At 45.8% G+C, this 72089-nt stretch overlaps 1 protein-coding gene across 2 annotated transcripts; it reads right to left on the reverse strand.

The window, feature by feature from the left end:
* Nucleotides 1–1810: 1810 nt before the first annotated feature.
* KLHDC10 (kelch domain containing 10) lies at nt 1811–59645 on the reverse strand. 2 transcript variants are annotated; one of them, XM_062200143.1, is made up of 10 exons: nt 59489–59645; nt 29372–29458; nt 13849–14070; nt 12381–12535; nt 10867–11015; nt 7718–7802; nt 5768–5834; nt 4886–4933; nt 3066–3205; nt 1811–2435 (listed from the first exon to the last, which is right to left on the reverse strand). In XM_062200143.1, the coding sequence occupies exons 1-10, from the start codon at nt 59556–59558 to the stop codon at nt 2226–2228; spliced, it is 1233 nt and encodes a 410-aa protein (XP_062056127.1). In that variant the 5' UTR covers nt 59559–59645; the 3' UTR covers nt 1811–2225. The 2 variants fall into 2 exon arrangements, with proteins under 2 accessions (XP_062056127.1, XP_062056056.1); XM_062200072.1 differs by having other exon boundaries at nt 59393–59645.
* Nucleotides 59646–72089: the final 12444 nt, after the last annotated feature.

The following is a 72089-nucleotide window of genomic DNA, read 5'->3' on the forward strand; positions in this document are numbered from 1 at the left end:
GCAGAAGGCGCCTGGGAGCTTCTCGAAGAGACAGAGAAGCGCAGGCACAAGCTCTCCCAAATCAAGCAGCAGTGTGCGGAATCCCGAGTGCTGGGTACGGATGGACTGCGTGCCGGGTGACCCTCTGTACCGCATTCCACTGCCCTACGCAGAGCTTCATCTGGCATCCGGAACAGGTGCACGCGTGCGGCTCGACAGCAGCCAGCGCCCACACTACGTCACTGTCCCAGTGTCAGGTGACAAGGCTCCTTAGACATCCCGACAACGTCACCAGGTCCTCAGGTCAGGCCTCAGCGGCACATGAGCAGGCAGGCACTGAGCCAGATCCCGGCCTCTCCGGCTTTCTCGAGGAGCAGAGCTGGAGACCTGAGCACATCCCAAGGCCCACGGACGTCTAAGCACAGAGGCTGAGCCCTCAGTCTTTGGTCCCTCTCTCTACAAATGGATGACAGAAGTCCCTTCCCCACCCTCGACAGCGTGGCTTGCTCCACCTGGGACACTGCCCCACCCAAGAGCCACAGAATGGGCTGCAGCCACGCAGCAAAGCTCTGTCTTGAACCAAGGGAGCCGCTCGCTTTGACCTGCTCTGGAGAGAGCGCCTCAGCGGTGGGCAAGAGAGGTGCACAGGCCGCCAAGGCTTTCCCTGCCTCTCCTCCAGCCTCCTCACTCCCCAGAAAGGACCCAAACTCAGGCCGTGTGGTCAGCACAGAGCACAGGCTCCCGTGGGTGCACTCAACACAGACGGGCTGTGAGGAGGCCTAGGAGGTAGGAGCCAGAGGCCGTGGCGTTCTCTTCTCTAGAACTGAACACTCGAGGGTAACTTTTCGGCCATAACTCCCAGGTGATTTTAAATCCACACAAGAACTGAAGAGATCCCTTCTGGGGTGAAGGAAAAAGAAGGGTGACTTTAAAAGCTGGCACTTCAAGGAGAGCTGGGTCCTCATCCCCCGCTGGGTCCTGCCATGAGGCCCTGCATGGGAACCAGCGAGGTGCCCGGTACCGTGCCTCCAGCACCAGGGCCCGTGGCGGCAAAGCGACTGAAAATGAAGTCAGCTTGCTTGTTAGAAGTACACGAAACGAATCAGAAGTGAAGTTTCGCACCACAAAAACCAAATGGCACTCACTGTCCTCCTGGAAACGATACTGGTTCCAGGGGAAGGGGGATCTGTGGCTCCTCCCCTAAGGCCTTTGACCCAACCACCGGCCAATGATGCCCAGCACCACGCACACTGAAGCAGCGAGAGAAGGCGGCGACAAGTAAGGGGGACATCAAGGACCGACTGCTAGAGAATGTGAGCACACAGTCCAGAAACTGCAGAAGCAGCAAACGGCCCATGACAGTCCAAGCAGAGGCCCAGCTAACACGCCCAGGAGGGGCAGGTTCTCTGCCCTGTGCGCCTCTGGCCTCACCTCCCACGGAACTGATCCTGTTTACTTAGGGCCTACAGTTCCCCATGAAGAAATGAGAGAGACTTCCACAACCAGTAACAGGCAGAGCAGACGTTCAGAACTGCCCAGAAGCTCCGACCCTGGCCGCCATCGGTTTCTCCACTCGAAAGCCTGTCTCTTGACAGGCCAGCCGGCACCACTGCTGGTGCCACCAAGGTAAGGAAAAGACAACTGGCCGAGAATTGCTCCTCCAGAGCCCATGGACAGTCCTGGGGCTCCATGTGCGCAGCCCCGTCAGCCCTGCTTTCACGGCAGCCCCTCGGGCAGACGCACGGTCAGCATCTCGGCACACGTACAACCTGCAGGATCTAGAGCTGAGCTTCCTCGCTCTGTCCTCCAGACTACTTCTTGTAGCTGTTGCTGGATTTTAAAATTTACTTTATTTTTGCTGCTGCTGCTGCTGCTGTTTTAATTTGTAGCGCACTGGCTGACATGGTCATATGTTCAGTATTCCTTTTAAAAAAATGTCTTTATCTCCTCTTGATTCACAACATTATCAAGGTGCCTTCAGACTCGCCCGCAACTCCACCAAGAGGGAAGGAGTATGTGAGTGTGTGTGCATCTTGGGGCGGGAGAGAAGCAAAGGAGAAAGCACGTGGGAAGGTGAGATGTCCATAAACTAAAAAACCAATGTACAGAAAGGCATCTGATGTATTTTCTGAATAAGGCCTTGATCAGGGTAACCAATCCTCTTTGTAGCACATTCTACACTGCCCATAAATAAAGGAGTCTCTTTAAATTAACATTTCCAGTATCAATGAACAGTTCATACATCTTCATTTCAAGCGCTCGATGAGTCCCTGTGTGAGTCCCAGGTGCAAAAGCTGTGTGCGGGAAAGGTTTGCTAGGTTCGGGAAGGCGGCCAGCAGCTTCTCCCACGCCAGTTCCAGCAGGCTAGGTACCACCAGCCAGATCTTAAACAGCGACCCAGTCCGTTTGTTTTCGTGGATGTTCACGACTCCTCCATGAATGTACATGCAACCCGCCTACGAACAAACGGCAGTCGGGGGAGGACAAAGTGAAATGGGAGAGGAACGGACACCAGCGCTGGAGATTCAGCCAGAAAATGCAGAGTAGGCTCAATTCGGATGAGACCCAATAAAAGGACTCCTCACGGATCCCAGCACAGTGCAGAGATCCACAGGGGTTTACACAATGAATGGGTTACGATGGAAAACACTGTAGCTTTTTCTACCTACTTCAAAAGCAACTTCACTTGCTATTAACTAATATAAAACTGAAACTATAATAAGTATTCAAGTGCCAAATACTGGGAATACAATGATAAAAATAAAGGTCTTTTTAGCGGGATCTCCAACATTATGGTATCACAGGCGTAAAACCGCTCTGCCCTCCTAGGCTGACCTCTGCCGTCACTGGCAGGGCCCGAGTGCCACACGCTCCTTTTACGTTTGCGTTATTTTTTAAAATGGGCACATGATGGGGCTTTTCCTCCTCTTTTCTCAGAGGAAGAACTAGCTTTGGGAGGAAGTTTTAGAAACACATTGTGACCCAAAGTTTGCCAATATCAGGATCATTTTTCCTTGCTAATCTCCCTAAAAAGATTCCCCTCTCATCTGGAAAAACACAAAGAAGACGTGAAAACACAAACTTACCGGTGTCACAGCTGCACAGTGAAAATAAACTGGCTCTGGCATCGTGGCTGGCAGCTTCACCCACTGAAAAGTCTGCAGGTTCAGCTTCCAGATATCTCCCAGGATCACTTCTCCATTGTAGCCGCCACAGATAAAAACGTCTATGGGGAAAGAAAGCCAGGATCACACAGAGGCAAAGCGCCGGGAACATCACACAGCTGGGTGACGGTCGGCCAGGGAGGTGAGCTGCCCCGCGACAGAGGACCTCAGCTGTGTGGTCTCTCGTGCCACTGGCATGTCCCCAACTGAACTGGAACACTATGTCAGGGTCTTGACTGGGACTAAGGGTGCACGCCTCTACGGAGGCTTCCGGTCACGGTTCTCAAATTCAGGCACCTGCAGGTCCCAGACACAGGAAGCCCATGAGCAGGGGGTCTGGCGCAGATGCACAGAAGCACCCCAACTTCCAAAGAGGCAACGCCTGTGCGCTTGGGCTGACTCATCCCACAGCGGACTTAAGGTTTGCAATGGCCGGATCTTCCCATTGTTTAAGAGAAGCTGGAAAAATCTAGATTTTTGGTTTTTTTAAGAAATGCTTTTTTTGAGTGTTAGCCACTAATGTAGGAAAGTTGAACACACATATGAGTTACAACAAAACAGATCTACAGGTCATCAGCTTTCAAACTGCTCTTTTCACTAATGTCCTAGAAAGAACACACATTTATCTGCTCACGGAGATAAATGCCCTCTAAGGAGACATTTACCCCAGGAGGAACGTGCACTCAATGCTCAGCGTGGGAGCACAAAGGAGGTTCTTCCAGCTGTCAGCCCAAAGGACAATCTGGAGCTCCGTCTGATCTGCAGGATCAGGGGCAGGAACACAATTTTCCCAAAATGAAAGCTGTCGGTTTGTTCGTTGTAAAGTCAGTTAGTTGTAACTAATCAGACAACGTCTAGCCAAGGCTATGTGAATCTGCAGGCTGGATGTCCAGCCCTACGGCCGAATTGCCTTTGGATGGTGCTTGACCTCAGGGTCAAATGAATACACGCCTTCCTTGAGGTCTAGATGAAGTTTAAGACAAAACTTAATGAAGCTAGAAAACGCACCAAAAACTTCTCTGTTTTGGATTAAGGAAAACTTTACTGTACAGCTCCACACTAGAGATGCAAAGGTAAACAATGCTATCTATAAATCTTATCCAAAAAGCAGAAGCAAATTAAAGTCTCTCAGTACTAGAAACAGCAGAATAATCCTAGCTAAGCCTGAACCCAGCTCCTGAAAGGATACAGGCTATCACACTCACTTATGCACGCCCTCCCCCAGAAACATCCCAGGGGGTACCCCAAGCTATCAAGTCAGCTAAAATGAAAAGAAGAAACATTTCCTACACTTAGAGAAAGTGGCTGCAGCTGTTTTCTGAGCCCAGGCAATGCCTTTGTTTTAACGTGGCCAAAGAATGAGCTGAGAGTTCTACTTGGCCTCAGACAGAGGACAGAATAAACTTTGGGAAGCCACACGCCGAAGCAGTTCTTACCATTTTAATACAGTGTCCCCGAGCTCTCTGCTACAGATGCAGCCTAGATTACAGCATTCTACCATAACCAGATACCTGCTGAGGGGCAGATAACAAGTTCCCGTGCCACAATAAAGCCCAGTCCAGACCAGTGTATCGTACGGAAACTGCTGAGATGCCTAACTCTGCACTTCCCTTTAGGTTTAAGCTACCAGAAGCTTGCCTATCCCAGTCACCCGCCTCCGCAGAGCAGCTACCATTAGGGATCAAGAGTCCCAGCAGATACAAGTGCAGAAATGAAATCAAAGTGTTATTGAAAGTCCTTACCATTTTTTATTTGAACACAACTGTGACACCTCCGGGCTGCAGGAAACCCTGCCAAACACAGACAAAGGAATTCCGTTATTCACAGCCACACTGGGAGTAACACTGATAGGACACAATTACAGACATGCAGGTAACTCAGGCACCAGGCGAACACGGCCCGGTCCTCATTTCAGAATCCATCACAGCAGCACGATGCGAAGGTGCCGGAGACAGGGGTTACTCGTGGCTCTCCCAGCACCTCCCGCTCAGACAGGCAGAGCTGACTTAAGCTCCCGTTTCTCTCTTTTTTTTTTTATAAATAAATTTTTTTTTTTTTTTTTGACAGGCAGAGTGGACAGTGAGAGAGAGAGACAGAGAGAAAGGTCTTCCTTTGCCGTTGGTTCACCCTCCAGTGGCCGCTGCAGCCGGCGCACCGCGCTGATCCGAAGCCAGGAGCCAAGGGCTTCTCCTGGTCTCCCATGGGGTGCAGGACCCAAGCACTTGGGCCATCCTCCACTGCACTCCCAGGCCACAGCAGAGAGCTGGCCTGGAAGAGGGGCAACTGGGACAGAATCCGGCGCCCCGACTGGGGCTAGAACCCGGTGTGCCAGCGCCGCAAGGCGGAGGATTAGCCTAGTGAGCCACGGCACCAGCCTTAAGCTCCCGTTTCTTACTCCATCCGTATCTCCACACTTGCACAGAATGCAACAACCCACCAGTAAAAGTCCCTGCTCTGCTGCTCAGCAAAAATGGTGATTGGCTCAAGGAGTGTGAGTGACTCCCAACACCAGCTCAATAGCTCCTCGACTTGCCAACTCCAAACAACTACTTCTACCCTTCCCAGACAAGGAAAAGTATAAACTACGCTTGTTAGAGATAAACACACCAATAATTTACACTTACCTATTTTTTCATGGGGTTTTGTTGCGATTTCCTCCCACGCATTCGTTTCAAGGTTGTATGCGTGGATCTTGGGGAAGGAAACACAGAAATAAGTCACTATGCTTTCATGTGGTCTGGAAATGGATTTTAAAACATCTTGGCGCAGACATCAGCACAGCGGTGAGGAAGCTGCTTGGGATGGCTGCACCCCACACTGCAGTGCCTGCCTGGCTCTGCTTCGGCTTCCCACCGAGGTGCACCCTGGGAGGCAGCAGAGGGTGGCTCAAGTGCTTGGGTGCCTGCCACCCACGTAGGAGATCTGGACTGAGCTCTGGGCTTGTTTTGGGCATTCAGGGAATGGATAGATGATCTCTTTTTTTAAAGATTTATTTATTTCTTTATTTGGAAGAGTTCATTTATTTGAAAGAGTTACAGAGAGGCAGAGAAAGAGAGAAAGAGAGAGAAAGAGAGAGAGAGAGAGAGAGAGAGAATCTTCCATCCACTGGGTCACTCCCAAATCGCCGCAACGGGGAGGGCTGGACTAGGCCAAAGCCAGGAGCTTCATCCAGGTCTCCCACATGGGTGACAGGGGCCCAATTGCTTGGGCCATCTTCTACTGCTTTCCTAGGCCATTAGCAAGGAGCTGGATCGGAATGGAACAACTGGGACACCAACCGGCTCCCATATGGGATGCCAGTGTCAGAGGAGGTGGCTTCACCTGCTACACTGAGTCACCAGGCTCCAGCAAACCCACACTCTTTTTCATAGTGGAGAAGCAGCAAGTGCCAGTAAGGAAATGTGGGAATGCAGCTTTGACAAGACTCGAGAAAGGTTCCGCAGAAGACCAAGGACTCTGCAGCCTGGTCACGATTCTCACCGGGATACATTACCGTCGTGATATGTCAGAAATGCCATGCGCAGGGGTCAGGAAAGTCCTTCAGGATTCAGCTTCCCAAGCTCACTACACGCAGCCCTGACCGCGCCTGTGCTTCTTAGATCCACAGGACTGACGACGGGGAGGACATGATACTCTCCAGAGTCCTGGTTCCAGCTCTAATTAGTTGTTCCATTCAAGCTGTGCAACTTGCCTTTTCACCACTTTTCTTGTCTAGTGTTATGGGCATACTTTTCATAAAGTATTTTCAGAGTGTGGCAAATGCTGTCCACTGGAAAGCTACCAGGGACCCAGAATATGACCATACAATATAAAGAGCATCTAACACAAAACAGGTGTTGAAGAAGCTGTTCAAAAATTAAAATACCTAAAGTAACAGAACTGCCTTGCTTGGTATGGTATGGACCTCTTTCTAACCTTATCCCTCTCTGTTTTCTTTTTTCAAAAATACTTTTTATGTTTCTTATCTTCTTGAAAGGCAGAATGATAGAGACAGAGAGAAAGAGAGAGAGACAGAGTCAGAGAGCAAGCAAGCTATTACCCTTCTATCTGCTGGTTCAACCTGAAATGCTCACAACAGCCAGGGCTGAACCAGGCCAAAGCCAGAAGCCTGGAATTCTGATATGGGATGCTGGTGTTGCAGGTAGAGGCTTAATCTGCTGTGCCACAATGCCACATGGGTGGCAGGGACCCATGGATCAGAAGTGGAGCAGCCAGGACTCCAATATGGGACATGGGTATTCCAAGCAGTGGCTTAACCTGCTGTGCCGCATCACCACCACGATTTTTATTGCTTTATTTTCCTTTTATTTGAAAGGTAGAAAGCCCACAATAGCCAGGGCAGGGTCAGGACAAAGCCAGGAGCCCAGAACTTAATCCGGGTCCCTAAGCGGGTGGCAGGAACAAAAATACCTAAGCCATCACCTGCTGCCTCCCAGGGTGTGAGCTGTAGGCAGCTGGTTCGGAAACAGAGGAGCCGGGACTTGAACCTGGCACTCCCATATGGGATGTGGGTTTCCCAAGCACTGACTTAACTGCTAAATCAAACACTGCCCTTCTTTTTTAAAAGAGCATACCTTGTTCAAGGAGTAAGCTGTCCAGGAAGTACCACCTCCCAAGATATAAATCCTCTGCCCATCATGTGCAATTTCATGTCTGTATCTGAAAATACACAATAAAATGTTTATGATGAAGCGACAAATGATCTACCTGAGACCCAGCTGTAAGACTTCTTTCCCCAAAGATTTATTTTATTTGGAAGGCAGAGCAACAGAGAAGGAGAGACAGACAGAAAAATCTTCCAAAGGCCCCAACCAGGGCTGAGTCAGGCCAAAACCAAAAGGCCTCCATCTCGGCTTCCCATGTGGGTGCAGGGGCCCAAGCACTTGGGCCATCTTCCACTGCCTTCCCAAGATCATTAGCAGGAAGCTCGACTGGAAGCAGAGCAGCAGGAACTTGAACCACGTCTCTGATACAGGATGCTGGAGCTGCAAATAGTGGCATAACCCACTGCTCCACAATGACACAGCAAGATTTTTCTTAATTAAAAAAATTTTTATTTAGGAGCCAGCACTGTGGTTTAGTAGGTAAAGCCACCACTTGCAGTGCCAGCATCCCATGTGGGCACCAGTTTGAGTCCCAGGTGCTCCACTTCCAATCCGGCTCTCTGCTATGGCCTGGGAAAGCAGGAGAGGATGGCCCAGGTGCTTCGGCCCCTGCACCCACGTGGGAGATTTAAAAGAAGCTCCTGGCTTCGCATTGGCCCAGCTCCAGCTGTTTCAGCCAACTGGAAAGTGAACCAGCAAATGGAAGATCTCTCTAACTCTGCCTTTCAAATAAATAAATAAATCTTTTAAAAAATTTATTTAGTTATTTCAGAGGCAGACAGAGAGCACTGCCATTCACTGGTTCACTCCTCAAATGCCTGCAAAAGCCAGAATAGCGCTGGGCTGAAGCCAGGAACCAAGAACTCAATCCAAGTCACCCATGTGGGTCTGGGGGTGCCAGGGCAGCTATGGAACCCAATTACTCCAATGTGGAATGCAGGAGTCTTAACCACTAGGCTTAATGTCCACTCCTGCAAGATTGTTATCACATCATTACTTGTAATAATAAATCACTAGAAATAGTATAAGCACTTAATAGAACTGACTAAATTACAGAATATGCATAAAATGGGTTATCATGCATCGAGTAAGGATGTAGACATAAAGGATGGTTAATATATTGAGAACTGCTCTTCTCTCCTCTCCTCTACCTCAGGAACTAAAAAAAAAAAAAGTCACATAGGCCAACAGGCTATAGTCTTATTAACTTGCATATACACAAATATGCACGGGAAATGATTATAAGGATATAATCCAAAATGTTAACCCTGGTTAATCTCTGAGTTTCGATTTTGTCATTTTCTTCATTTTGCTTATTTATATTTTCCAGATTTTCTATCATCTTTTTATGACAATTTTGAATAAGGTGGGGAATGATCACAGTTCTAAAAAATGACCTGACTACATATAATTAGACGCCCTGGACTCTGGAATTTCAAATTAAAATATCTTTGCAGGGACTTAAAAAAGTTAACAGAGAAGGCATATAATGAAAAAGCTTGGCCGGCGCCGTGGCTCAACAGGCTAATCCTCCGCCTTGCGGCGCCGGCACACCGGGTTCTAGTCCCGGTTGGGGCACCGATCCTGTCCCGGTTGCCCCTCTTCCAGGCCAGCTCTCTGCTGTGGCCAGGGAGTGCAGTGGAGGATGGCCCAAGTCCTTGGGTCCTGCACCCCATGGGAGACCAGGAGAATCACCTGGCTCCTGCCATCGGAACAGCGCGGTGCGCCGGCCGCAACGCGCTACCGCGGCGGCCATTGGAGGGTGAACCAACGGCAAAAGGAAGACCTTTCTCTCTGTCTCTCTCTCACTGTCCACTCTGCCTGTCAAAAAATAAAAAATAAAAATAAAAAAAAAAAAATAAAAAAAAAAGAAAAAGCTTGTATAGATGCCGAATTTTTGACCCCAAATAAATTTTTCTTTTAATTTTACTTTTCCACAAACTTTTTGAAGTACCCCCATAAATTATGGGGAAAATTATGGTACTGTGGGTACAATATGAAAGACTATGGGAACTTTTATACATGAAGTCTAGCTGTAAGCTAAAACAATTCATAAAATGTCGACAAAATGATTTAAAGAAGACAACCACCTCAAAGTGCTTTGAACACTCAGTTTCCTCCTTTCCCTAAAGGCCCTTCTGCTGATAAAATTAATTACATCAAAAACCCGTTCCAGTACAAGCTAGCTCCCAGATCCTCTCCTGGTGGTTCTCGATAATCAGCCCACTGACATACTACAATGAAGGCAAAGTCTTCCTTAGCACTTAGATGCCATTTTGTCTAAAGTAACACAGAAACACTGGATTAGTCTACGTAGAGTGAATAACTATTTGCTTATTGGCTTTGCTTTTAACATGGAGGGGGAAAAATCTCAAAGTTTTTCAGTGAGTTTAATGTTAAAGAGGCTACTGCTATTTGACAGAAAAGTCAAAAAGCTAGGACTCTGACTAGAAGGCAACAGAACAGAACCATTCCTTGTCTGAATGTCTAACACAGCACTGAAAATCAACCACCTTCCCAATTACCCAAACCCACTCCTCACCCACCCATTTCATCGATCCGTCCATCCACCCACCTATCACTGAGCCATCCTTACATCACCCATCCATCCAACCATGCATCTACCCATTCGTCCACCCATTACCCACCCATCCATCACCAATCCACCCATCCATCTTCCCATACATCCTTTCTCCCATCCAACCAACGTCACCGAGCACCACTATGGGTATAGCACTGTGCCCAGTTCTGCAGACACAAGTGCAAGTAAATAGGCCAAAGAGTCCTAATATATAAGTTGATAAGGGAAATTAAAAACCAACTGGAAAGTAACTGTTTCCACTTGTTAAATGCGATTTGGCTTTTTCTCCGAAGTGTTAATACCTTCCTAACATATAAAGACTAAAGTATAAGAGGAAATAACATGAAAAAATTCTATAGTTCAGGCTAATGTAGCATTATTTTCACTAGAAGACCTTTTTCTTAGGGCTGACCCAGGACCTAAGAGCCAGTTAGCTATTTTAACTAAGGCCAAAGGGTCTCTTTCATGTTACCCACATTCTGAAAGAGGTCATATCTTAGCAAGAAATAATCAAGATGCTGTAATCCGAGAACCTCACCTCTCTTCTGGTAGGTCACAGGATAGGTTGTTTGGCTTCAGCTGTGTCCACTCTCTGGTATTGAGATCTAATCTGTGCAGGTCTGTGCTGTATATGTAGCCGGTTGTTCCTCCAAAGACATAAAGGGAGCCGTTGATGATGGCCATAGCCTGCACAACAAGGAGACGTGAACACGACTGACTCATTAGCACTGATTAAAGGATATCAATTCTTTATTATCTGATATTAGATTAAGTCAGGGTCTATGAAATTCTTTGTACTTTTTAACCTTTTAAAACATCAGACTCCCTTTTTAAAGGACTAAAGATTTTGGAGAACTTGCAGATTATTTTTAGAACCTGGAGACGACCTTTAGGAAGGTAAAACCTTACTCAACTGAACACAAGTTCTACCTACACAGGAGAGGAGTTAGATGATCCTTACGAAGGTCCCAAGAAGTTATAGATATTGACATGAGCACTTCCACGGAAAACCCTCTCCCTTTCTAAGCAATCGAAAGAAAATTGCTCTGGGGGCCAGTGCTGTGGGGTAGCAGGTAAAGACTCCATCTGCAGTGCCAGCATCCCATATGGGCGCCGCTTCAAAGCTGCTCCACTTCGATCCAGCTCTCTGCTTTGGCCTGGGAAAGCAGTGGAAGATGGCCCAAGTCCTTGGACCCCTGCACCCATGCGGGAGACCCAGAAGAAGCTCCTGGCTCAGGCTGGCCCAGCTCTGGCCATTGTGGCCATCTGGGAAGTGAACCAGCAGATGGAAGACTTTCTCTCTTTCTCCCTCTGCCTCTCTGCAACTCCACCTTTCAAGTAAATAAATAAATATTTAAAAAAAAAAGAAAAAGAGGAAGCAAATATGAACTTAAGCCACTAAAATCTGGTAGCAGCCCAAGGCACTTAACAGCCTCCACTGATTCTTCAATGTGACTTCAGCTATGTTATGGTCACTTCTTAGAGCTTGAGTGCGTGGTCATTTTAAGCTTATCCCATCACTCTCACCCAGTCTCTGGTGTATGGTGCCCCCCATCTTCCTGGATATAACTTTGCAAACCTAAGGTCTGAAGCTCTGGAACCTACATTAATCCCAGCATAATCTGTTTTAGCTCAGATCCACACATAAATCTCTTAACCAAGTTCAGGGACATCCACTCTCCTACTTAGGTCAGAAAGCTCCCCAAAGAACCCTACCACTCGAAAAAGGAGAGGACCTACACCCGACTGGAGCCCAATTTCTCACTGGGGTTGGGGATGGGGGCAGGGTTCTGATACTGAAAGAAACTTGCTTTTAGGCCTAGGTCAAGACCCAAAATTGGATCAGACACAAGGAGTGAGGGCAAGAAAGGGAAGGAAATGGCAAGCAACAAGATTTAAAAATTATAGTTCACATCAGGACTAAGTAAACACTAACCACGCTGAATTTATTTTCCACTAAAAACACGGGTAGTAATATAAATATTCTGATACTGCCCACAGAGTAGAAAGACACGAATAAGCACGCCGACCGCGGCTGGCCGCAGACGGTACCTGTCCGTATATGCGGCTGGGCTTCTTCCCACGGCAGCTGAGCAGAGCCCATCGCTTGTACTTCACGTTACACACGTGGACGTCATTGCCGTTGCTCTCGCCGAACGGGATGCCGGTGCCTCCGAACACTAGCAGGTTGTTTCCATGCAGAACAACTGGGGAGGGAGAAGCACAGATTCCACTCACACACTGGCTCCCTGCAGCTCCCACATCCACTCCGAATACCCGAGCAATGCCAGCAAGTCTGCTGCCACGCGCTCAAACCACTGACAGCTAAGTCACTGACATCAAAGCCCTGCAGAAGAAGGGCCAGTTCACAAGGAACCGGAGCGTCACTCAGTCCACTGGCAGCTGTGGGACATGCGCGCAGCACCCAGGGGTGCCGTGCACGGTGCGGAACACTGGGCCACGTGAGCTACAGCGTGCCAGGGCTGCTCCAGGCGGTTCCAGCGCACAGCAAAACAAAGGACGGGAAGCTTCACGCCTGCCTTGGCAAGCCCAGGTGGGACTCGGGAGGAAGCGGTGACAGGCTCATTCTGGTTTGCCAGGGGGTGATTTCTGCATTGTAAATTATGGTTTCTGCAATTTTAATCCTCTCCCAGATAAAAAGCAATATACCAACATCCTGCAAGTGACTGCTGCTCTCCCTCTCTCTATCTCTTCTGTCCCTGCCCCCCCACGTATACACACACACACACACACACACGAACCACACATCATCAAACACACACACGCTATCTTCTACAAAACAGGGCCACTATATTGCTTTGGTAGCTTTTTAAAAACATGTTTAATTCTTTGATACAATGTCGTGGGCTCCGGGCTTAAATTCCAGTGCGACCTTAGCAGAGTTACCTAACCTCCCTACATGAATCTTCACTACACTCCTACGAGGTAGGGACTATCATCACCTTCTCCATTTTTGTAGACATTGAAACAGAGGTGGACAGTGCTTTGGATTCCGTCCCGGGCGGTCTGGCTCCGGAGCCTCCACGCTTAGCCGGGACCCTGAGGGCCTCTCTGCGACCCCCATTCCCTCACCTGTGAAACGGCAGTCGCTCCAGTGCCTGCATCACAGGGCTGCCGTGAGGACGAGCGACCATGGGTGAGGAGTACTCCGCTCAGTGGCTACTCGTCATCATCGTCAGGAACCTCGTTTGCTGATCTACCAGCCTATCTGAGACAGCAGGTACTGAACCCTCTGAGATGCTCTTCATCCCATTTTCCAGGTAAGGACATTAAAGCTAAAATAAATCTGGCAAACATACAGTACACGGCTGGATTCAAACTCATGCCCCAGCTGATTCTGAACCATCATGCTATATATTACTACCACTGTAAACAAGTCTATCCATTAAAAGTGAAGTCATATTACAGTATTATAAATCCTTGACAAGGAACACATGATACTGAAGTTGTCCTCTCAGACGCTTCGTAAATTCAGAAGTCCAGAACTGCTTGCACTCACGTGACATGGACGCCAGTTCCCGGGGCATGTAGCCGTCAGTGCCCATCTGGTGCCATACTCCTGTAGCAAAATGGTACCTCCAGAGCTCCCTGAAGAGAGGGTAGTCCTCATTATCTGGCCCCCCTGACTCATCATAATCTGGGTTATAGCCTCCAAACACATAGAGATTGGTGTTATCTGCCACACAACGATGTCCACTTCGTGCTGGTGGAGGTCTGTGGCCTAGGAGAGAAGAAGACAGGGTCTCACCGTGGCCCACCAGACTAAAAGCACGCACAAAATTAGGCAATGGCCATTTTAGCTACAAACAGGGGCCAGGGAATATTTATAACATGGGTGTACTTTTTAATCTGCTTGTTTTTTTCTCATGCACTCACACATACTACTTATGGTTTTTTTAAGGAGCTAGTCTCCATTTCTATTTCGTGTAATTACTTTCAGCTTTTCATTAACTGTAAAAGGATTCTTCCCAAGGGAGGCAAAACAGCATGATAAACTCAAGAAAACGGCTGACAACTTGGAATTTTTAAGAAAAGGAGAAGGAAGTGGAGGAGGAGAAAGAGGAGGAGGAAGAGGAGAAGTTGTTTGATAATCAAAAAGCTAGTATGACAAATTTTCTTATTTCTTTAAAGGAAACACACACACACACAGGTCAACTAAATTAAACTGTGAATATTAGAGAACTACATAAATATAATCACAAATGTGAATGAGTCATGTATAAATAAAAATACACATATAAAACCTAGGATTTTCCCACAATATATAATTACATACTTTAAAAAAAACTGTCTGTGAAGGACTTCCAGCAAAATTCAGACTCTAAACACCATTCCAGACATTATGGCGGCTAACGAAGAAAATCCTTACACTTATCTCAAAGAACAGCTTTCATCCTACTAAGAACTTGACTAGGAAAAGCTTTTCTACAACTTGTATCTGAAAGCCTTCTAAAGTTGAAATTACAACAACTGCTCGCTAACAATTACTTCAAGGCTTTTTTAGAGTAACAAAACAACCTTTACGTTATCTCTGTTATGCTTCCAATTTTTTTTATGCCAGTCCAGGCAAACCTCTGCATAGCTACAGATCCAAAGATGCTTAAATATATTTTGGATGAAATAAGAAGTTACTGTGGTTGTTTGTTAACCCTAAAAATGTATCTGTTTTTGTATGTCAGTAACAAGACAGCAGTGTGATGTTCATGCATATTCGGGACAATGCTGGATACCTAATAAATATGTTATACATGTACTTAAGTATTTACAGCCCACCTAATAAAAGGCCTCATATGTTTACTTTCCAAATCAAATTCCCACTTTCTACACTACCCTTCCAAACAAGAACTGAGAAGACAAAACAACAGAGAATCAAGAGTCACTCAGTCCTCCCTCTCCTGTTTGCCGATTGCTCAAGGACCACGTCTGCCGCCCGGCGCCGCCCAGCGCCGCCCAGCCTTTCCCCTGCTGGCCCTGCTGGACCCCATCTCTCACACTCACCACTGCCTGCTTCAGTGGGTCTTTCCTTGCAAGCTCAGAGTCCTTCCCTTACACCTTGGCCTAGTCTCTGTACCCATCAATCCCTATGTGTCGGAGCGCTTCCAAGTCTACCCTGTGCAGCTCTGTCTCATCAAAACAAAACAAAACCCCTAGGGCTCCTCCACTTCAGAACCACACTATTCAATCACTAGGGTACACACGGAATTAACATGATTACATCACAACTATGTAAACACGGTAGTATAGAGTCAAACTATAATCAGTTGGCAAATGTACTAGTGAGCTGTGATCTACCCTAAGTGGAGATGTCAATTTCTCTTTCCTGAAACACAAAGTGTGGCATGGAGGAAAGAGCAAGGACTCTTGAAATATCTAGATCTGGACCCAAGTTCTCTCTGACTCTGAACAAGTCGCTGACCCGAGTCTCAGCGTCCTTCGGGATATTACCATACCTCTTTACACATGTTAGGTTCAAACACACTTTCTGGTTTACATGTGTCTTTCCAGCAGGCTGGGAGCTATTTGAGGAAGAGGAATGTATTCCTGTTAAACTTTCTATAGTCAAGCCAAGGGTATATAGGAAACACTGCACTATTTGGCATTTAACTTTTCTCCATGCATTTCGTCACTCTGCTTTTCTTCTCCAAATAGATTATAAACCCCTCAAAGGGCAAAGGTCATGTGTAACAAGTATCCTGTATCAATCACAACACTTGAAAGAGCTGGGGCTGTCTAACAGGTACTGAAAGTTCTGTTGACTTTAACTTCAGGCCAAAGCAAATGGTAACAGGGCTGATCAAAACAGTGTCCAACTCTGAGTGCACTTTTGATACCACTATGCTCCAGGGACAAGCTTTAGGGGACAGGTGTTAGAATACCCAGTGACCTTTCCAAGACACAAATGCTTCTTTTTAAGAATGGGCAAGTCAAAAAAAATTGTTTAAAGATTATTTATTTGAAAGGCAGAGTTAGAGAGAGAGAGAGAGAGAGAAGGAGAGACAGAGAGACAGTTCTTCCAACTGCTGGCTCACTCCTCAAATGGTCCTAACAGCCAGGACTGGGCCAGGGCAAACCCAGGAGCCAGGCGCTTCCTCCGGGTCTCCCACGTGGGTACAGCGGCCCAAGCACTTGGGCTATCCTTCGCTGCTTTCCCAAGCACATTAGCAAGGAGCTGGATCAGAAGTGGAGCAGCCAGGACTTGAACCAGTGCCCATATGGGATGCTGGTGCTGCAGGTCATAGCTTTAACCCATTAAGCCACAGCGCCAGCCCCAAGCAAGACAAATTGGAAAAAAAAAACAAAAAACAAAAAAACCACAAAACAAAAAACAAAGAGTTGCTATGCTCAACAGACAAGTCTTAAGAATCGCTATCAAGGGGCCGGAATGTGGTGTAGTAAGCTAAGCCTCTACCTGCAGTGCCAGCATCCCATATGGGCACCAGTTGTAGTTCCAGATGCTTTTCTTCTGATCTAGCTCACTGCTAAGGCCTGGAAGAGCAGTAGAAAATGGCCCAAGTGTTTGGGCCCCTGTACCTGCGTGGGAGGCCCAGAAGTTCCTGGCTCTTGGCTTCAGATCAGCCTAGTTCCAGCCATTGTGGCCACTGGGGAGTGAACCAGCAGATGGAAGACCTTTCTCTCTGTCTCTCTCTCTCTGTCCGTAACTCTACCTCTCAAATAAACAAACAAAATCTTAAAAAATTAATAAGAATACATTACCTATGAAAGTCTTTCATGTCTTGCAACGTTTTATCAAAAAAAGGAATATCAGGTCATTTGCTGTGTTATTTGGAGCCAACAGATAATTTTAAAAGTGGCTATTAGGCAACACAGTATATTCTAAGATTTTTTTTCTAACTGGTTGCACAGCATGAATGGTGTTCGAAGTATACTGTCACATGGATGACACCTTGAGGGGTTAGGAAAAAGATGGTTTTATATTTATCCACTAATTCACTGAATTAAAAATAGCACTGGGCACCAGTTATGTACCATGCATGATGCTAAGCGCTGGCAGTGCAATGGTAAGATAATCACTCTCTTGGTGTCCTGGAGCCATGGCCTCGCCCGCACTGGCCAGTGCAGCAGCCACTAGCCACATAGGGCGGTCAGCCTGGGCCGACTGTGGAGAAGCTCTGAATGCGAAATACCCACTACACCTCAAAGCATTCGGTACCCCAACAGGAGTGTAAACTTTTAACTATCGATTATATGTTGGTTGACAGTTTTAATATATTAGGCTAAAAAAAGGCCGGCGCCGCGGCTCAATAGGCTAATCCTCCGCCTAGCGGCGCCGGCACACCGGGTTCTAGTCCCGGTCGGGGCACCGATCCTGTACCGGTTGCCCCTCTTCCAGGCCAGCTCTCTGCTGTGGCCAGGGAGTGCAGTGGAGGATGGCCCAAGCCCTTGGGCCCTGCACCCCATGGGAGACCAGGAGAAGCACCTGGCTCCTGCCATCGGATCAGCGCGGTGCGCCGGCCGCAGCGCGCTACCGCGGCGGCCATTGGAGGGTGAACCAACGGCAAAAGGAAGACCTTTCTCTCTGTCTCTGTCTCTCTGTCCACTCTGCCTGTCAAAAAAAAAAAAAAAAAGATTTATAAAAAAAAAAAAAATATATTAGGCTAAAAAAAAGTACTAAAATTCACGTCACCTGTTGTTTTTACTCACTATGGCTACTTGACACTTTTAAGTTTTGCGGCCCACTTATTCCTGTCAAGCAGCACGAGTGTAGCCCAACTGCTGACTTCCGGCAGTAACATCATGCCTAATGCAAATTAAACTCTTGGGTAAAGAGTGTCTAATCAATGTTTGATAAATATTAAACATCCTGTCAAGGAGTCGTACAGCTGGGTGTACAGAGGCACCTCCCGTTTCTTGTCAGTGACAGCAGATTTCTGTCTCGTATTTACAGCCCAAGAGTGACTAACGTAGTAGGAAGCCTTTCCATTTTTGGCAACCACAGGAATTTGTCAGGTCTGCGGTCATGGAGACTAAGCAATGGTCTTCATTACGTGGAGTACGTCACAGGCCCTTCAGCCTTGACAAGGATGAAAGTGTGTGTCAGAATCTAAAGGAGCTCTCTGCAGCCTCCAGATTCGCCACATACAAATCTCTTTCCTAAAAATTACTTGCTGCTAATATAATTCCCCACAGATGTGGGTTACCTGGCTCAGGAACTCATGTTAGCACCGATCCTGTCCCGGTTGCCCCTCTTCCAGGCCAGCTCTCTGTTGTGGCCCGGGAGTGCAGTGGAGGATGGCCCAAGTGCTTGGGCCCTGCACCCCATGGGAGACCAGGATAAGCCCCTGGCTCCTGCCACCGGAACAGCGCGGTGCGCCGGCCGCAGCGCGCCTACCGCGGTGGCCATTGGAGGGTGAACCAACGGCAAAAGGAAGACCTTTCTCTCTGTCTCTCTCTCACTGTCCACTCTGCCTGTCAAAAAAAAAAAAAAAAAGAAAAGAAAATGCAGAAGTAAAAAAGTTCAAACTCAACCTGGGTGCAGAGGTAAACTTAATTCCCAGAAGGGAATATGCAGTTCTGGGATGTGTACCCAGCCTATGAGGTGTGAACCATCTTCTCCATGTCACAGGCACTTGTCCTCTACCCCAGGTCTCATAAGCAACAGCTTATGGTAACCAGAGAAACTGGATTTAGTTTCTAGTCCCAAAGCTGGAAAAGGCTAGCTGTCAGATGCTTGGTTGTTTCCACGATTTACACTATTATAGATAATATGATAGTAATGTTTCTCCCATGTATCTATTTGTCTGTAAATGTATGAGTGCCTCTGGAAATACAATTTCTGGGTCAAAGGTGTACGCATTCAAAGTTGTTACAGGGGTGGGGGACAGCGTTAGCAACAGCAGCTAAAACACTGCCTGGGACCCTGAATCCCATACCCAGCGCTGCTCTTTTATTTTTTTTTTTTATATTTATTTACTTATTTATTTGGAAGTCAGAGTTATAGAAAGCCAGAAAAAGAGAGAGAGAGAGAAAGAAAGAGAGAGAATCTTCCATTCGCTGGTACACTGCCCAAATGGCCCTTATTGCCGGACGTGGGCTGATATGAAGCCAGGAGCCAGGAGCATCTTCTGGGTCTCTCACGTGGGTGCAGGGGCCCAAGGACTTGGATCATCCTCTGCTGCTTTCCCAGGTGCATTAGCAGGGAGCTGGATCAGAAGTGGAGCAGCCAGGACTTGAACCGGCGCCCATATGGGATGCCAGCACTGCAGGCGCTGGCCCCCAGCTCTGCTTTTGATTCCAACTTCGGGCTGACGTGTACCCTGCAAGGTACTGGGGACGACTTGTACTTGGGCTCCTGATACCCAGATGAGAGGCCTGAACTGAGTTCTCAGCTCCTAGCTTCAGCCTGGCCCAGTCCTATGGGCATTTGGGGAGTGAACCACCAGCCAGATGATTTCTCTCTCTGTGTCTCTCTGCCCCTCAAATAAATAAATAACTTCTTTATTAAAACTGTTACAGACACAATATTCCTCTCCAAAAAGACTGGAACAATCTATAACGCCAGTGATGTGTATGGAGCTATCTATTCACATCCTTTAACCTCTTCATTTGTGCCAATCTGATTGGCAGAACTGGTGTCGATAAATCTGCATTTCCCTGATCCTACTGCCTCACATGTTTATGGATCTATCTGCATTTGGGAACTGCTTGAGCATATCATTTTTTCTATTATCTCACAGATTTTAAGAAATTATTATATTTCTTTAAGCTCATTTCCCACCATTTAATTTGTTTATGGAATTTTTCAACACACACAGAGTTTGTATAATTGAATCACTTAATATTTTCTCTTCAAGATCTCTTACATCTCACTTATCCCTGCATCATTATAAAATTAATAAAATACACTCACTTGTTTCTAGTAATTTGCCATTTTTATATTCATAATTAAAATACATCCAGAACGTTTTAGTGCATTGTATAAGGCAGGGCTCTAATTCCTCACACACTGTTTTGATAGGCTGCTGTTCCCAAACCACTAATGGAACGTTATCCCTACTATACCCATTTGAAATGCTACCTTTACCATATCCTAAATCAACATGTCTAAAGTAGAATTAGGACAATCCCAACATTCAAGTCGCCAGCTTATATATAGAATCGATGGCTCTTTAAATCTATAAATTATGGGGTCAGTGCTGTAGTGTAGCAGGTTAAGCCATCATTTACAGTGACGGTATCTCATTTGGGCACTGGTTCAAGTCCCAGCTGCTCAACATTCGATCCAGCTTCCTGCTAATGCGCCTGGGAAAGCATAGGAAAATGGACCAAGTGCTTGGGCCTCTGCATCCACATGGGAGATGGGGAAGAAGTTTCGGGCTCCTGGCTTTGGTCTGGCCCAGCTATGGTCGTTCCAGCCATTTGGGCAGTGAACCAGCAGATAGAAGATTCTGTCTCTCCCTCTCTTTCGCTGTAACTCTGCCTTTCAAATAAAAATGAATAAATCTTTAAAAGAAGGTATATAAATTATATATAAATACAGATACAAAGCAACATCATAGACTTTTAACTGCAACAGCTTACATAAAGTAGCTCCCAATATTTACCAATTGCTTAATAAGTATTATTTACAAAGGTAGCCACATCCAGACATGCTACTGAACATTTTTGGTAGGGAAAAAAACCCACACTGGGGCCAGTGCTGTGGCACAGTCTGCAGCCCCAGTCTGCAGCGCCAGCATCCCATTTATGGGGTGCTGGTTCAAGTCTCAGCTGCTCCACTTCCAATCCAGCTCTCTGCTGTGGCCTGGGAAAGCAATAGAAGATGGTCCATGTGGGAGATCTGGAAAAGGCTCCTGGCTTTGGATCGGTGCAACTATGGCCGTTGCGGCCCACTGGTGAGTGAACCAGTGGATGGAGGACCCTCTCTGTCTCTGCCTCTCCTTAAACAAACAAACAAACAAAAAACCCACACACTTTTATCTCTAAAAGGACTAACTACTTGTATCAAACAACCTAAAAGATACATCTACTTAACTGATTGCTTCTTTTAAAATACACAGGCCAGCACTACCCTGACCTGAGAAGACAGGTCTTCTGTTGTATCCCTGTTAGCCTGGACAGGCCAGTCCAGCTGGCCTCTGCCCTGACCAGCAGGCAGACAGAACCCCCAGGTGCTCAGACCAAAGCAATCCATTCACACTTGTTGGTTTCCATAGGGACTCCACACACTGTATGAGTGGGTACGTAAGGATTTGCTGGCTTCTCTGGGCACGGTCATCTTAGTGTCAAGGTAGCATCAATGAAAGAAACTTGCTATGACAGACTATAGGATTATCATGAGTTTGTTTTTTTTTTTTTTTTTACAGGTAGAGTTAGTGAGAGAGAGACAGAGAGAAAGGTCTTCCTTCCGTTGGTTCACTCCCCAAATGGCCACTGCGCCGATCCAAAGCCAGGAGCCAGGTGCTTCCTCCGGGTCTCCCATGCGGGTGCAGGGACCCAAGCACTTGGGCCATCCTCCACTGCCTTCCCCGGGCCACAGCAGAGAGCAGGACTGGAAGAGGAGCAACAGGGACAGGACCGGCGCCCCTACTGGGACTAGAATCTGAGGTGCTGGCACCACAGGTGGAGGATTAGCCTAGTGAGCCACGGCGCCGGCCTATCATGAGTTAATTTCAAGTGCTGGGTAAAGCGTACTTGAGACAGCTGCCACCACCCTAGAGATGCCTCCTTCTGAAAACACTGCACGTGTGGGTGGGCGTCTGGCACAGTGGTTAAGGTGCCACTTGGGATGCCTGCTTCCCATCTGGAATGCCAGGGTTTGAGCCCCACCTTCACTTCCGATCCAGCTTCCTATCAGTGTACACCCTGGGAAGCAGCAGGTGATGGCTCAAATACTTGGATCCCTGTCATGCACATGGGAAACCTGGGTTGAGTTCTGGGCTCCTTGCTTCAGCCTGGCCCGGTTCTTGTTGTTGCAGGGATGTGGGGAGTGAACCAGCAGATGGAAGACTCCTCTTTGTCCCTCTCTTTACCTTTCAAATAAATAAAAACTTAAAAATACTGCAGGCATGCATGGGCTCTGGCCCTACTTAGTTCCACTGTCTGTCCCTATAGCACTACCACCTGTCTAATCATTGTAGTTTTGAAGTTGTCTTCTGATATGTAGTAAGACAAATTATCCTTTGTTGTTCTTTATAAAAAATTCCTGCGGCTGGCACCGTGGTGTAGGTTACGCCACTGCCTGCAGCACCAGCATCCCATATGGGTGCCAGTTTGAGTCCTGGCTGTTCCACTTCCTATCTAGCTCTCTGTTATGGCCTGGGAAAGCAGTAGAAGATGGCCCAAGTCCTTGGGCCCCTGTACCCACGTGGGAGACCTGGAGGAAGCTCCTGGCTTTGGAATGGCACAGCTCCAGCCATTGCAGCCAATTGGGGAGTGAACCAGCAGATGGAGGACCTCTCTCTCTGTAACTCTGTCTTTCAAATAAATAAAATAAATCTTTTATTTTATTTGGGGCTGCCACAGCGCCAGCCCCAAAAACAAATCTTAAAAAAAAAAAAAAAATTCCCAGAAGGCCTGCGCTGTGGCATAGTAGGCTAAATCTTTGCCTGTGGCGCCAGCATCCCATATGGGTGTAGGTTCTTATTCGGTGCTCCTCTTCTGATCCAGCTCTTGGCTATGGCCTAGGAAAGTAGTGGAAGAAGGACCAAGTGCTTAGGACCCTGCACCCACATGGGAGACCCAGAAGAGACTCCTGGGTTCAGATCAACACAATCCCAGCTGTTGCGGCCATTTAGGGAGTGAACAGTGGATGGAAGTTCTTTCTCTATGTCTCTCCCTCCCTCTGACTGTAACTCTGCCTCCCAAATAAATGGATAAAATCTTTTAAAATGGGGCTGGCACTGTGGTGCAGTGGGTTAAAGCCCTGGCCTAAAACGCCAGCATCCCATATGGGCGCCAGTTCTAGTCCCAGCAGCTCCACTTCCGATCCAGCTCTCTGCTAAGACCCCTCTCTCTGTCTCTACCTCTCTCTGTAACTTTCTTTCAAATAAATAAAATAAATCTTTAAAAAAAAACTTAGGTATTTTTCTTCATTGACTTTTAAAATGAAAATTTTTTTAAAGATTTATTCATTTATTTGAAAGTCAGAGTTACAGAGAGAGGAGAGGCAGAGAGACAGAGAGGTCTTCCGTCCAATGGTTCACTTCCCGGATAGCGGCTCCAGCAGGAGCTGCGCCAATCCGAAGCCAGGAGCCAGGAGCTTCTTCTGGGTCTCCCACGTGGGTGCAAGGGTCCAAGGACTTGGGCCATCTTCTACTGCTTTCCCAGGCCATAGCAGAGAGCTGGATCGGAAGTGGGGTGGCCAGGTCTCGAACTGGCGCCCATGTAGGATGCTGGCGCTTCAGGCCAGGGTGTTAACCCGCTGCGCCACAACGCTGGTCCCTTTATTTTTTTTTTTTTAAGATTTATTTATTTATTTGAAAGTCGGAGTTACAGAGAGATGAGACGCAATGAATTTTATTTTTTTGAAAGATAGTATTATTTTTCTGTAATGATTTTGAAATTTCCATTATATACATTTTTCATGAACTTTTTTTTTTTTTAAGATTTATTTTATTTGAAAGATAGAATTACAGAGAGAGGAGAGGCAGAGAGATTTTCCATCCGCTGGTTCACTCCCCAGATGGCTGCAACGGCCGGAGCTGTGCCAATCCGAAGCCAGGAGCTTCTTCCGGATTTCCCACGTGGGTGCAGGGGCCCAAGGACTTGGGCCATCTTCCACTGCTTTCCCAGGCCATAGCAGAGAGCTGGATTGGAAGAGGAGCAGCAGGGACTAGAACTGGCACACATAAGGGATGCCGGCGCTTCAGTCCAGGGCTCTAACCCGCTGCGCCACGGTGCCGGCCTGCAATGAATTTTAGAAACACCTTGTTTACATCTATAAAAAGTCCCTCCGGCCGGCGCCGCAGCTCACTAGGCTGATCCTCCACCTTGAGGCGCCGGCACACAGGGTTCTAGTCCCAGTTGGGGCGCCGGATTCTGTCCTGGTTGCCCCTCTTCCAGTCCAGCTCTCTGCTGTGGCCTGGGAGGGCAGTGGAGGATGGCCCAAGTGCTTGGGCCCTGCACCCGCACGGGAGACCAGGAGAAGCACCTGGCTCCTGGCTTTGGATCAGCACAGCGTGCTGGCTGTGGCAGCCATTTGGGGGGGGGTGAACCAACAGAAGGAAGACCTTTCTCTCTGTCTCTCTGTCTAACTGCCTGTCCAAAAAAAAAAAAAAAAAAAAAAAAAAAAGCCCCTTGGGAATTTTTGTTTGAGACATCTCTTGAAGAGAGAAAATCTGAAGCCAGTCATTAAAAAAAGAGAGAGAGAGAGAGAGAGAGAGAGAAAAGAAAAAAAAAAGAAAACCTAGCACGGGACCAGTGCTGTGGCATAGCCAGTAAAGCTGCCGCCTGTGGTGTCAGCATCCCATATGGGCACCAGTTCAAGTCCTGGCTGCTCCAGTTCCGATCCAGCTCTCTGCTATAGCCTGGAAAACAGCAGAAGATGACCCAAGTCCTTGGGCCCCTACATCCACTTGGGAAGACCCAGAACTCCTGGCTCCTGGCTTCAGACGGGCGCAGCTCTGGCCATTGCGGCCAATTGAGGAGTGAACCATCGGATGGAAGACCTTTCTCTCTCTCTGCCTCTCCTTCTCTCTCTGTAACTCTGCCTTTCAAATAAATAAATCTTAAAAAAAAAATCTATCACTATAGTTTATTTTCTTCTTATTTCTAAGCACTTTATACATTTCCATACAACTGTGACTACTTATCTTTTATTTTCCAAACTCTAATATTAGCAGTTTTGAATTTTATTATTTTATCTGAATTATTAGCAGGCCATCTGCCACCAATGACAACTTTCAGCTCTTCCAACATATGTGCTTCTTATCTCTTCTTGGTATTCCACTGTCTTGGCTAAAACCTCCAGAACGAGTTTGAACAGTGGAGATCATATTGGTAGGGTCTCATTGTGTGTGAGTGTGTATGACGTTTGCTATTTTTGTAGATAATTCTATCAGTAATGTAAATTTTCTTTTATCTCTAGATGCCTATGAATTTTTTTTCCTACCAGGAATGGGTGTGATTTTATTTTTAAAAAAGTAAAATTTGTATTGAAATGTGTCATACAAAAAAAGCATATAAGAACACAATTTGATGCATTTTAATAAAATGAACACGCTATCAAGTTTTAGTAAATGTTTTTTCAAATCAGGAAAATCATACTTCTTCCTTTAACCTATTAAAGTAACAAACTAAATACACTGCACAGATAAAGACCATTTGATCTTGATTTCTTTTAATTTAGATTTATCCCTATCATGATACATACATATGTATTATTTACCATTCTATCTTGTTTCATTTTTCCACTTTTCAGATTTCACTGAAATAATCAAACTTCCCCTCCCCCATTCTATTACCCCAATACTTCCTGGAAAACACAAACTTTTACTTTTCCATTGACATTAATAAGCAGTGCTGGAAAACAACAACTTGCCTATTCATGGTGGTTATCTCTGGAAAGAGCAATAAGTTGAGTGAAGATGAAAAAAAGACTTTTACTTTTTTATTTAATTCCTTTTATTGTGAAATATAACCCAGGAATGTACATAAATAGAACTTATTATATGGGAACATGCAGCTATCATCCAAGTCCAAAAACATACATCATATTACTGTAACATCTAACAACTTACTAACAAGGCAACACGCAGCCACTGTCCACCTCCAGGCCACTCCTCACTTTCAGTTACAACGACTGATTTCTATGATGATCACAGAGCCTGCTAGCTTTTGATACTCTTACTATACCCAGGTATGCATCTCCAACAATACTGTCTATTGGTCTCATTCAAGGCGGCCTGATGCAGTATGAATTCCCCCGGGGCCCTTTCACAACGACGTCTCTAAGACGCAGTCCAGTTGCTGAGGTGGAGGTGGTCTGTTCGCTTCCACCCCGAAATCCCTTTCCTTTGCACGAACACAAACCACAGCTTCACTCTAAATTGTGTGAATGGACATCTGGATTGTTTCAAATTGACTCAAAATGTTGCTACACACATTCCTGTACATCCTTTCAAGTGTGCAGGGGCCCACATTTCAGTTGGTTCTAAGTCTAAAAATGGCAATTTTGAGTCTTAACGAAGAGAAATCTCTACCTTTGCTGGATAAGGCCAGAGTGCTTTCAAAACGGTGGCACCAGTTTACACATCCAAGCAGCACGTGGGAGTCCCTGCTGCTCCACATCTGTGCGATGTCTGGTAGTGTCACTGTCAGTCTTTAATTTCGTGCTTCCTGTGAATTTATAGACCTAGCTCATGGTTCTTACATGCATTTCCCTCTTTGCTAACGAGGTTAAACAGCTTTTTATGTTTATTGGCCATTTGGATTTTTTCCTTTTGGGAAATGCCTGCTGAAATCTCTTATAATTGTACATTGCACCACGGCACACACTGGGGATAGAAGAAATGAAGGTACTACCCCACTGTCCCAGTCCTGACAGAGCTCACAGTCTAACGGGACGCAAGGGCAAGCACACAAACGACCCAGCTATGATCCAGGCAGAAAAGAGGGTGCCATCAGAAGCAAGAGGGACAGGCTTGCCAAGCAAGTCTCCCTGAAAACAACTGAGCAGTATAGGAGAGAGATTTTCCTGGAAATAACTTAGCTGCAAGTCTCTAACACTTCCCAGCTTGCTAATTATAATAATCTCCTAATGGTTGTTCAGTTAAATCTCTTCACCAGCTAGAGAACCAGATCTGATCTCCTTGAGGGGTGCCCCACTTGGCCAGAGCCCTCTCTGGCTTCTACTGTCCGTCTTCATCCCACCCCGTGGATCTCTGACAGCAACGTGTCCTTGTTTGGCCTAAATACTTTCCTCAAGCTGTCTGTCCCCACCCTCCCTCCCTTTCTGAAAAGCCATCCTCACGCCACTCCTTTCTCACCCTCCTCCCCGTGCCCCGTGTCACACCGCCCCGTCAGGACCCTAGTCACGAGGACTTACAGTCAAGTTATGCTGTAACTGTCTAGACCATCAAGCTAGCACAGTGCCTGGCATGTAGGACGCAATCAAGAAATACTAAAGGAATGGAAGCATGAACAAACAAACAAACGAAGATAGTTCAGCTGTGGGAGTGGACGAGACATAAAGGAGACCATGGGAAGGAGGACAGCAGGGCAGCAGCACCCGTCTCGAGTGGGGAAGGGCACGGAATGAGCAGAGGCAGGAAGGAGACATCCAGGACTGTACAGGAGAGCAACCCAGAAGAGGAGAGAAGTCCAAGAAGGTACAGGGGGTCATCCGCATCGAACACCACACACAGCTCAGAGAAGGTGAGAGCCAAGAAAAGGACACTGCGCTAAGGGAGGCCGCCCTGACCCTGACCCTGCTGATGGGCAGTGCACTCCCACCTCGCCCTTCTCACCGCTGACATCACCTCTCTCAGCCACTGTTTGAGCCAATGTAGGGCCTACAAAGACCAATGGAATGTAACTTACCTGTGCAATCTTTTTTTCCCCACAATTAAAACTGAAAAACAGACTGTACAATGCCACCATCTAGATATAACCAATTATTTCACTATTCCATTTGTTTATGTTTTTATATAATTATAGATCCTGATTAAATACTTTCTTAATTATGCTTATGTTTAGTAGACATTATAGAATAAACCTTAATTTATGCTTTACTCAGCCCATGTTAGGTTTCTCACTGTAAATCAATAAATTATCATTCTAATTTATAAATGAAGAAAAAATGTTACAGAATTAGAAATGCCCGCTTGGTCACACATGTACAATGGTTTTTGTTGTTGTTGTTACATAAAACTCTCCATTTTTGTCAATAAAATTATTTATTTATGTTAAAAGATGGCACATGACCCTCCTTATCTTATGTTGACCGACTGAGGCTTGATTTTATGCTTTTTGTGCTCCAAAGTGGCGGCTAAAAATAGGTTATGCCCTAGACATGGAAAAATCTGTATCAGCTATAGGATTTTCAAGCTAGGTTTTTAAAAAATTCTTCCATTAAAATCGGATATACTGGATTATAAATAATTGAATACAGTCTAAACTGCAACATTAAGAATGTTTTCCTGACAATGTTCTATCTACAAAAACAATGCGGAGCAGAGTTTTCAATATTCTTCTCACATTTTCTGTTTTTAGTATACAGTATGTTCGATGTACAAAATCAAAAGTAACAGGAATGCAACATTTCTGAAAGTAGTAATTGCTAGGTCAAAGGGTATGAACATTTTTAGGGTTTTTGACACTGAACCCAGAAAACTTGTGTAAAATAACGTAGGCTTCCTTCTAGGGCACATGTTTCTTCTTCCCACCAACAATGGCCATTCTTACGCTGAGCCTCTGCCAATTTAATATGTGAAAATATCTTCATTCTTTAATTGTCATGTTTATAACAACAGTAAAAATAAATAGTTGTTTGTATTTATTTATTTATATTGTTTTACAAATTGATCATTCATATCCTTCTACCTGTTCTTCTAGGAGGCATCTGCTTTTAAACTAGTGACTTATAAGAGCTCTTTATATATTCATGACATTAAACATTTGTTATAAGTATTTTCCTTTTTTATTTATCTTTTTATTTGTGGTACTTGACATAAGAGGCTTTTTATTTTATCCTACCACATAAATTAATCTTTTATTTCTCCATTAGAATCACATTTAGAAAATTCTTTTCATACCCAGTTTACAAATTATTTCCTCAAAGGCCTTTCGACTACGGTTAGGGTGGAACACCACTGATGGCCGTGAGATGATTTGCTTCTACCATCTGATACACATTACATGAGTCTAACTCCCCAAAACTTGTAATTATAATTCCAATAATGGTCAAGATGAAACAGAGATTTAAAATTAAGTTCTAGACTTTCATTACTCCAATTTTAGCTGCCTACACAGTTTTAAGAAAGTAGAGTTTCATGTTTAGAAAATTCATTCAAAGTTCTCTGTAACCCACATGAAGCACAGATCTCTTGCTAGTTGTCACCCACCTCTCAAAAACCTGTTAGGGATCCTTATGATGGGACAGGACTGAATGAAGCGCCTCCTAACTGGGTCCCATCGTATTTTCTTCTTACCTGTTACCACAATTATCAGCAGTAAGTCAGACACATACAACACATGGCAAATAATACAAAGTTACTGTAGTTATAAAGACAGAAAAACAGGAAACAAAACAATACTTGAATACAGAAAGAAATGACATAAAGTAGCATTTAACTCTGTTTTGGAAGCAAAAATTAAAACTTATACACAAGCAGTGATGAAGGTTTTCAACTTTTTAACCCAAAAGAATACAAACAATTGTGTGCCCCCCCCCCCCTTTTTTTTTGAATTCTGATTCAATACTATGGGCACTCAACAATCACCAATGCCATCTTGTGGCTAAAATTCATCAAGAGCTTTACAAATACATTAAAAATGACGACATTTTTAAAGTCAGTGAGTGCCAAAAAAAGGAGCTCGGACCAGAACCAACTGGGCATATCACAGACTCCTGTTCTCTTCAAGGTTTAACATCCTTCTTTTATTAGTTATATGACTAAGAGGATAAGCCAGTGGGTACCATTCTTTAAACAGGAAATAAGCTGAACTTCCTATTCTTAAAATTATATGCTAACAGCCAAATAAAACAAACATTTACTATTTTGGCACTTCCATGTAGAGAGAGTTCACCAGCCTTCCCAGTTAGCAAATTTGCTCCACATTAACCCCAATTAAAAAATTTGCTTTCTTATAAAACAGATGAAAAATGCAATGCATTTAACAAACTTAAATGAGATAATTTTCTCTCCTCACAAAGTTTTGATGGCTCTCAAAGATGGCTCTTAGAATAAAATAAAAGCAATTAACATTTGCAGAGCGTTTAAAGCTTACAAAGGACTTCCACATATAGAACCTTATGATTCTCCCAACAACCCTCTATTGATTCAACAAGTCATTTGATTAATCACCTGCTATGCCTGGGCCCCTAGGCTAGGATCTAAGGCTGCAAAAGGACAATGACTTCTTCCCTTAAGAGAGCTCATGGCTTTGTGAGGAAGGTAGATGTGAAAGCAACCGATTACATCACAGTCAAGTAACTCTGTAACAGGGGCTATAAAAACACTTTGAAGAAGATATGATCATCATAATTTTAGAAGTAAGGAAACTAAGGGAAAACTGACTTGATGCCACAGCCAGGATTCAAGCCCAGGCCTTCAGAATCTAGATCTTGCCTACTTTCTGCAACACTTACCCTGTCTCCAATGCCCAGAAAGAGAACAGTTTCCATTTTTGGCAACTGGAAATACATTCAGATGTTCATCACCATGGTCCAGTTCACATACTATAGAATGTGTACAGATACACAAATTCTATGTAATGCAATGACATTACTTCCATATGTGTCCTTAATGCCATGGACAAAACAGATTCATGGGCAAGGTGAAAATTATTCATCTTGCAAGAAAATTTATCTTCAAATTCTCTGTCTTTTAAATCAGTGGTTCCCAAATGATGCTAGGCTAAGATGGAGATGCAGCAGTCCAACATAAAATGAGAAAAATACAGACAAGGTAGAAAGTTTTTCAAAAAACAAAAACATGCTATTCAAAGGCCTACTCTTTTTTAAAATAAGATTAGAATCTTTTATTGTCACATATTCTTTATTTTATGAGATGGTGAAATAGGAAATGGTAAGTTGGCTGTGTTTCTAAATATCCTTTCATGAAAAAAAAAAGAAAATTTGCAAGCCTGTGTCTAACCTTTAAAAAGTGTGTGTGTGTGTATATATGTATATATATATATATATTTTTTAAACTTAGATGTTTGTGATATCCGAAAGTGCAGAGAACCACTGCTTTAAATCAATAAGATATGTGTTGACGGCTCCTGAGTCCACACAGCCAAAGGATACATTAGATGTGTTAAGAAACATCCCTTACCCTTGAGAAGCTTATATTCTAATTAGGGAGACAAGACAGAGACAACAAACAATTAGATAGCAATACAAGACAGAATATACAAGTGATTAGCTTAAAATTTGACACCTTTATTTATCAAAAGCATTAAAATGTACATACCCTTGGACCCAGCTATTCCACTTCTAGGAATCTATTCCTAAAGAAATAATCATAGATGGCATGGAAAGATGTATGGACAAAGATATTAACTATGGGATTACCTATAATGGTAAAAAATCAGAAACACTTTCAATGTCCAGTGACAGGGAGATGGTTAAGTAGGTATGCTAAATAAACATACTTAGATATGTTCATATTATATATAACACTTAAAAAGTATAGATAAGACTATTTATTAACATGATAAGACATTCATAATATATTGCAAATGAAAAATACAAGGCATCAAATAGTTTTAACTATGGCATTATTTTAGTAGAGAAGAGTGTTTGCATATATTAATGAGAAATACAAGAAGGATATACATCAAATTTTAATTGTGGTTATCTTTGGTTGTTTGTTATGAATGATTTTTGTTTTTTTCCCTTTAAGCTGGTCTTTATTTTCCCAGCTCTCTTAATAAGTAGGCATAACTTTTAAACTGGAAGAACAACAATACCAAATCACTTTAATTTAGAAAAACATGTATATATATATATATATAGAAAAACATGTATATATATATATATATATATATATATATATCTACACACATATATATGTATAACTTTTAAATGCCAGAAAGAAACATATCAAAGTGTTAACAGTGTTATGATTGGAGTTATTACCCCTTCAATGTTACCCAAAAATTTTATGACCAATTATTTTATAATGGAAAAAAAAATGTAAAACTACCTTAAAATTACACTAAGAGCCAGTAACACTGCCGGCGCCGCGGCTCAGTAGGCTAATCCTCCGCCTTGCGGCGCCAGCACACCAGGTTCTAGTCCTGGTCAGGGTGCCGGATTCTATCCCGGTTGCCCCTCTTCCAGGCCAGCTCTCTGCTGTGGCCAGGGAGTGCAGTGGAGGATGGCCCAAGTTCTTGGGCCCTGCACCCCATGGGAGACCAGGAGAAGCACCTGGCTCCTGCCATCAGAACAGCGCGGTGCGCCGGCCGCAGCGCACCTACCGTGGAGGCCATTGGAGGGTGAACCAACGGCAAAAAGGAAGACCTTTCTCTCTGTCTCCCTCTACTGTCCACTCTGCCTGTCCAAAAAAAAAAAAAAAAAAAGAGCCAGTAACACTGAGCATTACTGAGCCAAAGTTGTAATTAGATATACTTCCCCCTGCTTTCTCAGGGCACCTGTCAAACACCTTTGGCACACTGCTCTCAGCGACCAGCGTGACTGCACCACAGGCACAGGCTGATGCTGACTCCAGAAATGACTTTGGCAACAGAGGCACTGACTTCCTCCCTCATGTTTTCTTCTTCACCCAAAGAACGAAACAAAGAGAAACCTGTTTGTTCTTATTATAAAATAAATAATCCTTTTCAATTTCATTTAAATATATTCCTGGTCAGAACTTTTGTTCAGTGTTTTCGTTTTTAGATACTCAAACTGCCTATCTTTTTAGCAACTGCTTAAAAAGCAATCTTCCAGGGGCCGGCGTGGTGTAGCAGGTAAAGCTGCCACCTGCAGTGCCGGCATTGCACATGGACGCCAGTTCAAGTCCCGGCTGCTCCACTTCCGATCCAGCTCTTTGCTATGGCCTGGGAAAGCAGTGGGAGATGGCCCAAGTCCTTGGGCCCCTGTACCCACGTGGGAGACCCAGAAGAAGCTCCTGGCTTCTGGCTTTGGATTAGCACAGCTCCAGCCGTTCGTTGCAGCCAACTAGAGAATGGATCAGCAGATGGAAAACCTTTCTCTCTGTCCCTCTCCTTCTCTCTCTCTCTCTTTCAAATAAATAAATCAATCTTTAAAAAAAAAAAAAGCAACCTTCTAAACAAACAAAAAATGTAATTTATTCAATAATTTCATCAACAGTTTATTTTCTGGCTAGCTGTGAAAAGTTTTTCTCCTCTTTACTAAATAGTCATTTACCCAATTCAGATGGTAAGTCAGCTCGTCTCCCCCTGAAGTCTCCCAAATAACAGACATTTCTTCAAAAACCCATAATCAAAAGAAACCAAGAGATGCCCTGACTGGACTAAAACAATGAAGAATTTTGAAAGATGGAAAGCTGATAGAATCAGGCTACACAAGTAAACCACAGTCCTACAGATCAGTGTAGAGGCGGCCCTAGCGGTGGGAGCAGCCCACGTGTGAAAAGAAGGCTAGAGATAGAAGACCACAGAAGAACTGAAACAATTTACAGAACATTCAGCATGGCAGGTTAGGAGGTAGCACCAAGTGGAAGAGCAGGACCGCATCTCCACCCACCCAGCTCTTTGAGTGAAGTGCTGCAGAATAGAGATTTGCCCCCAGATGTCACAGTGGCAACTGACAGCAAAGGTGTTACTCACCAGGTGGGAACACTGAGTATGAACAGCTGGAGCTGACAGGACGGAGGCCTGTGTGGATATCAGACCCAGCAGAAGAGGGAACAGTCACTGAAGTAGGCTGGCAACGCTTACCAATCACACACATTCCACACCTACCCCGTCAGCGGGGACCTGCGGCAACGTAAATCAACACAGCACTCACAGGAGGGCTAACAAGGTAGGACTCTCAAAGATGAATGAGCAGAAAGACAAGACCGAAATACGAAAAGGAGACAGTATATTAAAAATTTAGCAACTTCTATTAAAATTTCAACTTCTCTTTTTCTCGGTAGCAATGTACAAGCTAATCAGAAAACTTCATATGGAAACGCAAGGAACCCTGAATAACAAAACAAATCATGAAAGAGAACTAAGGTGGAAGACACACACTTAGTGATTCCAAAACTTGCAACAAAGATATAGGAGTCCAATCACTGTGTTCCTGGCTTAAGAATGGACGAGATCGATAGGATAGAACTGAGAGACAGAAGTAAACCCAAACATGTCTAGTCCAGAGTGAAGACTATGCACTGGTGAATGAACTGCCTTTTCAACAAAGGGTCATGGGGCTGGCGCCGTGGCTCACTAGGTTAATCCTCCACCTTCGGGGCTGGCATCCCATATGGGCGCCAGGTTCTAGTCCTGGTTGCTCCTCTTCCAGTCCAGCTCTCTGCTGTGGCCCTGGAGGGCAGCGGAGGATGGTCCAAGTGCTTGGGCCCCTGCACCCGCATGGGAGACCAGGAGGAAGCACCTGGCTCCTGGCTTTGGGCCGGCGCAGCGCCAGCTATAGCAGCCATTTGAGGGGTGAACCAACGGAAGGAAGACCTTTCTCTCTGTCTCTCTCTCTCACTGTCTATAACTCTACCTGTCAAAAGAGGAAAAAAAAAAAAAAGGGTCATGGGACAACTGAATGTACTTTTAAACCTAGAACTCTACATCTACCCAAATTCTTGATCATATAGGAGAGTGAAATACAGACATTTTTGGATGTTCAAGGACACAAAAAATTTGTTTCCTTCAGCTTCTGGTCAAAGAATTAGTCAAAGATATAAATCCAGAATTTAAAAAAAAAAATCCAAAAACAATACACAAGAAAAGAACAAAGAAATGAGGAAAACCTTTAAGTTTAAATAAACACTGACTGGGGGAGAATAGCAAATCCAAAATCTCACTGACATTCACCATTACACTATCAGGCGTGGACATCTGGCCTAGCACATAAGCCACCACCTGGGACGTTTGTGTCCCATACATCAAGGACCCCAGCTCTGCCCTCTATTCCAGCTTCCTGCTAACGTACACTCCTGGAAGGCAGCAGGTGACGAGCTGTGCCCCACTCAAGTAAGATGTCAGTCACTTCTGATTTCTTAAAAAACCAGAGAGAAGGAGCTAGCTCTGTGGTGTAGTAGGTAAAGCCACCACCTGCAGTGCCAGCATCCCAAATGGGCGCCGGTTGAGTCCTGGCTGCTCCACTTCCAATCCAACTCCCTGTTAATGCCCCTGGGAAAGCAGAGGAATGTGGCCCAAGTCCTTGGGCCCCTGCACTAACAAAGGAGACCCAGAAGAAGCTCTTGGCTCCAGGCTTCGGAAAGGCTCAGTTCCAGCCACTGAGGCCATATGGGAAGTCAACCAGCGGATGGAAGACCTCTCTCTCTACCTCTGCCTCTCTGTAACTCTGCCTTTCAAATAAATAAATAAATAAATAAATAAATCTTTAAAAAAAAAAAAAAAAAACTTGCTGTCCTCCCAAAGTTCTGGTATATCCTCATTACACTATCATTGAAAATCTAAACCACAATAATTCATTGTAAGTAACAGAATAACAGTAATATTTCCTAGTCCTTAGATTTTTACAATTAAAAAAAAAGGTTTGTGAACAATTGTGCTGGCAGCCTACATATGTACTCTGATGCCTTTACTAGGATGAGCTGCTGACAATTCATTGCACTGCACTTCCCTGACACACACACACCGGAAATTCACCTTCAGGGAGCTGCACTACTGGGGCCAGGGCACCTATTTGCCCCCACTCATGACACATTTATCTTTGGACTTTAACAGCATCATATATATATCGATTTATTTTATTTTTTAAAGATTTATTTTATTTACTTGAAAGACAGAGTTACAGAGAGTGGTACAGAGAGAGAGGTCTTCCACCCGCTGGTTCACTCCAGCCACAACGGCCAGAGCTGCGCCAATCCGAAGCCAGGAGCCAGGAGCTTCTTCCGGGTCTCCCACACAGGTGCAGGGGCCCAAGGACTTGGGCCATCTTCTACTGCTTTCCCAGGCCATAGAAGAGAGCTGGATCAGAAGAGGAGCAGCCAGGACTAGAATTGGCACCCATATGGGATACTGGTACTTCAGGCCAGGGCTTTAACCCGCTGAGCCACAGCACCGGCCCCAATACATCAATTTATTTTAAACATTCTAGTTTCATATATGTTTGTTTGTATGTCACTCCAAATAGTTTTGGCACCAAGAGAGAAATAAACAGGACATAGGTGCTTGGCACAGCAGGTAAGAAACCATTTGGGATACCTGCATTCCATTTCAGAGCGCCTGGCTCCTAGTCTCCGCTCTACTTCCCACCCAGCCTCCTTCTGATGCACACCCTGGAAGGCAGCAGGTGGTGCCTCAAGTACTTGGGCCCCTGCCACCCACGTGGCAGACCCAGATGAAGTCCTGGTTTCCTGGCTTCAGAGTGCAGGAGCCCTGGCTATTGCGGGCATTTGGGGAGTGAACCAGCGGATGGACAATCTCTGTCACTCACTCTGCCTTTCAAGCAAGTTTTTAAAAAGCACTTTAAAGAGAGAGAGAGAGAGGAATAAATGACAAATGGATGGAAATCGCCAGTTCTTGCATTCTCTGCTGCTGGACCTCTCTGCTGTCCATGAAGCGTCATGGTCATGGCTGGTTCACACTGCTCTCCTCTGCCGTGCTACGTCTTGGTTTCTTATCACTTCACTCTCTGGTCTCCTCTAACATTATTCTCCGATTTTGTAGAAAAAGCAGTCCTTTCACAAAAGCAATCACAGCACAGAGATACGTTTTCAAATCTTGAACTGTCATTTTGACTTGCATTATTAGTCACTCAAGTATTACTATACTGAAAAACCAAGCTGATTTTATTGAGTTTTGTCTTTGGGGGAGGAGGGGTCACAAGCAAATGTGATTTAAAACCGCTCATCTTCATACACCACTGCACTCTTGGCTACACTCTCCTTCAGAATTGGTCAAAACAAGCTCAGAAGTTTACATACTCGCATATGCTAATCAGAAAGTATTAAAACGCATAAATCTGTATTAGATTAAAGTACTAAATTTGAGTCTAACAGACAAAAAAGTCAGGAAACACTGATTTAAAATAGTATCAGGACTGGCATGGAGGCACAGAGGGTTCAGCTGCTGCCTGCGACACCTGCTTCCCATATGGCTCCAGTTCATGCCCCGGCTGCTCCACTTCCGATCCAGCTCCTTGCTAATGGCCTGGGGAAGACAGCAGAAGACGGCCCAAGGACTCGGGCTCCTGCCACCCACATGGGAGACCTGGATAGAGTTCCAGGCTCCTGGCTTCTGCCTGGTCCAGCCCCAGCCATTGCAGCCATTTGGAGAATGAACCAGCAAATGGAAAATTCCCTCTCTCTCTCACTCTTTCTCTCTCCCCTCCCCCCATCTCTAAGTTTGCCTTTCAAATACATAAATAAATGTTTTAAAAAATTGTATCATCATATTCTTAATGTTTATGAATGGTTGTAAAGATATTAAAATAAAATTTGAAACAAAAACTCCATCCTTTTGGCCCAGGTTAACTTTTTTTCTGTTTGATTTTGCTTTCAAGGGTTCACAATTGGCTTTCATTTTTGTTTTTAAAGATTTATTTTTTTTAATATTTGTTTATTTATTTGAAAGGTAAAGTTACAAAGGCAGAGAGAGAGAGAAAAATAGGTCTTCCACCCACTGGTTTACTCCCCAGATAGCTGCAACGGCTGGAGTTGGGCTGATCCGAAGCCACGAGTTTCTTCCGGGTCTCCCATGTGGGTGCCGGAGCCCACGGATTTCAGCTATCCTCTATTGCCCTCCCAGACCATAGCAGAGGACTGGATTGGAAGTAGAGCAGCCAGGACTTGAACCAGTGTTCCAGTGGGGTGCTGGCAGTGAAGGTACTAGCCCCTATTTTTCATTTGAAAGGCAGTTACCAAAAGAGGCACAGAGACATCTTCCGTTCACTGGTTCACTCCCCAAATCAACAGCTGGAGCTAGGCCAGGCCAAAGTCAGGAGCCTGGAACTTCATCAGGATCTCCCAGGTGCAGGTGCTCAAGGGCTTGCACCATCTTTCGTTGCTTTCCCAGGCACGTAAGCAGGAAGCTGGTTGGAAAGTGGATCAGCTGGGACTGACTTGGTGCCCACAGAAGGATGCCGGTGTCCCAAGCAGGTTAACCTGGAGCACCACGAGGCCAGCCCCCGCGATCAATCTTTGGATAGGAAGAATTAACTTTTTAAAATGTCTATTTGCTTCCATTTATTCTAAGGGCAGAGATTATCCTTTCGCTGGTTCACTCCCCAAAAGGCCACACAGCCAGGGCGGAGGCAGGCCAAAGCCAGGAGCCAGGAGCTCCACGAGCACTCCCCCCTGGGGGGCAGCCATCCAAGCACTCAGAGCTACCACCTGCTGCCTCCGAGGACGAGGAGGACGGGTTAGCAGAAAGCTGGATCAGAAGCAGGGGAGCCAAGACTCAAATCAGCAATCCAAACGGGGATGCAGGCATCACAGGCGACGGCTTAACTCACCACACAGCAACACCTATCGCTGGGGAAGAATTAACTTTAAATACTTCATAAACCATATGTTTAGTAGACGATCTCTAAAGCTCTAAAAATTCTACAATTCTCAATGGAACTAGAACTCCTCCAAGACTTTTAGAATACCTACTACAATGATTCTAGATGCTAGACCAGCTGGCTTGTTGCAAGTTTACTTTTAATAATAATAAAACAATGGTTCAGCATTATAGCACAGCAAGTTAAACCACCGCCTACTACACCAACATCCTATATGAGCACCAATTCAAGACCCGGCTGCTCCACTTCCTATCCAGCTCCTTGCTAATGTGCCTAGGAATGCAGCAGAAGAGAGACCAAGTGCTTGGGTCCCTGTACCCACGTGGGAGTCCCAGGAGGAGTTCCAGGCTCCTGGGTTGGGCCTGGCCCAGCCCCAGCCATTGTAGCCATTTGGAGAATGAACCAGCAGATGGAAGTCTGTCTCTCTCAGTGTCTCTCTTCCACCCTTCCTCCCCCCAGTAACTCTGCCTTTCAAATAAATAAATTTTTGAAAAAATAAAAAGGCAATTACTAGGCTTAGCTCAGTAGAACCAGTATATTATCTGGGGGCCAGGAGGGGAAGGATTAGTTTCCATTGATACTAAAAAGAATTATTGGCTCTGTTCTCAGAAATATGGACATACACTCACAGTTTTTACATATAATCTCTTGAAGACTGGCTACAGATTCATAAATTGATGGACCCAGGTCAAAAATGAGAATTTCAAGTCACAATGTTACAACTGTTTTCAAAGCACCAGTTCAATAGAAGGAGGAGTAGATTTGTTCTATATTCTTTTTTTTAATTTTTTCTTTTTGAAGATTTTATTTCAGAGGTAGAGTTACAGAGAGAGAGGTAGAGACAGACAGAAAGGTCTTCCAACTGTTGGTTCACTCCCTAGATGGCTACAACGGCTGGAGCTGGACCAAGAGCCAGGAGCTTCTTCCAGGTTTCCCACGCGGGTGCAGGGGCCCAAGCACTTGGGTCATCTTCCACCGCTTTTCCAGGCCACAGCAGGGAACTAGACCGGAAGAGGAGCAGCTGGAACATGAACTGGCGCCCACGTGGGATGTCAGCACCGCAGGTAGAAGCTTAGCCTACTGTGCCACAGCACTGCCCCAATTTGTTCTATATGCTTCGAGAAGACACAACTAGGAGAAAAGTCCAGCAGCTGCGGCAGGATGTGAAGGTTCTCTTTGTAATAATTAGTGCCTGCAAAGACTGGCAGCTCTGTCCGTGAAGTAATGGGCAGTCCAATACTCCAAGTAAGTGCCTCTCAGAGGCTGAAATAAGCAGCCTAGTGTAAGATAAAAGTTAAAAATCTGTCAGCCATTTGGAGAGTGAGCCAGAGGATGGAAGACTTCTCTCTCTGTCTCTACCTCTCTCTGTAACTCTTTCAAATAAATAAAATAAATCTTAAAAAAAAAAAAAGATTCAGATTTTCATAGAGAGGCCTGCTACATTAGATAGATGACAGGGCAAGATGACTTCTAAGGTCTTTTTAATCTTAACATTTCATGATTCTAAGAAGCCTTAGGAAAGATGAAAGATGAAGAAGATAAAAGTCCACTTTAAAGCCTTTTTTTTTTTTTTACGGTTTGTAAGTTGTTTTCTGTATTTGTAAGATTAAAAAGAAAAGGCCTGCCCGCATTTGTACTCTGCATGTATCTGTGTAAATGTGCCTGTCTTGAAATACAATCTGTAGTCAGAAAAGCTTTTTTGTAATTCAGTACTCATCTCCTTCCTTTTTATCTCCAGTAAAACTTCTTTAAGAAAAAAAATAGTACAAGTTACAACTCGCAATACTGGACTATAACCCAGTTCCTTTACTAGTAACTAAATATTTGAATATTAATTATACTGAAAAAACTTAATAGTAATAGCCTACTTAAGAGCCAGAATATATTATTTGGTCTTTTCTTGTTTCTAGATTCCTTGCACCCAATTTGAGCATCTAGAAAATTAGTATTCTCCCAAAAACATCTCTGAAAAAGATTATATGCTGGCCGTCGCCACAGCTCACTAGGCTAATCCTCCACCTGCGGTACCGGCACTCCGGGTTCTAGTCCCGGTTGCTCCTCTTCCAGTCCAGCACTCTGCTGTGGCCCAGGAAGGCAGTGGAGGATGGCCCAAGTGCTTGGGCCCTGCACCCGCATGGGAGACCAGGAGGAAGGACCTGGCTCCTGGCTTCAGATCGGTGCAACACGCCAGCCGGAGCGGCCATCTGGGGAAGAAAGACCTTTCTCTCTCTCTCTCTCACTGTCTTAACTCTGCCTGTCAAAAAAAAAAAAAAGAAGAAGAAGAAGAAGAAAAAGATTATATGCTAGGTTAGGTGTAGATGTTAGAGACCAAATATAAAAAGATTCCCAATGTATTTTTGTTAAATTAGTATACTCTGAAAATGTGTTCTAAACCAAAACTGTGCAGCCAGCCTCTCTGAAGGACCCAGCGTGTGCAGCTCCTCCCAGTCAGGGAGCTCTCCCTGCTCTGCAAGTGAAACTAAGGACCTGAGCACAAACACGCAAACTCCAACACATAAACGACTGGACTCAGGCCGGTTATTGCTTCACTATTCAGTCTGTTCCTTGATTAAAACTAGAAAAGTAATTGATTATGAAGTGAAGACACGGGGCCAGCACTGTGGCCTAGCAGGTAAAGCCGCCGCCTGCAGTGCTGGCATCCCATATGGGTGCTGGTTCTAGACCCGGCTGCTCCACTTCCGATCCAGCTCTCTGCTATGGCCTGGGATAGCAGCAGAAGATGGCCCAAGTCCTTGGGCCCCGCACCCATGTGGGAGACCCAGAAGAAGCTCCTGGCTCCTGGCTTCAGATCAGTCTGGCTCTAGCCACTGCAGCCATTTGGGGAGTGGACCAGTGGATGGAAGACCTCTCTCTCCCTCTGCCTCTGCTTCTCTGTAACTCTGCCTTTCAAATAAATAAATAATCTTAAAAAAAAAGTGAAGACACAACTGTTCTCATGATCGCACTGTCCCTTCTCTCCTGTTGCTGTTTTCTACTGGCAAACCCAAGGCCTCCCAAGAAAATACCGGGACTTGACCAAAGACAGTAAAAGCCTGGACTGGACTGTCTGTCGAAAAGAAACAGGACACCAGATAACCAATCTTTAATACCTGACACTGTAAAACTCTTTACAAAAGTACATTTAAGACCAGTTATTCTGAATAACTGACAAGAATCCTGTTGTACAAAAAGCAGAGAAATAGCTTAAAAGCAAAACTAAAAAAAGTCAGCTATGAATACTGCCAATGGAGACACATTTCCTTTTTCATGTTTATTTTAATTTGTAATTAGTTTTTCACAGATTAGGAGACATAATTTCTAATAAGGCATCTACATGAAGCAGATTTACCAAAATACAAATTTCAAAAAATAACATTTCACAAGAACTTCTGCATTAAGGTTATTTTTCTATAAATGCACAGGCAAGTTTTAGGCTTTAAAAACTTATTTATCTCCCTGAATGGTTTTCAATGTTTTGTTTTGTATGTGTGCGTGTATTTAAACCTAAATATGTTTTATTTATTTCTTAATGATTAAGTTAGGAATGCATACTGGCAAATTTATATTCCTGTATCAGACTTGTATGATGTGTATTTTAAGGAATTTGTTTTATGTGACACCAAGATATTTGTGGTTAACATTTGATCAATTACACATCTGACTCAAATTAATTGAGTTGACAGCTTGTTGCTGAAACCATATGGCAGGAGCTACTGTGGGTAAAAAAGAGAAATAGCTCAAAGACAAAGTATCGTTCTACTCCACAGATTATTTATAACCTCGTTTTCTCGCTGGTCACTGTACTTCTCGTTTCACTCTTCCGTCCTACAGACAAACCGATGGTGGCATTTCAGCTGGAGCTGGCAGCGGATCCACTGAGTTCCCTTGACTAGAGAGGGGAGCGGCCCGAGACCCACCCAGCTGGAATCTAAACGCAGCAGGAAGCCATGGAGGGATTTTGTTGTACTTTAGGGAGATTAATCTTGTTTCAGTAGACAAGATGGATTAGGAGACGAAGATTGCAGTGGCAGGGAGACTTTATTAGCATAGACCAGCTGAAGGCAGCTGAATAGTGGTAGGAACCGAAAAGGCTGGGAAGGACACGAGGGCACAGACCACAGTGGTTCAAGCTGCGGCTGGGTCCAAATCCCGCCGTTGGTCCCTTAATATCCACATGTCCGTGGACAAAGTCCTACCCTCTGGGCTTCAGCTTATAGCTATAAGAAAGGGAACAGCAGTACCTACCTACTGGGCTATAAGTAAATGTTCAAAAAAATATCTATTGTATTTTTTTAAAGATTTATGTATTTATTTGAAAGTCAGTTACACAGAGAGAGGAGAGGCAGAGAGAGAGAGAAACAAGAGACAGAGAGAGAGGTCTTCCATCCGATGGTTCACTCCCCAAATGGCCGCAATGGCTGGAGCTGCGCCAATCTGAAGCCAGGAGCCAGGAGCTTCTTCCGGGTCTCCCACATGGGTGCAAGGACCCAAGGACTTGGGCCATCTTCCACTGCTTTCCCAGGCCATAGCAGAGAGCTGGATCGGAAGTGGAGCAGTCGGGACTCAAACTGGCGCCCATATGGGATGCCGGCACTTTAGGCCAAGGCATTAACCCACTGCGCCACAGTGGCAGCCCAATTATCTACTTTAATGTACAATTACTATGTGTTAATTTTTTTAAAAATCTACTTATTTGAAAGGCAGAACAACAGAGACAGGGAGAGATCTTCTATCCATTGGTTCATTCTCCAAATGGCTGCAGCAGCCAGGTTTGGGCCAAGATGAAGTCAGAAGCCAGAAATCCCATCTGAGTTTCCCATGTGGTTGGCAGGAGCCCAAGTACTTAGATCATTTCCCTCTGCCTTCCCAGGCACATTAAAATGAAGCTGGGGGCCGGCACTGTGGCGTAGTGGGTAAAGCCACCGCCTGCAGTCTCGGCTGCTCCTCTTCCGATCCAGCTCCCTGCTATGACCTGGGAAAGCAATAGAAGATGGCCCACATCTTTGGGCCCCTGCACCCACGCGGGAGACCCGGAAGAAGCTCCAGGCTCCTGGCTTCAGATTGGCCCAGCTCTGACTGTTGCACCCATCTGAGGAGTGAACCAGCAAATGGAAGATCTCTCTCTCTCTTTCTGTCTCTCTCTGCCTCTGCCTCTCTGTAACTCTGCCTTTCAAATAAATTAATTTATTTTTAAAAAATGAAGCTGGATCAGAAGTGGAGCAGCCAGGACTCGAACTGGCGCTCTGACAGGGGATGCTGGCATCAAAAGCAGTGCCAGTGGCTTAACTTCCTACACCACAACACCAGTCCCATTTTAGAAACTAATAATGTTGCCTAACTAATATCATTATGGGATTTTAAAACATAACAACTTAGGCCGGCGCCGCGGCTCACTAGGTTAATCCTCCGCCTTGCGGCACCGGCACACCGGGTTCTAGTCCCAGTCGGGGCACCGATCCTGTCCCGGTTGCCTACCGCGGCGGCCATTGGAGGGTGAACCAACGGCAAAAGGAAGACCTTTCTCTCTGTCTCTCTCTCACTGTCCACTCTGCCTGTCAAAAAAAAAAAAAAAAAATAACAACTTAAAAGACTATCTGGACAGGGAAGTTGGGTAAAACAAAGGAATAAATATTATATGTCTGAGTTTCTAAGTTTCGTAACTCAAAGAAAACTTTAACGACACAGATATTAAAGACCAAGTTGGCAATATTTATCACTACACATTGCAGAAATTTTTTTATAGCAGCAGAAACTATATATCCACAACCAGGAGGCTGGTACAGCACAGCACTTTTGTAAAACAACACTTTCGGCCAAGAAGAATGAGATAAATCTAAATGTGCTATCACAGAACAACCTCCAAATATATTTCTAAGTTTACAAGAAGACAGATGCAGAGAAAATGCTTTGTGATTTTGTTTAAACATTTAGATGGGGGATGGACGACCTCTGTGTATGTGTGTGTGTGTGTGTGTAACTCTGACTTTCAAATAAATAATAAAGAAATCTTTAAACAAAATGTCGATGGGTGGGCATGTGCCCCTAGACTCTGGGAAGGACCTCCACACCCCGTACTGGAGTGCCTGGATTTGATCCTCAGCTCTGGCTCTCATTCCCAGCTTCCTGTAGTATGGGCCCTGGGAAGCAGGGGAGATGGCTGAAGGGGCTGGGTTGCTGCCCCCCACACGGGAGACCTGGACTGAACTCAGGCTCCCAGCTTCTGCCCTCCCCACACAGATGCTGCGGGCAGCCGGGGAGTCAATCAGTGGATAGCAGGTCGTTCTTCCTCTCTCTGCCTCTCCAATTAAAAACAAAACACTCTGTAAAGGTACCACATATGAGTATCTGTGTGTTATGCAAATTCTATTTCTGGCAAGACACATTAGAAGCTCCAACAGCAGTGTAGAGTATCTGCAGGGGGACTGGAAAGGAGAGGGCTCAGGCAGGAGGGAGACGCCCTCCCCTTGCATACTATACAATTTTATCATGTTTACGTAATACTTCTCAGTTTCAAAAATTAACTAAAAAGAAAAAAATCCCGGGGGGAAAGCAGGATGAACTCAATGACATGTTCTACAAGCCTGCCTAGTTTAGATAATGGTAGAAGTCTAAAGATACTAAGGAGAACTTTGAAAAAAGCTTGTGACAAATCAACAAAGTCAGCCTAATGGCCTTGTCTAAGTAAGGTCGGAGTTTGTGAACTCAAGAGGCTTCCATAGCCTTGGCAGCTCATGACAAGGGCCTCGGGCGATTACTGACATCATAAATAAGAGTGTCGATTGTTAAATCAACAACAGGAATCACTGTGCACTTACTCCCCATGTAGGACCTCTGTCCTTAATGTGTTGTACAATGTGAATTAATGGTAAAACTAGTATTCAAACAGTACTTTATTCTTTGTGTGTCTGTGTGGGTGCAATCCGTTGAAATCTTTACTTAGTATATACTGAGTTGATCCTCTGTATATAAAGATAATTAAAAATGAATATTAATGTAGAATGAGATGGGAGAGGGAGTATAAGATGGGATGGTTTGTGGGTGAGAGGGTGGTTATAGGGGGAAAATGCTATAATCCAAAAGTTGTACTTTTGAAATTTATATTTATTTATTTATTTATTGGCAGGCAGAGTGGACAGTGAGAGAGAGAGACAGATAAAGGTCTTCCTTTGCCGGTGGTTCACCCTCCAATGGCCGCCGCGGCTGGCGCACCACACTGATCCAATGGCAGGAGCCAGGTGCTTCTCCTGGTCTCCCATGGGGTGCAGGGCCCAAGCACTTGGGCCATCCTCCACTGCATTCCCTGGCCACAGCAGAGAGCTGGCCTGGAAGAGGGGCAACCGGGACAGAATCCAGCGCCCCGACCGGGACTAGAACCCGGTGTGCTGGCGCCGCAAGGCGGAGGATTAGCTTAGTGAGCCACGGCGCCGGCCGAAATTTATATTTATTAAATAAAAGTTTTCTTTTAAAAAAGGCTATTAAAATTGTAAACTCTAAGTTTCAATGTCAGTGGTAATCTGGTTCTCTCACATTATAAACAGTTAACAGTCCCTAACGCAGCTCACAAAGCCTACACTAGTGTCCTGAGAGCAGCAGAGTTAACCACTTTAGAACCTCATCCTACTGACGCTCTCCCTTCCTTCTGACACACTGCGACAACAAGCAGTCCCAGCTTCCTCCTGTCGTAAAGCTCTCCTTGCCTGCTTTTCCTTTCTTCTCACTTTCAAGAGCTACAGTCATGGGGCTGGTATGGTGGTTCAAGGCCCCGTTGCTCCACTTCCAATCCAGCTCCCTGCCAATAGGCCTGGGAAAGCAGCGGACGATGTCCCAGGTGCTTGGGCCCCTGCCATGCAAATAAGAAACCCTTGCTTCAGCCTGGCCCAGCTACAGGAGGTGCAGTAATCTGGGGAGGGAGCCAGCGGACTGAAGATCTCTTTCTCTCTCTGTCTCTTCCTCTCTGTCATGGTGTCTTTCAAATAAATAAAGTAAGTCTTTAAATAAATAAATTTAGGTAACGTAAAATAACCTAAATTCAACTCTTGCAAGAACAGCTATGGACACTGACCATTAGTGGCTCATTCAATAAACATTTACTAAAAGTCTACTATGAGCCAGGCAGTATTCTAGACTCTACAGAAAATCAGAGGACACGATGTTATTTTTGCCTTTAAGAAGCCCAGGGCTAGTAGCAATTCTGGGTAAGTAGAGTGAACCTCTGACATACCAAAGGTGGCCCAAGGAACAGGAAGAACGGCATGGGCCGTAAGGCTCAGCAGAGCGTGCCTGACCCCTACGTGACGTTCGTTAGTCGTGTAAACTTTCAGTGAGCTGTGTAGCCTCTCAAGTCTTCTCCTGAAGAGGATGGAGAAGTGACTTACCTCTCAGGGTGACAGGGATTGTGTAAATTAATGCTTGGCAGATCCCTTCAAAGGGGGCCAGACTCCCCAATAAGTGCAAGTAGCTGCATTAGAACAGCGGACACAAAGAGCCCTGCAGAGATAAGTATACTTGAGTGGGCCTTAGGAGACAAGGAAGAAGAAATGGGAAACACAAAATCAGGAGACAGCGTGCATTACAGCAGATGGTCATGTTTCTTTTAAATTGCTCTTTCCCAAAGTACCTTGTTCCAGGAAGAACTTAAAGACAACTAACTACAAATATTCCTACATACCTGAAATACGAGTATAAAACCAAAGACATTGAAGAGGTACAAGGGAAAAAGGGGAAAATGGAACAAGGTAATGGAGAAAAACTGACAAGACTTTGTGACCAACTGGGTAAGGAGTGAGCACAGGAAGGAATCCAGTGTGATCCCCAGGTTCCTGGCCTGCCTCCCTAAACTAAGCAGCCAGTGTGGTATCAGGCAGGATTAGGAGCCTAAGAGGAAGATGAGGCTTGGTAGAAAAACTAATCAAGCCGGCGCCGCGGCTCAGTAGGTTAATCCTCCACCTTGCGGCGCCGGCATACCGGGTTCTAGTCCCGGTCGGGGCGCCGATCCTGTCCCGGTTGCCCCTCTTCCAGGCCAGCTCTCTGCTGTGGCCAGGGAGTGCAGTGGAGGATGGCCCAAGTGCTTGGGCCCTGCACCCCATGGGAGACCAGGGTAAGCACCTGGCTCCTGCCATCGGAACAGCGCAGTGCGCCAGCCACAGCGCGCCTACCGCGGCAGCCATTGGAGGGTGAACCAATGGCAAAAAGGAAGACCTTTCTCTCTGTCTCCCTCTACTGTCCACTCTGCCTGTCCAAAAAAAAAAAAAAAAGTAAAAAAAAAAAAAAAAAAACTAATCAAATTATTTTCTGGGCATATTGAATTTAAGGTACCTATCAGGGGGCCGGCGCTGTGGCGTAGTGGGTTAAAGCCCTGGCCTGAAGTGCCAGCATCCCATATGGGCACTGGTTCTAATCCTGGCTACTCCACTTCCCATCCAACTCTCTGCCATGGCCTGGGAAAGCAGTGGAAGATGGCCCAAGTCCTTGGGCCCCTGCACCCACGTGGGAGACCTGGAAGAAGCTCCTGGCTTCGGATTGGTGCAGCTCCAGCCGTTGCAGCCAATTGGGGAGTAAACTAGCAGATAGAAGATCTCTCTCTCTCTCTGCCTTTCCTCTCTCTGTGGAACTCTGACTTTCAAATAAATAAATAAATATTAAAAAAAAAAAAAAAAGGTACCTATCAGCCACTCGGCGGCAATCTCTAGTAGCTACTAGCAAACCAGGCAGGAAAAGGAGTCGAGGTTGGAGACAGATTTGGGTATTATTAGGATAGTAATGGCATTATCAGGAAATACAAGAAGGGAAAACAAACATAAAAGATATACTCTTGGATTCCAATATAAAGGAGCAGGTGAAATAAAATAAGAAAGTTCAATAGATAAAAGGACATCCAGGAGCTCTTCAGCAATAGGGACTCTGTCCAGTTATTATGGATCCCCAGAGTCTAGCACAGGAAGAGATAGTTAAAATATAAAACTCTAGCGAAATCGGGTAGGATGAGGACTAAGAGAAATCTACTGGATCTAACAATCAGGAAAGTATTACCCTAGCGAGAGTACTCAAATAGAACAAGAGAGGGTGAGGGAGACCATGACAGAATTAAAGAAGAGAAAATTGAAGTAACAACAGTGTATTCTTCATGAAAGTTTGGCAGTGAAGAAAAGTTATAAGCTGGAACCCACTCCCTAGAAGCTCGTAAGTTGGAACCCACTCCCCAGAAGCTGAGGAGAAACAGAGTCCACCAATAAAATACTGAGAACATAAACAGTCTTGTGAGTTAAACCTTTATATGGAACAGTTTTAAGGGACTCTCCAGGGGCTGGCACTGCGGCGAAGTGCGTAAAGCCGCTGCCGCCAGCAATGCCGCCATCCCATATGGGCGCCGGTTCAAGTCCTGGCTGCTCCATTTCTGATCCAGCTCTCTGCTATGGCCTGGAAAAGCAGTGGAAGATGGCCCAAGTCCTTGGGCCCCTGCACCCACGTGGGAGACCCAGAAGTTCCTGGCTCTTGGATTTGGATCAGACCAGCTCCCGCCGTTGTGGCCATTTGGCAAGTGAACCAGTGGATGGAAGACCTCTTTCTCTCTCTCTCTCTCTCTCTGCCTCTGCCTCTGCCTCTCTGTAACTCTGCTTTTCAAATACATAAATAAGCCTTTTTTAAAGCAAGAGAATCTCCAGTTTTTACTGTGATAAGCAATTTATATAGTATTAAATAAAACAGAATTCATAATTTACTCAGAACTAAAAGGATAGTAAAATATTGTTATAGTTGTCTTTAAGTGGAATTATGATAGATGATTTTCTCCTTGTTTCAATATTCACATATAACCCAATTTTAATAAGGAACTTGTATTCCTTTTACACTCATATAAATATGCAGAGAGAACAGAAGGAAAGAATGGGAAAAAAAAATAAAGCCAACACAGAAATTAGATCTTCATTGTAAGTATCACAAGAATACAGATACATTGGGGCTGGCGCTGTGGCACCGTGGGTGAAGCCACTGCCTGTGGCGCCAGCATCCCATATGAGCATCAGTTAAAGTCCTGGCTGCTCCTCTTCCGATCCAGCTCTTTGCTACGACCTGGGAAAGCAGTAGAAGATGGGCCAAGTGCTTGGGCCCCAGCATGCACGTGGGAGACCCGGAAGAAGCTCCTGGCTCCTGGCTTCAGATCACCCAGCTTCAGCCATTACAGAAATACAGACATTACTGGAAGCATAGCAAGAAACATGAACGAAAGGATTGAGAAGCACAAACAAGATAGAAATGGACTCCGAAAAACCTCAAAATACTTTTGAAAGACATTAAAGAAAATATACATAAATGGAAAAAATCACATATTCATGGACTGAGATACTTAACATTATCAATACGGCAACTTGGACTGGGCATCTGGCCAGTGAGGACGCCTGCACCCCACACTGAAGTTTCTCATTGTAATTCCTGGCTCCAGCTTCCTGCCAATCAGACCCTGGAAGGTAGCTCGAGTAACTGGGCTCCTGCCATCCATGTAGAAGACTTGGATTGAGTTCCTGTCTGTCTCCTGGCTCCAGCGCAACCCTAGATGCTGTGGGCATCTGGGGTGTGAACCAGTGGATGGGAGATCTCTGACCCTTTCCATTTGTTTCTCAAACTTAAAAACAACAAGAGCACAACACTCCTCAGACTGATCTAGAGATTCAAGGCAATCCCTATAAAAATACCCACTGGCTTATTTGTATAAACCAGCAAGTTGATTCTTTTTTTTTTTTCTTTTTTTTTTTTTTTTTTTTGGGACAGGCAGAGTTAGAGAGAGAGAGAGAGAGAGAAAGACAGAGAGAAAGGTCTTCCTTTGCCGTTGGTTCACTCCCCAAATGGCTACTATGGCCGGCGCTGCGCCAATCCGAAGCCAAGAGCCAGGTGTTTCCTCCTGGTCTCCCATGCAGGTGCAGGGCCCAAGCACCTGGGCCATCCTCCACTGCACTCCCGGGCCACAGCAGAGAGCTGGACTGGAAGAGGAGCAGCCAGGACAGAATCCGGCGCCCCAACTGGGACTAGAACCCGGGGTGCCGGTGCCACAGGCAGAGGATTAGCATAGTGAGCCGCAGCACCGGCCGACAAGTTGATTCTCAAAATTCTATAGAATCGTGAGGGACCCAGAAAAGCCAAAACAATACCAAGCAAAAATGAAGTAGAAGGACTCACCTCTTAATTTCAAAACTTAACTACAAAGCCACAATAATTAAGGCAATGTGGCACTGGCACATGAGCAAACACAGAGATCACTGGAACAGAACCAACAGTCTAGAAATAAACCCATACTTGCATTATCAACTCATTTTGACATAGATGCCAAGATGATCCAATGGGGAAAGAACAGTCTTTTCAACAAATGGTGCTGGGACAACTGGGTAGGTAGCCTACACCCTTACACCTCACACCAGACACAAAAGCTAACCCAAAACGCCATGGCAGGCATAAATGTAAGAGCAAAACTATAAAAGTTTTAGAGAAAAACAGTTAAGTCTTCATGGCCTTAATTTGACAAAAGATTCTTACATATGACTCCAAAAGCATGATCCACAAAAGAAAAAAATGGGTAATTAGACTTCATTAAAATTTAAAATTTTGTGCTTCCAAGGACGCAGGTAAGAAAGTGAAAAGATAACCACAGTATAGAAGAAAATACATGCAAATCATGTTTGACAAGGGATTTGCATCTAGATTATATAAAGAATTCTTAAAATAATAAAAAGACAAATAACCCAATAAAAATTGGGCAAAAGACCGAGGTATCTCTCCAAAGAAGAGATGACCAACACGTACAGTAAATGGCCACCTAGCACATAAAAAGATGCTTGACATCATTAGTCATCAGAGAAACACAAATCAAAAACCTCAATGGGATGCCACTTCACACTCATTAAGATGCTTGGAACAAAATTTGAGAAACAGACGTTGGCAAGGCTATGGAGAGACTGGAACCCTCAACAGTGCCGGTGGGAAGACAAAATTCTTGCTACTTTGTAAACAGTTTGGAAGTTCCTCAAACGATTGAACATAAAACAGAGTTATCACAGAACGATTCTATTCCTAAGCATATTCCTAAGAGAAATGGAAACCTGTTCAAAGAAACTTGTGCAAGAATGTTTACAGCAGCAGAATTCACAATGGCCAGAAAGTCTAGACAACCGAAGTGTGCATCAACAGATGAATGAACAAACAGAATGTGGTGGACCCAATACAGTAGTACACAATTCAGAAATAAAACAGAATGAAGTACTAATAGCTGCTTCAACATGGATAAACCTGGAAATCTTAGGCAACATGAAAGAACAGGCACAAAAGACCACAAACTACATGATTCATTCATGAACAAGTTCGTAATTGGGAAATCTATAGACAGAGATGAGTGGCTACTTAGGGCTAGGGTGAGGAGGTGGGGCAAGGGAGAAGGGGGATGACAGGGTGACAACTAAAGGACACAGGAGTTTCTTTCTGAAGTGACGGAATGTCCCAGATTAACAGTAGTGATGGTTGTGCATATCCATGAATTAAAAACCGTGAACTGTACACTTTAAACAGTCAACTGCACGGTGTATGGATTATATCTCAATAACACTGTTAAAAAACATATACAGGGAAAATTTAAGGAAAAATTAAGTATGATTATTCTGTATTAAAATAAATCAACAATGGAATGGCAAAATTCTTACATAATAAACACACTGAGACGCTTACAGCCTGCAGGGAACAACTGAAGCTGTACTCAGAAAAAAAATCTTGCAATTTAGGCTGGCGCCGTGGCTTAACAGGCTAATCCTCCGCCTTGCGGTGCCGGCACACCGGGTTCTAGTCCCGGTTGGGGCGCCGGATTCTGTCCTGGTTGCCCCTCTTCCAGGCCAGCTCTCTGCTGTGGCCAGGGAAGGCAGTGGAGGATGGCCCAAGTGCTTGGGCCCTGCACCTGCATGGGAGACCAGGAGAAGCACCCGGCTCCTGGCTTCGCTTCGGATCAGCGAGATGCGCTGGCTGCAGCGGCCATTGGAGGGTGAACCAACGGCAAAAAGGAAGACCTTTCTCTCTGTCTCTCTCTATCCACTCTGCCTGTCCAAAAAAATAAAATAAATCTTGCAATTTAAACACATGGAAAAAATTAAATATCCAATATACAAATGCAAAGAAACAGGGGCTGGCGCTGTGGCACAGCATGTTAATCCTCCACCTGCAGGGGACTGGCATCCCATATGGGCACTGGTTTGAGTCCCGGCTGCTCCTCTTCCAATCCAGCTCTCTGCTATGGACTGGGAAAGCAGTGAAAGATGACCCAAGTCCTTGGGCCCCTGCACCACTGTGGGAGACCTGGAAGAACTCCTGGCCCCTGGCTTTGGATCGGTCCAGCTCCAGCCATTGTGGCCATTTGCAGAGTGAACCAGCGGATGAAGACCTCTCTCTGTCTCTCCCTCCCACTGTCTGTAACTCTATCTCATAAATAAATAAAATAAATCTTTAAAAAAAAAATAAAGTAAACCTATAGGAAGTTAAGGAAAGGATTTAAAACAACAGAAGAAAGTTAAGATGAGAGAAAAGAGTAAAACTAAAGATCTAAGAGTTTGTTCTAAACAAGAACACAGGGACTCCTAAATGAGTAGTAACAGACACAGGGAATCTTCAGAATCCTAGCAGGTCTCTGCTCCAGCAGCCCTCGGCAGCAGCGGGGGCGGTGGCAGCCCTGGAGGAGCTGAGTGTGCCCAGGCCAGAGCCCTGCAAGCTTGGGACGAGGAAGGTGAAATCGGAGGCCCAGTGATGCTACGGCTGGAGGATGCACCTTGGTGGCTTCAGGTGCTGGCTCCACTGCTTGTATAAATACGCAAAGTAAAGAATCCAGGAAGAATGGCCATACAAGCAATCAAAGATAAGATTTTGTATGAAAGCACCCACCTTAGTGCTGAAGAAAAACCAACCAACAGTGCAGCAGCAGCTGAGCAAGCTAGATGCAAAACCGAAACACAGCTCCCTGTAGTCAGCGTGAACAAAGTGGAGATGACCACAAACGAAGCTTACGTCCGATAAGGAAGCTGTCCATCCAGTACATAAAGTATGTGCTAAGTTGTAAAGCAAACAAATAAAAGCGTAAAAGAATACCTTGCTCAACTGCACACAAATCATTTTGAAAATCTGAATTAAGTGAATGACTTTCTATCTCCCTGAAAGATATAAACTGTAAGCAGCCATATTATCATAGAAGGAGTTATAATTATCCAGGAGCTATTCTCTCCCCCAAAAACACAAGCTTCAAATTATTTCACGGAAAATTCAGGAAAACCTCTATCTGCAATGCTATTTAATCAAAGGGAAGAAAAAATGCATAGAGAAGGAATTAAGTCTTTGAAATAATTGTTACGGAAGTAAAATAATCCTACAAAAATAACACAGAGGAAACTAAAAATCAATTTAGTTTACGTAAGTGACGAAAATCTCTACATTAAGCAAACAAAACCCAACAGCACGTTTATAACAGCCATACCCCATGACAAAGCAGGCTGATCAGGAACACAAGCAGGGCTAAGTAACAGTACCACTATCAGCACGACTCACAGTTGTAGGTCAAGGGAGACAAATCACTCACTCATTCCCACAGACGCTGAAGAGGCACTGGCAAAATTTACTTCCATTTATTAAAACACTGTTTTACAATGGTAACAGTCGAATACTTTAACGTGATAAAAGGCACACACTTCGCTCTAAAGGCCGAGCAGATCTTAAGAAAGCACCGTAAGCATACTACTCAAGCCAGGAATAAGAGGGATCCACTATCATCTTATTGTTTAATATTTTTTAACATACTAGCCAAATCAGTTTTACAAAACAAAGAGAGATAAAAATTGGAAAGGAGAAGATAAAATTATGATTATTTGGTAAAACATGACTAACTGCAACTGCTTTTCTCTAGGAAAAAAACACTCAGACGTTCTTACAGATAATATTAGAATTCTAAGGATGGCTGGATACAAAATTAATATTCAGAAATCAATGGCATTCTCATATTCAAACAACCAGATAAAAGACAGAATAGAAATAGAAATCCCATCCCAACACCAACAAAAGAGGCAAAATACCAAGGAATAAAGATGAAAAGAAATCTGAAACGTCTGTATGAAAAAAGCTTACATATGTTATTGAGGGACGCAAAAGAAAATTTGAACAACAAAAAGGCATGGATATACGCCATGTCCTTGAACCGCAAAAAGATGTCAACCATCTCTAAGTCGATCTATAACACAGTACCAATAAAATACTTTATTTTATTGGTAAATATATCAATAAAATATCAACAGGATGGAGGAGGGTGCTTGATTAGTTGATTCTAAGTTTTATGGAAAAACAAACCAGGAGAAACACAGGAAGAGAATGAGGGAGGACAATACACAAAGAATGGGCTCCTTAGGCATAAATAGGCAAACTGATCAACCAGATAAAGCCCAATAATAAATCCAAGTTATACGTAAGAACTAAGTACAACTGTGGACCAACTCGTATGGAAAAACTGACCACTTAATGCTGCGGTCGCTGAACTGCTCCCTGGGGAGGAATAATCTTGGGTTCCTGGACTCCTACCTCTGTACTGAACTCAGCATATACTGGGAGAAGTACATCTAACACAAAGAGAAAATTATACAAGTATTGAGAAAACACAACATTCAACTTCAACTTTCATTAGAAATAATATCGAAATAGAGAAAGCCTCTCTTATGACACAAAACCTAGAATCTGAAGAAGATTGATAAATTTAATGACAAAATCTTTTTCCATTTCTGCTGAAAAAATATACCAGGTCAAAAGACATATGGAAAATATCTGCAACACATGCCACAGACTAATAGTGAATTTCCTTAAAAGAGGGTCCCTATAAACAATATGAAATATCCCACAAGAAAAAGGGACAAAAATATAAAGATATATAAACAAAGGAAACAAATATGGCTCATACCAATTGAAAAGATACATAAGAAAAATATTCCCACTAAATTGACAATCTTGAAAAGCTTAATAACCCATGCTGCTACCAAAGGAACACGGAAGTTGCCAGTACACCGACGTCCACAGTAGAACACCAACTGGTGCAACCTCCCTCCACAGAGGGCAACCTGACAGTATCTGTCAGATCCAAACAGTAAACAGCCTTGACCCAGCAATTTCATCCTCAAGATAGAATCACTCTTAGGTGCAACAGTGCGACATGTACAGGGATACTGATCATATCACGATTTGTGTCAGCAAGACTGTAAACATTTTATTAAGTTTGTATGTATGTATTTGCCAGGCAGAGAGAGGGAAAGACAGCTCCCATCCACTAGTTTACTTCCCAAATGCTGGGGCTGGGCCCAGAGGCAGGCACACAGCTCATGGGTTCCCATGTGGGTACAGAGCCCTAGACTTGAGCCATCACCTGTCACCTGCTGCCCCCCAGGAAGCTGGGGTCAGGACGAACCCCAACCTCTGCCAGCAAACACTTTCAACACCTATGCAAACCAAGGAATGCTACCATGTTTCTCCCCCGCCTCCTCCACACACATCCACAAGCCCCTTCCAGTACACACACAAGAAATTTACCATGGGTTGCTTCTAGGGAAGGAGTCACTTAGCTGGAGTCAAAGGTAGGAGGAAAGTTTTCTGCACTCTTCTGTACCGCTTAGATTTTTACACATATTGCTTGTTTTAAATCATAAGACTTCAGCATTATTTTTAACCAGTTTTACCAGTTGTTGTTGGGTTTTTCCTCCTCTTTGTCAGTATCCAGTCTCAATATTAGCAACCACTTTTTACTGTTTTCCTGCGTTTAGTGAAACCTACCTTGCATTTAGTGAAACCGACTCCAGTTAAGTCCCAACACTACTTGACTTCATGTACTCCTGACTGCCTGGCTCCTAAGGTCTCTCTGCATATTTAGCCTATAAAAAGCACTGCTGCCTAGCATGGATGTTACGAGTTGGGAAAACTCCAGGCCCAGGAAGCTGTTAGTGTTTAGGTTATGGAGCGAACACATAATTATGACAAAGGCAAGCAGCTGCTCACAGAAATCTCCCTTGTGAGTCTAGAACTGGACTTGACCCACAGGGGACTGCACCACACCAATCCAATGGCACAGAAGTAATGCCAACGTGCCTAGAATGTAAACATGGAAGTGTATGGTGTACGTGTTTGTGTGAATATACATGTATACTTTATACATAGCTCAAGAAAACTGAACCGTGCCTATCAAGGAATCCCCTACAGACGCTAAGCGGAGAACCACACTAGGAGCCTGGACAGGGAGAAATGACCAGGTCAGAGACGTCAGGGGACTCTTCCCTGGACAAAAGCATGGCTGAGAGGAGGGCCAAGGTCAGAGAAGCTAAACGTGAGAGTGGAACGAGGAGAAGGTGGATTCTGGGATGATGGAACAGACACCAGCTGCCACACCAAGGAGGGAGAGCCCAATCACGGAGCAGGAAAACCTAACACAGGTTTAACTGAGGGGCTGCGCTCAGGCCAGACCACCTGGTGCCTTCCAGGCGATGCTAAGGATTTTCGCCTTATCCTAAGAGCAACAACAACAAAAAAGCGTAAGCAAGGTGACATGCAGGAAGGAGTACAGCTTTGTGCTCATCAGAGATCAGTGTCTGCACTGGTTGGGAGGCTCAGAAAAGCTCTGCGGACGATCTAAGGGGCGGTGATGGCAGCACAGACTGGGGTGACGGCAGAAGTGGAATACATAGGACCCGGTGGCTGGTTACGCTTGAAGTGCGAGCGAGAGATCGACCTTGACAAGGATGCCCAAGTTGCAGGTCTGCACCGCTGGGCGGATGAAGAGGCTGTCACTGGAGAGAGAGCACTCTGGGGAAACAGGGCTGGGTGCTGGGGAGAGATGAAGGAAAAGGGGCTCTGGGCGCTCGGAATCTGGAATTCGTGGTAGACAGGGAAGTAGACTAGGAAGTGGGGTCAGAGGTCGAAGGAGAACGTTAGCTAGGGTACATCTTTAAAATCAAGGCTGGCCCTCCAGAGTCGGCCATAAACAGACCGGGCATCCCCATTCCTCCCTGGCACGGAAACTCGTTTCCAACCTCTCAAAATAGAAGGGGGAGGATTTTAAAATACAATGCCTGGGAGAATGAACAATTCATACGAACGGATTTCAGGGTATCTATCGCGCTACCATCTTGAGGGTGCACAAAAGACCAAGATGCCCACACGGGGGGAAGAGGAATGAAGTGACAATCGAATGCAAGGAGCAGAAAGGAGGGGCTGCTGACCCCGCTTGATGAATCTGCACGGTTCAGGCGGATTCTGGACAGATGGCTGTCGCTGGCCTTGTGTGCTAAGGGAATGCAGAAATAGCACCACACCTAAGCCCCCGGTCAGAAAGCACGGCTTCCACTGCCACCCGGTGGTAGGAGTGAGGAAGTGCACCAGCCGGGGCCTGACAGCCCGAGAAAGCCTCCATGGCGCTCCTGGTGTAATAATTAATCCACGACCAAAGACCTAAAGACTGCGGGAGGACAGGGCAAGGTGGCGACAGTGCTTGCCAACAGGTCTGTCTTCTAAGCTGCCAGTACACGGAAATCCAAGTTCCTGTTGCTAACTTCAGATAAGAAAAAAGATTTCTCCTTGTTTCCTCTTAAAGACCACATAGCTGGCAATTCCAGGCAGCCCGGGCTAATACTATCATCCAAAACCCAACTTCCGTGCATCCCACATCTGACCACCTCCAGATGCCTCCGTTTAATTTCCATGGCACAGACAAACGGGGGATGCACGTCCTCATCACAAACACAGGCAACATTCCCTTTGTTGTCTTCGGATACACAACCTCTGACTGCTCAAAAAAGACAAGGCACAGCGCTAGACACAATCCCAACCCGCCACGGCCTCAAAACTCAGCAGCTACCACAAAGAGACAGAGTCGCCTTCACCGTCATTCACAGGAAAACATGGTGCGTGGTGGACCCGTCAGGCCTGACAGTTCTCCTCCTGGTGAAACCACGCTCGCCGGTGCCGGGTGACGTTCTGTGCACCGTGCAACGCCCTGCCTTCCCCTGCCGTGCGCAACACTCGCTCCCCCGTGGCCTCTTTGCAACTGTCTGCACACACGGCCAGTCTTCGATTTGCTGGTCAGGGCACCCGAACTGCGGGACACAGCACCGCAGACCAGAATGCAAGATCCCTGCACCGGGTCGGGTGCTCAGCCGGCTGTTCCCGTGGTGTAGACACCAGCATTTTTTTTTTTTTTTTTTTCCCGCACTAAGTACGGACTTGATCTTCGCTTTGCCCCCTCGAAGTCTGGACGCTACACCCACTCTGTCTCCGGACAATCCTGGTGATGCCAGTAGACCTCCCGAGGCCCGGGGTCCTCCCTCCCGCATCTCAGCGCCCCCCACCCCTTGCCTCTCTCACGCTCGGGGTGGCTTCGGCCACGCCATTCCCTGGGGAGCCCCGCTCTCGTCTCCCCTGCGCTGAGCACCCCCCCCCCTTCGGGAAGAACTTCCCTCAGCCAGGCGCCGCAGGGGACAGCGACCGGGAGCCGGGGCAGCCGAGCGCTCGGCAACGTCGGCCGGACAGCGGCCTCCGCTCCCCCGGGAACGCCTTCCCCGGGACACGGACACCCCGGCCTCAGCCCCGCTCCCTCGGCCACGCGCGGGGCCTGCCCTTCCTTCTCCCCCGGGAAAGCCAGGCAGGCGAACACACGGCGGCATCCCCTCCCCCGCGCGCCCCAGGCTGGCACGACGCGGCCCCCGCGACTCACCTGGCAGGTGCGGCCGCCCGGAGAGCTGCACGAAGCGGTTGAGCTGGCCAGTCCCCCGACCCCCGCTGCCCCCGCCGCCCCCGCCGCCCCCGCTACCTCCGCCGCCACCGCCGGCCGCGCCTCCTGCCCTCCGGCGGTTCCTGTCCCAGCCCTGGGCGGCCGACATGACCCGCTAAGGACGGCCGCAGCCCGGTCCCGGCAGCCCCTGACCCGGCGGCACCAGCGGAGCCTCCTTCCTGGGCTCCTCTAGAGACCCGGGAGACAGGGGAAGGGAGGGGAGAGCCCGGTCTCACCGGCGACCAATGACTGAAGAGCTTGCTGACAGAAAGCCAATAGCCAGTCGTCTTCTTGGTAGGTGGAGGGAGGCGGGGAGAGACGTGGTAACCATAGCTATGGCTAAAAAAAAAAAGTGGGGGGGAGAGGCAGGCAGAAGCAGCTACTCGCCGCTCGCATCGACCGCGCTGAGCGCGCCCGCGTTCCCGCGAGTTCAGGCAGGCCAGTCGAAGGCCGAGTGAGTGAGGCCACGCCTGCGGCAGAGCGGCCGGGCTCCAGGTTTGTCCTGAACGTTGCGGTCAGCAGCAGCGTCCGCGCGTCGTACATATGTGAGGGGCCACACCGTCTAACGTCGGGTTTGCACACTGAGATCGGGTTTCCGGACGGTTGTCACACAACGGGGCTCGCCCGCGGCGTGGGGGGGCGGAGCCGAAGCTGTGGGGTGAGAAGCGCCAGTTCCTGGGTTTTACTTGTTTTGCGTTTCGGTCCTGCTCCCCGGGTGAGCCGTCCAGGGGCCAGCAGGCAGTTTGAAGCCTGGTTTACACAGACATGGGATAAATGCTGTCTTAAAAGTACACGAGGAGCCCCCAGTGAGAAGCCGCCGCTGGCTCCTTTCGCGCAGGGAGCAGGGCGCCCAGGTCGGTCACGGGTGACTGACGGCTGGGCGACTGGGTTTGTGCACTCACGGCCCTGACCGGCTTACAATCGCAGCATCCAGGGGACGCGTACAATAAATCACAGGACAGGCGCGCGAGACCAAGGTCAAAGACAAGGCGGACGTGCAGAGGGGGAATTCCTACCGCTCAGAAATTGAAGAGCAAAGTTGGCTTTGAGCTCCACGGGGGAGGAAGTTCTACAGAGTGGGAAGAGAGAGGGAGATCTTCCCTCCGCTGGTTCACTCCACCAAACGGCCTCAGCATCCAGTGTCTGGGCCAGGGAGAAGCCAGGAACCTGGAACTCCATCCGAGTCTCCCACGTGACTGGCAGGTGCCCAGGTATTTGGGCCATCTTCCACTGCTTTCCCAGGTCCATTAGCAAGGAGCTGAATCACAAGTAGAGCAGCCAGGGGCTGACGCCTGCAATGCTGGCATCCCATATGGCTGCTGGTTCGAGTCCTGGCTCCTCCACTTCTGATCCAGCTCTCTGCTATGGCCTGGGAAGGCAATGGAAAATGGCCCAGGTCTTTGTGCCCCTGCACCCTCGTGGGAGACCCAGAAGAAGCTCCTGGCTCCTGGCTTCGGATTGGCTCAGCTCCAGCCGTTTGGCAGCCATTTGTCTGTCTCTCTACCTATCTCTGTGACTCCATCTTTAAAATAAATAAAATCTTAGAAGAACAGCCAGTTCTTGAACTGGTACCCATATGGGGTGCCAGCATTGGAGGCAGCAGCTCAACCGGCTGCCCCACGGTCCTGGAGAGATGTGTTAACAACTGTAACACACTGCTTAGGAAAACATTTTAGACCTGAAAGAAAAAGTCTATGTCTGTAAAATATGAAAACAAAATCAATAGAGGTAAAATTTTCCTGAGACTAGCATTGAGTCACAAAACACGAAGTGAGGGAAACTTTGTCTTCTTGAGAGTGTTCCAAGAATGAAAGAATACACCATTTTGCAACCCAAATGAGTTCAGCAATCTACCTAGTGACCATCAATCACTGCTAGTGTCACTGGATGAGAGATGAGATGTCATGTGTCTCCAAAACATAAACAGGACTATGAAGTAGTCTTTAGAAAAGAATTCAACGTGAATCTCTGCAAATATCTATATTCAACCACAAACTTACAGGAAATATAGAGGAACACGCTGAAAGATACTACAGAGATGCAAACAGCAACATCCAGACTATGAAAGTTCCATAGGACAAATTTCTTCAACAAATAATCTGATGGACAGGTGTTGTACAGTGGGTCAAGCCCCCACTTGCAAGGCCTGCAGCATATACCAGAAAGCAAGTTCAAGACCTGGCTACTCTACTTCTGATCAAGCTCCCTGCCAATGTCCCTCAGAAGCAACAGGATGGTCCAAATGTTTAAGTTCCTGCCACTCACATGGGAGACCTGGACGGAGTTCCTGGCTCCCAGCTTCGGCCTGGCCCAGCCTTGGCTGTTGCAGCCATTTGAGGAGAATCAGAGAATGGCAGATCTGTCTCCATCACTCTACCTTACAAATAGACAAATAATTTCTAGAACCTTCTTAAAAAACATTTAAGCTCTAACATTCAATGTATAGGAAGTTCAGGTGGCGAAAGAACAAGTCAAATGATGTTTGGAACAATGGCTGGATCGAGGGGGCCATCTTCCAAAATATCTAGTCTCAGCTCATCGGTAAGTCAGTGTGAAGAAAATCAAAATGAAATAAACCGAGAATGGGGTAACCTTTAATAGTAGATCTGAGCAATGAGAATCGAAGGCTTCTGGGTAACAAGAAGAAACAACCAGATACTATTTTCCTCTGACAGAAGTACACCGAATCATCTATGAAGTATTCATAGCCAAAACATGAATCTCAATAAAATCAAATCTTCCCATTTTACAGTAAATAAAGGGGACGTAGAGCATGTTAAAAGGGGTGAGAGTTGTGGCACAGCAGGTTACGCCGCTACCTGGGCCACCTGCATCCCATACCAGAGTGCCTGGTGGGAGTCCCACCTGCTCCACTCAGATCCAGGTTCCCGCTAATGGGCACCCTGGGAGGCAGCAGGTGATGGTTCAAGTACTTGGGGTTGGTGTTGTGTTGGCAGCAGGCTAAACACATATGACGCCAGCATCCCATTATCAGGGCACTGGTTTGAGTCCCAGCTGCTTCAGATCCAGCTTCCTGCTAATGCACTTGGGAAGGCAACACATGACGCCCCAGCCACCAGGTGCGGGATCTAGATGGAGTTACTGGCTCCTGGGTTCAGCCCTGGCCATTGCAGCCACTTTGGGAGAGAACCAGCAGATTCTCTCTCTCTCTCTCTCTCTCTCTCTCTCTCTCTCTCTCTCTCTCTCTCTCTCTTCCCCTCGCCCTTCTTCCCCTGTCACTCTGATTTCAAATAAATAAATAAATGTTAAGAAAAAAAAGTATTTGAGCCCCTGCCACCCACATGGGTGACCAGCAGAATTTTTGTCTCTGGATTCAGCCTTGCCCAGCAAAATCGTTGCCAGCAAAATTTGGGGAGGAACCAGCAGATGGAAGATCTTTTTCTTTCTCTCATTCCATTTTTCAAATAAAACAACGTTTTTTAAGTATGTTAAAAAGATGTCTTGGGGATGTGTTCCATAAGACCCATAATGTATAAAACTTGGTAGTATAATTTGCATTCCTTAACAATATATTTCAAAGAAAGGAAAGAAAAGAGAGAAGCTACAGATTAATAGGAGACAAAGCAACCAAGTGCAATCTTTGGGCCTTGTTTGCCTCTTCTTTTTTTTTTTTTTTTTTAAGATTTATTTATTTATTTATGTTACAGACAGAGAGGGAGAGATGGACAGAAAGGTCTTTTATCTGCTGGTTCTCTCTCTAGATGGCTACAACGGCTGGAGCTGGGCCAATACTAAGCCAGGAGCCAGGAACTTCCTCTGGGTCTCCCACATGGGTGCAGGGGGCCAAGGACGTGGGCCATCTTCTGCTGCTTTCCCAGGCCATAGCAGAGAGCTGGATCAGAAGAGAAGCAGCCAGGACTCGAACCCGTGCCCATATGGGATTCTGGCACTGCAGGAGGAGGCTTAGTTTACTGTGTCACAGCGCGGGCCCCTGGTTTGCCTCTTGATTAGAACCAGACAACTGTTTTCTTTAATGAGGAAATTTGATTGGAAATTGAATAATATTAGGAACTAGTTTAATTGTTGTAGGTAATAGGGATATGTTTTGTTTTTAAAAGAGTTCTCATTTTTTGAGAGACACACACTAAACTATTTATGGGTAAAACACTATAATGCGTAATATTTGCTTCAAAATAATCGAGGCAGGAGAGCATGGGAGACAAGGTGAGAATGTGATTAAACAAGGACATCCTGCGTTGATGCTTAATGTGGTACTTGCACTTCATTGTACTATTCTCTCTCTTGTAAATAGTTGAATTTTTCCCTCTTATAAAGTTTTAAATATAATTTTTAAATATTTATTTATTTGAAAGGGAGAGAGCAGAAGGAGTGGGGGGGGTTGCAGAGAGAGAGAGCGCGCTCTTCCATCCACTGGCTCACTCCCCAAATGGCTACAACAGTAAGAGCTGAGGCCATCTTGTACAGTTTTCCCAGGCCATAGCAGAGAGCTGGATCAGAAGAGGAGCAGCTGGGACTAGAACCGGCGCCCATATGGGTTGCCGGCTCTTCAGGCCAGGGCTTTAACTCGCTGTGCCACAGCACCAGCCCCTGGATCTGGAATTTTTGAAGGCAATTTGTTGCCCTTTCCCCACTCCCACTTTAAAAATAAACTAATTTCTGGGCAAGTGCTTGGGGCAGTGGTTAAGATACCACTTGGGACACCCACATCCCGTATCAGAGAGCCTGTTCAAATCCTGACACTTGGCTCCAGGAATTCCAGTTTCCTGCTCATGAGCACCCAGGTGATGACTCAAGGACGTAGGTCCCTGCCACCCTCGTGGGAGACCTAGACTGAGAGTCAGTTCTGACTCTGGCCTGGCCCAGCCTCAGTTGTTACAGACAGGCAATAGAGGAATGAACCAGAAGATAGACGATATCGCTGTCTCGCTCTCACTCTGTCTCACTCTCGCTCTCTCTGCCTCTCAAATAAAATGAAAATGAAGAAATTTTAAAAAATTTAAATAATAATAATATATTAACTAATGTGAAAGTTTGCATGTTTCTTTGTGTAGCTCTGGGCGTAAAGGCCGAATTTGCCTTTTAGGCTGGGGAGAAGGCCCTTGGACTTGGTAGAGCCAAGATGTCACTCTTGGAGAAGGAGTTAAAGAATCCTGCACAAGATGACCTTGGAGAGGTGAGCCTCAGAAGCTTAGATTGAATCCCAATGGAGCAAGCAGCCATTGAAGGCTCAGAGCAGAGAGGTGACATGATCAGATTTATGATCAAAGATCATGCCAGCTACGGTGAATTGGATTGAGGATTTATAGGGAAGGCTGTCCACCCCATGCTGAAGGTGCCTGCAGGCAGCATCCTCAGGAAAGAGAGCTCTGTTCCCAAAACTCTTCTACCTCTCACGCTAACCAGCTATCTGTCATAATAAATATGCTTGAGGCCGGCGTCGGAGCTCACTAGGCTAATCCTCCACCCGTGGCGCCAGCACACCGGGTTCTAGTCCCGGTCAGAGCACCGGATTCTGTCCCGGTTGCTCCTCTTCCTAGTCCAGCTCTCTGCTATGGCCCGGGAGTGCGGTGGAGGATGGCCCAAGTGCTTGGGCCCCTGCACCCACGCGGGAGACCCAGAAGATGCTCTTGGCTCCTGGCTCCTGGCTTTGGATTGGCCCAGCTCTGGCTATTGAGATTCTTTGGGGAGTGAGCCAGCAGATGGAAGACCTCTCTCTCTGCCTCTGCCTTTGCCCCTCTGTAACTCTGCCTTTCAAATAAATAAGTAAATCTTTAAAAAAAAAAAAAAGTTCAGTGTTTGATTGGCATCGTGAAAATGACACGATGTGATGCAGGAATATATTACTCTAGTTGGCTCAGGCTAATGAAAATAGGATAAAGGATGCCATATAACATGTAAATAAAAACAGGTGTTTGGCCTAGCAGTTAAGATACCTGGTTATCCACCCATGTTGCGGCATAGCAGGTAAAGCCGCCACCTGTGAAGCCAGCATCCCATATGGGGGACAGTTCATTTCTCGGCTGCTTCAGTTCCATTCCAAGTCCCTGCTAATGAAGTGGGAAAAAGCAGTGGAAGATGTCCTCTGCCACCCATGTGGGAGACAAAGATAAAGCTCCAGGCTCCTGGCTTCGGCCTGGCCATTGCCACCATCTGGGGAGTGAATCAGATGTAAGATCTCTCTGTCCTCCGTGTCTCTCCCTCTTCCTCTGTAGCTCTGACTTTCAAATATATATATATATATATATATATGTATATATGTATATATATACACACATATATATATATATATATATTTTTTTTTTTTTTCAAGATACCTGCCCCCTACTGGAGTACCTGGGTTTGATTCCTGGCTGTCGCTCCTGACTCCAGCTTCCTGCTAAGGTACACCCTGGGAGGCAACAGATGCTGACTCAAGTGGGTGGGCCCCTGTCACCCACGTGGGAGACCTGGATTTAGATCCTAGCTTCAGCCTGGCCCAGCCCTGGCTATTTAGGCATTTGGGGAGTGAATCAGCAACTAGGAGAGCCACTCTCTCTCTCTCTTTCCCTCTCTCTCCCCCCCCCTTCTCTCTTTTCTCTTCTGTCCTTTCCTTCCTCCCTCCCTCTCTTCCTCTCTACCTCTCAAATAAAAAAAAAAAAAAAAAAAAAAACACAAAGATGCGCTTATGCCAAATGAAGCCTGCATGATCTCACAGCAGACAATTCAAAAGCAAATTTCACAGCAGCCCTAATGTTCCGAGTCCAAAAAACTGGATGTTTGAAAAGAACACTGATGAATGGTCAATCATTTTTAAAATGATGTGAATGAGACATTTGAGTGTTTACTCATTCTCTTCAACGATCTAATGGAAAGTTCTGGACTAAAATTAGGCTTTTTTTTTTTTCAACCATTCTGCATTAACTGAACCCAAAGTCCAGATACTATTTCCTGTTCCCAATTCCAACAATAATTGCTTTAGATACTCATTTAATGCAGATGTAAGTAACACTGACTTAACTGCAAGAGAACAAGACATTTTTATGAAGTTACCAAGTCACATCTCGTTAAAATGACATTAGAGGAATGCTGTCTGGCAAAGTTTTTGCAAGCTATTAAGTCTGATTATCTTGAATAAATAAACAAAGCCTCAAAATTAGGAATACCATTTTGTATTTTTGCTGTGACAGAGTTATGTGAACAAGTACTCTCTGCATATTGTTAATGTTAATTTAAACTAAATTACACAAGCAGATTATACAGAGGACCTACACTGGGACCATATTTTGCTACTTTTTCCAAAATTGATGATTATCTTTCAGCAAAGCAACATCATTCATTACAGTAAGTTAATGTCATTAATGTAAATTGTTATGAGTTTGTGGTTATTTAATTTATAAATTTACTTGGATTCCATGTTTATATAAGCACTATAAGCATAAGGATCTTATAAATAATTTATGCATGTAACATTGTGATATAAATAAATTTTTGACAGTGAGGAAGGGACTTTGTTTTCTTTTAAAACAAAATTAACAAAATTAAAAGATGGAATGAACATTACTGGATTTTATTTTAAAGATTTATTTATTTATTTATTTGAAAGGCAGAGTTACAGAGAGGAAGAGCCAGAGAGAGAGAGAGGTCTTCTATCCACTGGTTCACTCCCCAGATGGCGGCAATGGCCAGAGCTGGGCCGATCCAAAGCCAGGGTCCAGAAGCTTCTTCCAGGTCTCCCATGTGGGTGCAGGGCCCCAAGGACTTGGGCCATCTTCTACTGCTTTCCTAGGCCATAGCAGAGAGCTGGATCAGAAGAGGAACAACCAGGACTACAACTGGTGCCCATATGTGATGCCAGCAATGCAGTTGGTGGCTCAACCTGCTATGCCACAGTGCCAGCCTCCATACTGAATTTTAAGAAATGCTATTCTGGGGCCGACACTTGGCATAATGAATGGGCACCAACAACTCATATGAGCACTGGTTCAAGTTCCAGCTGCTCCACTTCCAATCCAGCTCCCTGCAAAGGTGCCTGGGAAAGCAGTGGAAGATGGCCCAAGTTCTTGGAATCCCATCCTGGCTGTTGCAGCCATTTAGGGAGTGAACTAGTGGATAAAAGACTTCTCTCTGCCTCTGCCTCTCCTTCTCTGTAACTACATCTTTCAAATAAATAAATCTTTTAAAAACATTAACTTTAAAAAAAGGAATGCTATTTTGCCATGTTATCCTTGTTGCTTAATTAAATTGTAACCTGAGTGCAATAAAATTGTAATTAATACACTACCTCTAGAGTGGTGAGAAATGGCAAACCAGAAAGTATAATACAAAGGTGAGACATTTACAACACAAGGTAGATGCTGAAGAAATGCTTTTTAATTATTTATCTAGGAAAGATGAAATAAGATATATGAAGTTTCGAAAGGGTCAGGTGTTTAATGTGGTTAATATGCCCACATCCCACCCCACATTAGAGTACTCGGGTTGGGTACCCAGCTCCAGCTGCTGACTCCAGTTTCCTGCTAATGCAAACTCTGGAAGTCAGTAAAAATTGGGTTTCTGCCACCCACGTGGGAGACAGAGGAGAGGACTATTTGAGGATAAAGAGAACATCACTTAATATGTGAAGCAAAAAGAAAAAGCCGTGACTTAGCGGGTGGGGCCTCCACCTACAGTGCTGGCATCCCGTATTAGCGCCAATTTGAGCTCCAGCTGCTCCACTTCCAATCCAGCTCTCTGACATGGCCTGGGAAAGCGGTGGAAGATGGCCCACGTCCTTGGGCCCCTGCACACACGTGGAAGACCTGGAAGAAGCTCCTGGATACTGGCTTCGGATCAGCACAGCTCCGGCCATTGAGGCCATTTGGGGAGTGAATCAGTGGGTGGAAGATCTCTGTGTGTGTGTGTATCTCTTCCTCTCTCTTTTATTTCAAATAAATAATAAGACAAGAAAGAGCTAAATAAGCAGAGCATTTGCAGTTGAGGATCAATTCACTATAGCATGTTATTCCCATATGCAAATCTCTGTTTATTTCTGAACAAATTCATTATCTTTGGAGAATTCCTCCCTGCTACTACTGAGTTTGACACTTCCTAGAGACAGTGGGAGCATGCAGCTCAGGCCCAGTCTTTGAGCAGACCAGACTGCTACTCTGATGTTGGATTTTTTTTTTTTTTTTTGACAGGCAGAGTGGACAGCGAGAGAGAGAGACAGAAAGGTCTTCCTTTGCTGTTGGTTCACCCTCCAATGGCTGCCGCGGTGATCCGAAGGCAGGAGCCAGGTGCTTCTCCTGGTCTCCCATGGGGTGCAGGGCCCAAGCACTTGGGCCATCCTCCACTGCACTCCCTGGCCACAGCAGAGAGCTGGCCTGGAAGAGGGGCAACTGGGACAGAATCCGGCGCCCCGACCGGGACTAGAACCCAGTGTGCCGGCGCCGCAAGGCGGAGGATTAGCCTAGTGAGCCACGGCGCCGGCCTTATGTTGGATTTTGAGGAATTGTACTGGCATCAAGTGTGGAAGCAATGATGTGGTTGATTGGTGGGTGCTCAGAGATGGACTGATTGAAATGAGTCTCTTTTGTGATCAGCTGAATGGAGGGGTTGTCATTGATTGAGCTTACAAAAACATGTCTACTGGAATGAGTTTATCATTGATCAAGTGACTGACTTCAAGTTGTTACCATGGCTAACAGGAATATCAATCTTTCCCTCAAAGTGTGAGAACCAAAAAAATTGTCAGTACTTTTATACTAGTGGATAGATATGATGGTGGAAATTTTCTTCTGATTGATTTAATCATTTAAAAAAGATTTGTTTGAGAGGTAGAGCTACTGACAGAGGGAGAGACTGAGAGGAAAGTCTTCTATCCACTGGTTCACTCCCCAAACGGCCTCAATAACCTGGAACTGGGCTGGTCTGAAGCCAGGAGCCAGGAGCTTGTTCCAGGTCTCCCACGTGGGTGCAGGGGCCCAAGCACTTGGGCCATCTTCTACTGCATTCCCAGGCCATAGCAGAGAACTGGAGAGGAGCAGCCAGGACACAAACGGATGCCCATATTGGATGCCAGTGCCACAGGTGTAGGCTTAGTCCTCTACGCCACAGTGCTCCTCATTTTAATTTTTTAAATGAAATAGTAAAGAAAGGTCATCAGCAGAAAGGGCAAGTGGAGAGGTAGAGGTGTTGCAGTGACGGGTGTACACTAGTTGTTTGTCAAAGCAGGAGAGGAAGTGGACTAGAGACATTAGTGGATAGAATTAAGGTCTTGGGGGCCGGCGCCATGGCTCAACAGGCTAATCCTCCGCCTTGCGGCGCTGACACACCGGGTTCTAGTCCCAGTCGGGGTGCTGGATTCTGTCCCGGTTGCCCCTCTTCCAGGCCAGCTCTCTGCTGTGGCCCGGGAGTACAGTGGAGGATGGCCCAAGTGCTTGGGCCCTGCACCCCATGGGAGACCAGGAGAAGCACCTGGCTCCTGCCTTTGGATCAGCATGGTGCGCCGGCCGCAGTGTGCCGGCCGCGGCGGCCATTGGAGGGTGAACCAACGGCAAGGGAAGATCTTTCTCTCTCACTGTCCACTCTGTCAAAAAAAAAAAAAAAGAATTAAGGTTTTGGGGCCGGCGCCGTGGCTCACTTGGTTAATCCTCTGCCTGTGGCACCGGCAACCCTGGGTTCTAGTCCCGGTTGCTCCTCTTCCAGTCCAGCTCTCTGCTGTGGCCCAGGAAGGCAGTGGAGGATGGCCCAAGTGCTTGGGCCCTGCACCCTCACTAGAGACCAGGAGGAGGCACCTGGCTCCTGGCTTCAGATGGGTGCAGCGCGCCAGTTGTAGTGGCCATTAGGGGGGTGAACCAACAGAAGGAAGACCTTTCTCTCTCTCTCTCTCTCTCTCTCTCTCTCTCTCACTGTCTATGTCTAACTCTGCCTGTCTAATTAAAAAAAAATTTTTTTTAAAAAAAGGAGTTAAGGTCTTGTGTGGACAGATGAGTCAGCATGATGGTTTTGGGTTTTTCTTTTGTTTTCCATGGATTGAGCTATATGGGTGTTGATTTCTTTACTTGAAAGTCGGATTTACAGAGAGAGAGAACAGGCAGAGAGAGAAAGAGGTCCTCCATCCGATGATTCACTCCCCAATTGGCTGCAACGGCCAGAGCTGCGCCAATCCAAAGCCAGGAGCAGGAGCTTCTTCCGAGTCTTCCACACATGTGCAGGGGCCCAAGGACTTGGGCCATCTTCTACTGCTTTCCCAGGCCATTGCAGAGAGCTGGATCAGAAGTGGAGCAGCTGGGACTCCCATATGGGATGCTGGCACTGCAGATGGTGGCTTTACCCACTACGCCACAGCGCAGGCCCCTATGATTGAGTGGCTTTTATCTGCTATGGCACAGCGCAGGCCCCAGAATATATATTTTTTAGCTTATTTGTTTTGCATTTATTATTACACTGTCAAACCCACTCAATAGTAGAAAGAATAACATAATGAACCCCCTGCGTCTATGCAGCTATGGCATAGCAGGTGAAAGCCCCAGCTAAAGGGGAGAGGAGGCAGCGCTGCGGCTTAGTTCCTGCGGCGCCTGCACCCCATATGGGCGCTGGTTCTAGTCCCAGCTGCTCTTCTTCCAATCCAGCTGCTCCTCTGCTGTGGCCTGGGAAAGCAGTAGATGCCCCAAGAGCTTGAGCCCCTGCACTTGCGTGGGAGATCCTGAGGAAGCTCCTGGCTCCTGGCTTCAGATCAGCTCAGTTCCTGCCATTGCAGCCATTTGGGGAGTGAACCAGCAGATAGAAGACCTCTCTATCACTCCCTGTCACTGTGTGTAACTCTACCTCTCAAACTAAAAAAAAAAAAAAAAAAAAAAAAAAAAAAAAGTGCTCCAGCCTGCAGCACCAGCATCCCATATGGCTGCTCCACTTCCCATCCAGCTGCCTGCTAATGGCCTGGGAAAGCAGTGGAAGATGGCCCAAGTCCTTGGGCCCCTGCGCACCCACGTTGGGGACCGGGAAGAAGCTCCTGGCTATTGGCTTCAGCTCAGTTCCAGCTGTTGCAGCCATTTGGGGAGTGAACCAGCAGATGGAAGACCTCTCTCTCTCTCTCTCTCTCTCTCTCTCTCTGTCTCTGTCTCTACCTCTCTCTGTAACTCTTTCAAATAAATAAAGTAAATCTTAAAAAAAGAAAACAGTTAAAGCCAATAATTTAAAAAATATTTTGCAATCTTTTATCTATTCCTCCACTGTGTTTTCCCCCTAGAGAATCTCAAAGCAAATCCTGTACAAGGGGGCTTCAAAAAATTCATAGAAAAATGGAATAAAAAGAAAAGGTTAGTGGGGGTGGAGGCGGAGAAGAGGCCTGTGGCAGGAGTGGGCGGGACTGGAGTGGGCAGGGCAGCTGGGCCCAACCTGAGCCGAGAGGGAAGGCAGCTCTGGAGAAGCAGCAACAATATGGGTGTTTGGGAAACTGCTTAGGGCTGGAGGGGGTAAGTCTGGCAAGGGCAGCGGGAACACCTCCCCACCCACCCACACACCCCACCACCACCACCACCACTGCTGCCGGAAACCGAGGAGATGCTAAGCAAGAAGCAAGAGTTCCTGGAGAAGATCCAGCAGGAGCTGACAGCTACCAAGAAGCATGGCACCAAAAACCATGTTCAAATTTTGCAAAAGAATGATGCTAATGATTAACCATACACTTAAGCTGGCT

This window comes from Lepus europaeus, chromosome 1 (assembly GCF_033115175.1).
Source record: "Lepus europaeus isolate LE1 chromosome 1, mLepTim1.pri, whole genome shotgun sequence".
Taxonomy (NCBI): domain Eukaryota; kingdom Metazoa; phylum Chordata; class Mammalia; order Lagomorpha; family Leporidae; genus Lepus; species Lepus europaeus.

Bases quoted from the DNA above. Each gene is read 5' to 3' on its own strand.
- KLHDC10 (XM_062200072.1), bottom strand. From the start codon at position 59,558: ATGTCGGCCGCCCAGGGCTGGGACAGGAACCGCCGGAGGGCAGGAGGC. The intron at 5,835-7,717 runs GTATGCTCTTTT...TCCTTCCCCAAG, and splicing joins CAGCTTACTCCTTGAACAAG to ATCCACGCATACAACCTTGA. The intron at 4,934-5,767 runs GTAAGTGTAAAT...TGTGTTTGGCAG, and splicing joins AAAACCCCATGAAAAAATAG to GGTTTCCTGCAGCCCGGAGG.